Source organism: Brachypodium distachyon, chromosome 1 (genome assembly GCF_000005505.3).
Source record: "Brachypodium distachyon strain Bd21 chromosome 1, Brachypodium_distachyon_v3.0, whole genome shotgun sequence".
Lineage (NCBI taxonomy): Eukaryota > Viridiplantae > Streptophyta > Magnoliopsida > Poales > Poaceae > Brachypodium > Brachypodium distachyon.
In genome coordinates this window covers 43,170,344-43,239,238 of record NC_016131.3, presented here as the reverse complement: position 1 = coordinate 43,239,238, position 68,895 = coordinate 43,170,344, and the positions used below count along the sequence as shown (strand labels likewise).

General features: G+C 46.1%; 7 protein-coding genes and 1 pseudogene across 21 annotated transcripts; 4 read left to right on the top strand and 4 right to left on the bottom strand.

Annotated features, from left to right (window-relative positions):
• Positions 1-153: 153 nt before the first annotated feature.
• LOC104582211 lies at positions 154-689 on the bottom strand. The gene is made up of 2 exons (XM_010231588.1): positions 440-689; positions 154-344 (listed from the first exon to the last, which is right to left on the bottom strand). The coding sequence occupies exons 1-2, from the start codon at positions 687-689 to the stop codon at positions 154-156; spliced, it is 441 nt and encodes a 146-aa protein (XP_010229890.1).
• Positions 690-10,087: 9,398 nt separating this feature from the next.
• On the top strand, positions 10,088-17,178 carry LOC100829274 (protease Do-like 9). 2 transcript variants are annotated; one of them, XM_024456912.1, is made up of 10 exons: positions 10,088-10,754; positions 11,432-11,631; positions 11,766-11,946; positions 12,211-12,273; positions 14,106-14,297; positions 14,991-15,223; positions 15,866-15,967; positions 16,094-16,144; positions 16,559-16,663; positions 16,744-17,147. In XM_024456912.1, exons 1-10 carry the CDS (start codon positions 10,118-10,120, stop codon positions 16,840-16,842), a joined length of 1,863 nt encoding a protein of 620 aa, XP_024312680.1. In that variant the 5' UTR covers positions 10,088-10,117; the 3' UTR covers positions 16,843-17,147. The 2 variants fall into 2 exon arrangements, with proteins under 2 accessions (XP_024312680.1, XP_003564034.1); XM_003563986.4 differs by lacking the exon at positions 12,211-12,273 and having other exon boundaries at positions 10,090-10,754; positions 16,744-17,178.
• Positions 17,179-17,299: 121 nt separating this feature from the next.
• On the bottom strand, positions 17,300-30,713 carry LOC104581602 (DNL-type zinc finger protein-like). 13 transcript variants are annotated; one of them, XR_001405145.2, is made up of 9 exons: positions 30,328-30,710; positions 29,993-30,213; positions 29,334-29,391; positions 23,929-24,145; positions 23,762-23,846; positions 22,669-22,796; positions 22,371-22,497; positions 21,062-21,247; positions 17,300-17,555 (listed from the first exon to the last, which is right to left on the bottom strand). XR_001405145.2 is itself a non-coding variant. In XM_024456914.1 (8 exons), the coding sequence occupies exons 4-7, from the start codon at positions 24,054-24,056 to the stop codon at positions 22,393-22,395; spliced, it is 447 nt and encodes a 148-aa protein (XP_024312682.1). In that variant the 5' UTR covers positions 24,057-24,145; positions 29,334-29,391; positions 29,993-30,213; positions 30,328-30,711; the 3' UTR covers positions 17,300-17,555; positions 22,371-22,392. The 13 variants fall into 13 exon arrangements, 1 of the variants encoding a protein (XP_024312682.1); XR_002961817.1 differs by lacking the exon at positions 21,062-21,247 and adding an exon at positions 18,870-18,958; XR_002961819.1 differs by lacking the exons at positions 17,300-17,555; positions 21,062-21,247 and adding exons at positions 17,601-17,832; positions 26,676-26,895 and having other exon boundaries at positions 30,328-30,713.
• Positions 18,943-22,309, top strand: LOC100829577 (AAA-ATPase At3g50940). 2 transcript variants are annotated; one of them, XM_024456913.1, is made up of 3 exons: positions 18,943-21,304; positions 21,406-21,784; positions 21,999-22,309. In XM_024456913.1, the coding sequence occupies exons 1-3, from the start codon at positions 20,315-20,317 to the stop codon at positions 22,094-22,096; spliced, it is 1,467 nt and encodes a 488-aa protein (XP_024312681.1). In that variant the 5' UTR covers positions 18,943-20,314; the 3' UTR covers positions 22,097-22,309. The 2 variants fall into 2 exon arrangements, with proteins under 2 accessions (XP_024312681.1, XP_010227813.1); XM_010229511.3 differs by having other exon boundaries at positions 18,944-21,304; positions 21,406-22,309.
• A 116-nt stretch (positions 30,714-30,829) lies between the features above and the next one.
• Positions 30,830-43,778, top strand: LOC100831092 (protease Do-like 9; the record flags this gene model as incomplete). Its single annotated transcript, XM_010229513.3, has 11 exons — positions 30,830-31,088; positions 36,031-36,230; positions 36,366-36,537; positions 38,590-38,598; positions 38,990-39,181; positions 39,875-40,107; positions 40,750-40,851; positions 40,978-41,028; positions 41,443-41,547; positions 41,628-42,041; positions 43,393-43,778. Coding segments are annotated over 10 exons (1,422 nt in total), but the record flags the coding sequence as incomplete, so codon positions are not given.
• Positions 31,970-36,011, bottom strand: LOC112269782 (annotated as a pseudogene).
• A 6,204-nt stretch (positions 43,779-49,982) lies between the features above and the next one.
• LOC100830787 (probable galactinol--sucrose galactosyltransferase 4) lies at positions 49,983-53,163 on the top strand. Its single transcript, XM_024457963.1, has 3 exons — positions 49,983-51,029; positions 51,294-52,149; positions 52,445-53,163. The coding sequence occupies exons 1-3, from the start codon at positions 50,056-50,058 to the stop codon at positions 53,021-53,023; spliced, it is 2,409 nt and encodes an 802-aa protein (XP_024313731.1). The 5' UTR covers positions 49,983-50,055; the 3' UTR covers positions 53,024-53,163.
• A 145-nt stretch (positions 53,164-53,308) lies between these two features.
• LOC100830478 (protein ALTERED XYLOGLUCAN 4-like) lies at positions 53,309-56,811 on the bottom strand. The gene is made up of 2 exons (XM_003560827.4): positions 56,238-56,811; positions 53,309-54,725 (listed from the first exon to the last, which is right to left on the bottom strand). Exons 1-2 carry the CDS (start codon positions 56,677-56,679, stop codon positions 53,614-53,616), a joined length of 1,554 nt encoding a protein of 517 aa, XP_003560875.1. The 5' UTR covers positions 56,680-56,811; the 3' UTR covers positions 53,309-53,613.
• Positions 56,812-68,895: the final 12,084 nt, after the last annotated feature.

The window sequence follows — 68,895 nt, the reverse complement described above, 5'->3', positions numbered from 1 at the left end:
CGACGACCATCCGTCCTCGTTCGCCCATCACCTCAACCGTCGCTCAACAAAACGGAGTCGGACGTATTCACGACGACTCCACCTTGCTCCCCGAGCACCTCCGTGAGGACCATGCAGTCTTGCGCCTGGCAAACCATGTTGCCGACTTAACCCTCAGGCACTCGACCTGATGAAAAGAGCACCTCCATGAAGATCTACGGCTCGAGGTGCGTGGAACCTGACGTCGAAAGGAAGGACGGCCTCGGCGCCGTACACCATGAAGAACGGTGTAAAGTTTGTGCAGCCGTTTGGAGTCGTCCGCAGGCTCCATAGGACGGAGGGTAACTCCTCGACCCAGGCTCCAGCTGCTCAGTGCAGGGGAGTCATGAGTCGTTTCTTTATTCCGACGGTAAGGAGGCCGTTGATTTTCGACTTGACCATTGGTTTTGGGGTGCGCTACGGAGGCGTAATTGAGGTGTATCCCCATCTTCTTTATTCCGAAACTCGCTGGAGATGAAGTTGGAGCCGTTGTCGGTGATGATGTTGTGCGGAACTCCGAAACGGAAGACGATCGAGCGGAAGAAAGTGACGGCAGTTGTGCCTGCCTGGTTGGTAATCGGCATGGCCTCGATCCATTTGGAGAACTTGTCGATGGCGACCAGGACCAGGGTGTGGCCACCCTCCTTGGATTTACGCAGTGGACCCACCATGTCGAGTCCCCATTGGGCGAAGGGCCAAGCCAAGGGAATTGTCTTCAGTTTCGAGGTGGGCGCGTGCGGTTTGCAGGCGAACATCGGACATGCCTCACAATGAGTCACGATGTTGGCAGCGTCACGCAGTGCGGTTGGCCGGTAGAATCCAGCTCGGAATGCCTTTGCCGCGATTGCGTGGCTGCTTGCGTGAGGTCCACAAGTGCCTTGGTGGATGTCAAGTAGCGGCTCACGTCCTTCTTTGGGTACGATGCAACGTTGCAGTACACCGGTGACGCTTCGTTTGTAGAGTTCTCCCTCGATGATGGTAAAGGCCTTCGAGCGTCGTACAATGCGACGAGCCTCGGCCACATCATTGGGAAGCTCCTGCCGTGTCATGTATGCTATGAACGGCTGCATCCAGGTTTGCTCGATCATGAGGACCTCGTCCGACTCCTCTTCACCACTTTCGACCTCTGGGGTGGCTGGTGTTTGTGAGTCGACGAGGTCGGGGTCGAGCGCGACTCCTTTGCTTGACGAAGATTTGGGGGTTGGAGCACCCTTTTCCTAGATGGATCTCTGGTGGATCGACTCCAGGAACACTCCCGACGGGACGGGTGCTCGAGTGGAGCCGAGGTTAGCCAGCTGATCGGCCTCGTCATTACTGGCACGGCCAATATGACGAAGCTCGCATCCTTCGAATTGCGCCTCCAACGCGTTGTAGGCTTCGCGATAGGCGATCCTTGTCTCAGAGACAGCGTCGCACATTTTCTGCTGGATGACCAGGTAGGAGTCGCTGTAGATCATGAGTCGGGTAGCACCGCAGGCTCTGGCCATGCGCATGCCGTGTAGAAGCGCTTCATACTCAGCCTCATTGTTGGAGGGGTTACGAAAGTGCATTCGGAGCACGTAGCACAGTCGGTCGCCCCTGGGTGAAATCAGGACGATACCGGCGCCGGCTCCTTCGTGCCTCTTCGACCCGTCAAAGTATATCGTCCACGAGCTGGTCATGTCAGGCGGACCCGGAGTCTGGGCCTCTGTCCACTCGGCGATAAAGTCGGGGAGGACTTGTGATTTGATGGATTTCCTCCGCTCGTAAGTTATGTTACGAGGGGAGAGCTCGATCCCCCATTCGGCGACTCGCCCAGTTGCCTCCGGGTTGTTGAGTATATTGGACAGTGGAGCCTCACTGACCACCACGATCGGGTGATCGAAGTAGTGCCGGAGCTTGCGGGCTGTCATGAAGACGCCGTATGCGAGCTTCTGGTAATGCGGGTAGCGCTGCTTGGTCGGAGACAAGACCTCGCTGAGGTAGTAGATGGGGTGTTGGACGCCGTGAGTCTTGCCTTCTTCAGGTCGTTCGACGACGATGGCAGTGCTGACCACCTGAGTGGTGGCTGCGATGTATAGCAGCAATGGCTCATCTTCTCGGGGTGCCACAAGCACCGGAGAAGTTGACAACAACCTTTTTAGGTCGGCAAAGTCTTCCTCCTTCTTCTTCAGTAGATGATAGAAAGGCAAGGCCTTTTCACCAAGCCTGCTGATGAATCGACTCAGGGCGGCGAGTCGCCCCGTGAGCTCTTGGACCTTACGTAGGTTCGTCGGCTCGCTCATCGCTAGGATGGCCTTGATCTTGGATGGGTTCGCCTTGATTCCTCTTGCTGACAAGAAATAACCAAGCAGCTGCCTTGCGGGGACTCCAAAGGTGCACTTCGTAGGGTTGAGCTTGATTTTGTACGTGTCGAGGTTATCGAATGTTTGGCGTATATCCTTCAGGAGGTCGACCTCCTTCTTGGATTTGATGACAATGTCATCTATATACACCTCGATGTTGTCACCCAGCTGCGACTGTAGACACGCCTGCATGCAGCGTTGGTACGTGGCTCCTGTGTTTCAGAGTCCGAAGGGCATCGTTGTGTAGCAGAAGACGCCATATGGTGTGACGAACGCGGTCTTTTCCTCATCCTCGACCTTGAGTCGAATCTGGTGGTAGCCTGAGTAGGCATCGAGGAAAGACAGGCGCTCGCAGCCCGCAGTCGAGTCGACGATCTGGTCGATCCGAGGCAGGGGAAAGTGGTCCTTGGGGCAGTGCTTGTTGAGCGACGTGAAGTCGACGCACATGCGCAAGGCCTTTGTATTCTTTTTCAGGACAAGAACGGCGTTTGCGACCCAGGTTGCTTGTTTTATTTCCCGGATGAACTTGGCCTCGAGAAGGCGCTTGACTTCCTCCCCGATAGCTTTGCGCTTTACTTCTGAGAAACGCCGCATGGGTTGTCGAACCGGCTTAGCATCCTCATCCACGTGTAATTTGTGCTCGGCGAGTTCCCTAGGGATGCCTGGCATGTCAGCTGGGACCCAGGCAAAGATTTCCCATCGCTCACGGAGGAACTCGACGAGCGCGCTTTCCTATGCGGGAGGAAGGTTCGCTGATATAACAGTGGTCTTGTTCGGGTCGGTAGGATGGACCTGAACCTCCTTTGTTTCTGTCTTGGCGTTGAACTCCACTTGCGATGGTTTCTTCTTGACCACGGGGAGGAGGTCATGCTCGACTCCCGGCTTGAGTTGCTCAAGCTCTTCGTGCATGCCGAAGGACTCGGAGATTTTGTGAAACTCCTTGTCGCAGCTGTCGGAATGCATAAAGTTCCCGGAGATGGTGATCACGCCGTTGGGCCCAGGCATTTTGAGCTTGAGGTAAGCATAATGCGGGACTGCCATGAAGCGCGCCAAGGCAATGCGACTCAAGACTACGTGGTACTGGGATGGCCAGTCAACCACCTTGAAGTCGAGTCGCTCCTGCTGGAGGTTCTCGGGTGTGCCGAATACAACGTCCAGGCTTATTTTCCCCAGGGGGATCGCAGCCCTGCCAGGTATGATACCGTGGAAAGTTGTATCGGTTGCAGCGAGATTAGTTAATGACCGATTCATCCCGCGAAGGGTATCGGTGTAGATGAGGTTGAGGCCACTGCCTCCGTCGATGAACACTTTGTTCATCACGTAGCCACCGATCTGGGCCTCGAGTACCAGAGCAGCGTGTCCGGGCCGTGGGACTCGAGGCGAGTGATCTTCTCTGGAGACGGTGATCTCGGTTTCCGACCAATCGAGGAACTCGGGCGTGGCTAGCGGCGCCGTGACGGCCATGTGTACCTGTCTAGAGATTAGCTTCTGAGCCCGATTGGTTGGCCTACCTTTCTGGATCATGTTGACGAGATTGATCGGGTCGGGACACTGCTTGAGTGCGACTCGATCGTCGTGGCGACTGCTCTCCCGGTGCGAGTCGTACTCCCCAGGGGTGCAGTCGATCCAAGGTTTTTGCGCGTCATGGACGGCATATTCCGCGGGGGAATGAGCAGTGGTGTCCTGAGACTCCGAGTCGTTGCCATTGCGGAAACTTCCTTGACTGAAGCAGTCGCCAGTGTCGCTAGGGACGGGGCTTTCTGTTGGAGATATGCCCTAGAGGCAATCATGTGATGATGTTATTTCCTATGTATTCATGAGTTATTGTTATTGTCCTTGAACATCATCACTGATATGTATCAATAAATACGTGATTTGTTTGTGAGACTATGTATTCTATGATGTTGTTCTAATGGTTCCTAGTCATTGAGGTTATGCGGACACATAATCTTAGCAATGTGAATCAGTATGATGACTATGTTTCACAAGTCATAGGGCAAGGTGTTGCCGACTGATAGCATGGACTCGACAATGAGATTGTTGATTCGGACAGACCCGCACTGAGACAAAACGAGATGATTGTCATTTGTTAGTCTCAAGTACGATGTATATGCCAGTCCTAGACTTGAGGTCATCGCATGAGCTTGGGATGTGAATCGGCCTACTTAGGGGTTGCCAAACGCTACTCCGTAACTGGGTGGTTATAAAGGTAGCTTTCGGGTTTGCTAAGAAGCATGCTGCGAGTCATGGTTGATCAAGATGGGATTTGCCCCTCCTGTTCGGAGAGATATCTCTGGGCCCTCTCAAGTGATCAGATTCGGAAAGCATGGCCATGCGACTTGGGTTAAGTGTTAACCTGTTCGGGAATCTGTATCATAGGAACGAGAAGAGACTCGAGCTATCCACAAGGATGACAAGCACTCGCCTTGAGCTCGACACACATATCGTGAGGCAAAAGGAATGTTGCATATGACACATTGTATGGTTCGTCAATATACCTTGTGGTTACTCGGGAGTTGGCATGTGCTGCTAGGCGCCGCTACCAACTATCGACTTGAGTCGGTGCCAGTGGACGAGTAAGGTGCTACTCGGGCCCGCAGTCCGAGATCGTAGTCGTGTACGACTGACCGCGAACCTGAAGGGTCACACGCTTAAGGGGTGGGAACCGAGTTGGATCGGATCCAACTCGTATCGGGCTTAGACTCCTAACGGGCCTCAAGTGTTGAGCCCACTAGGGACGTCTATATAAGTGGAGGAGACCAACCCGTCTAGGGTTACATCAGTCCAGACGCGAGTTAGACTCGGCCGTCACACCTCCACGCCCAAAGCCTTGCGATCGGATCTAGCAGTCCACCGCACGGAGTTCCTCCCTGTACGTGTGGATACCTCGGAGGCGCTGCACCTGCGGCGCTTGGACGAACTGTTCATAGGATCGGCGAGGAGGAGCAGGTTGTTCGACTACTCAGCATCGACGCGCTACATCGACTCTACTTCCGCTACGGGTCTGCGCGTCTAGTGGTAATCTCGTGATCCATTATCTACAGCATTGTTCCGGGCGGAAGCGGTAGAAATTTTATTTTGTGCTAGCGTAGCGTATCGCGTTCCCCAACACTTTCTGCTAAAAAGGATTGATCTGATCCAGTAGAGGACAGACCAAGATCCATCTCCCAGGCACCACTGGGGCGTGAGAGATTGGCTGTAGTGAGCGGTTTGACCGCAACGTAGGGTCGTAGTTCTTCTAGTAGGGGTGTGATGAGATCTGGGAATTGCAGGATTCCGGTCCCATCAGCTCGTATGTAGTAATCTCCAAACGTGAGACCAGCGCCAGACTGCAGCGAGTCGAAGACTGCGCGCCTGGCTAGTGAGCGGTGAAGTGAAAGGAGCCGAGAGTCATCGACTCCGCTTGAGTCGACGACCCGCCCGATGAAGATGAGGCCGCTGGAGTCGTTGATCCGACACGCGTCTTCCCCACAGTCGGCGCCAATGATGAGGGGTTACCTTCGACAATGCCCATCTTGATGAGCTTTAGATCAGGGAGAAAACACCTAGCGTGCGTATCGGCGACTCCATCGGTTAACAAGGACACAAGGGACACGATTTAAACAGGTTCAGGGCCCTCGGAAGGTAATACCCCTACGTCCTGCTTGTCTTAGCTTGTATTGATGATGAGATTACAATGGAGCCACGGAGGCTAGGGTTCGCAGAGTTGATCTGGCGAAGATGGGTGTATGCGTGGAGTTCGATCTATGTTGTCTCTTGTCTTGGATCCCCCCTCCTAGTCCTTTATATATGGAGGAGTCTAGGTCTCAGGGAGAGTCCAAGCCCATTACAATGGTAATATATGCTAAGTTTAAAGCTTCCTTATCTCGAGTCGTCGAGATTGGCATGTTGACTCCAGGAGTTGTAGTCGTCCTTCTCATGGACCCCATGGTGGGCCATGATGGGTATCTTCGAGTTGAGTACGTGATTTGTACTAACCACATCACGCCTCACTCGGGGGCTTCGCCAATCGACTCGCTTAATAGTCTTGGCCGCACCCCTCACTCGGGGGCTGCGCCAATCGACTCGTCTAATAGTCTTGGCCGCATCCTTCACTCGGGGGCTTCGCCAATCGACTCGCCTAGTAGTCTTGACTGCATCCCTTACTCGGGGGCTGCGTATGACCGACTTACGGATAATATCTGGTCCCCCAACCTATGGGAAAATTAAGACCCAAACAAATGCCGCCCGAACTCGGCTCTGGATTTATTGGCTCCTCTACAAGCAGCTCATAATACGAGTCCAAGATGTCTACTACATCTACTCGTCAATCACTATATTCCTAATGGAACCTCACATCAATATCTTTACAAATTGAGATCTAACACCCCAAAGGTACGCACTCCAGTTGTTTTTATTACATTCAAAATTCTAACATTACAGACACTTGGATCTATCCCCGACTGCATACAGTCGCTCATAGATCCGGGGGCTACTCCCATCGGGAGCGCTGGCCGCGCACCCGACAAACTCCAAGCTTACAACTGCATTCAAAGAAAGACTCGATCAAGAGATATCCTGCTCTGACGTCACGGCTGCGATCAGCTGGCGAGCCGCGAGCTCCACTGAGTCATAAACTGGCCTCGGTGGAAGGTTTTCTGGCACTGATGGAGGTGGAACATGCAAAATGTCTAAATTGAGTGAAGGGTAGCAAAGCCGAACAAATGCAAGGGACACAACTGCCCCTTCCACCATTTGCTCCAGCAAAACCCCCCTCTCCAAGCCACCTCCACTAAACCTCCGGATCAAACCCTTCAGGTCCTTCGGACTCGTCAGTTCTGGAAACAGGATATTGTGCTCAGTCGCCAAGCAATCTTGACACGACTCGAGGCAGTTCACAGCCCGAGCAACTCGGTCTTGCAGCAGCGCTAGCGTGTACCCTTGGTCATGATTGGTCCAAAAGATTGGGACAGCAGATCCAGTTTAGCCGATTCCTGACTCTTTCAGCTTCGGCATGCGGTTCTGTCACAATCCCTAACCAAAAAGGGAGGATGATTAATCAAAGGGCACCTTCATCAAGGACTACAGCAAGAAGAATTATTCATACCTCTGAAGTCAAGACTCATCTTTACCAGCTCTCCAAGAAGAAAGTCCTCTCGACTCGAGGCAGCCTGGAGTTTCGACTCAAGCATAGCAATCTTGCCACGAGTGCTCAGAACCTGATGCTCCGCGTGTTTCAGCCGCGTGCGCGTCGACTCAAGGTCATCTGAAGAACTCATCGCAAGCGCTCTATTGGTTGGACTTAAACCTGAGTCTACGCTTGACTATTTATAGTCAACCACACACTTGGGGGCTACTCCTATCGGGAGTCGGATCCAAATCCGGGTTCTTATCAAACTCCTACCAAAAGTCAGTTTTCAGTTTTCAAGACAAATTCACATCTGAAGTCATCAAGCTTTATTCAGACAGACATCTTATTGCAAGATTACAAGATTACAAGATTACAGGTTTACAAGTTACAAGACTCAGTCCAGTCACGACTCCTCACAGTCGCAACCGGACTCGGGGGCTACTCCCATCGGGAGCGCTGGTCGGCACCCGATAAATTCTACCTCAGCCTCGGGTCGCGGGAAGCACTTTGTTCTTCACGTCGTAGTGCGAGTTCCTCTTCGGCTGCTGCCTGCCACTCTAAGGACCGATGGGGCATGAGTACATGCAAGATCACGAAGCTCCTTGATTGTCGCGGCCATGCCAAGGCCTCGACAATTCCAGCAAAAAGTACTCATTGCTCCCGGCGGTCCTCCTCGAGAGAGGCCACCGATCCTGCATTGCTTGTACTCGCATTTGTGACACCTTTATTCTTGACATCTCCCCCCTTCGTCTTGCTCATCTTCTTTTGTTCACGGGGCGTGATGTATTGGGGTGGGGGAGGAGGGATCCTCTCCATGTTCTCCATCTGAGATGCTGCGTCCATATCCAGATGTTTCTTTGCACTCGCGTTTCCATGTTCCTCCGGCTTGGAGTTCGAAGGTGTTTTCAACGGACTAGAGGTAGTGTTTGTCAGATCATCATCATCATGGAGCCCCGCATCCGTCGAGGAGCGTTTGCGGCCTCCGCTGTTTGTCGGCTGTTGCGGCCACCACTTGCAGAATACACGTTCACCATCGCGCCCGCGTCCTTCAAAGCGACCACCACGCGAGCCGGAGCTGTGGCCCCCACGGCCGCCGCCCTGCCCACCAAAACCACGCCCGGACCGCATGCCTGGTGTGTCCGGGCGCCACAAAGTCTCGTCCGCCAGCATCCACATACCAAACTGCATGTCCTTGGTCCTTCTCTGGATGTTCCCCAGAGCCACACTCCAGGTGTTCGTGTCCCATCAGCCCGCACACACCACAAAAGCGAGGCATCTTCTCATAAAGAACCGGCAGTAGCATGCGTGCTTGCCCCTCCGGGATGAACTCTAACACGAAAGAAATCACCGCGGCTTGTGGGAACCGCAGCAGCATCAATCGCCAACACCTCACCCACCCGGCTCGCCAGCTGCTTGATCATCGTTTGAGTCCGGAACACAGGTGGTATGTTGTGGATTTGGATCCAAACGTCTACATGGTTAGGGATCGTCGGTGCCATTGTTGCTCCATCATAAGGTGCCGTCATGAGGGCGCACTTTCGAAACAGCCACGGACCATCTTCCATGATCCGCTTCCAATCCCCCAGACAAAAGGCTTGCAGGAGGAACAGATTTGGTTCGAGCTCACGAAAAACGACCTCCCAATCAGAACCCCAGGCCGAGTGCATCGTTGCCTCGAGGGCCCCCTTGCCGAACTTCTTCCTGGTCAGCATCTTCACCACCGCCATCCACTTCACCGACAGGAGACTCTCACGTCCTCCTTCCCTATCACCACGTCGTTGAGTTCCGTGTCGTGGAGCTTCAGGTTTTTCAGCATGTCATCTACATCGCCCGCCGCCTTGCCTCCCTTGCCAGCGCTACGCTGGGAGCTCTCTGCCGCCATGTCGAGGGAACGGATCTAACCCTGCGCCCTCAAACTCACCGCTAAACAACTAAGGCGGGGAAGCTGGGCCAGCCAGCCCCTTAATCAGCCTGAATCGGAGGGGAGAGATCGAGGGCAAGGGAAGAGAGATCCAATGAGGAGTTTCGGTAGAGAAGAAATCGCCGCCGACGTCGCCTCAACCCTAGAGAAACCCTAGGTCTTCTGTTGCTGACTGAGCTAATTGAGTTTACGGGGATTTTGCTCAGAATTGGACTTTTTTTTTTTGAGAAACACGGTACAAATGCAGACGTTCACAACACGCACGTACACTCACCCCTATGAACGCACACACGTACACTCTACCCCTATGAGCACCTCCGAAAGACTGGGCCGGCAGATCTTGAGAGATTGACGAAGTCACTGCAGGCGCCTTGCTGTTGACGGGTACGTCAACTACCACTGAAAGAATAGCGCCGGTTAAATCCTGAAATAATTTCAAGAAAATGTAACACCCATGTCAAGTTTAGGACTTGAACCTGGATGGGCTGGTTCCACCACAAGGAACCAGACCACCTGAGCTAGGCTCAGATGCTCAGAATTGGACTTTTTTTTGCCTGCGAATGGCTTGGACCGAAACAGAGCAAAATTGAACCAGACCTCCCCTCTCGGCAAACTAATTCGGCCCATCAGAATGGCCCAACGCCGAAACTCGAACCAGACCGCACCCAAGCCGAACCCGACCCGTTTAGCTTGCTCTTTTGTATTCTACCACCATCGCCTCCATGAAACCCTAGCTCGTCAGACATGGACAACAACGACGCTCCCAAGCGCAAGCGCGGCCGCAAGCCGAAACCACCGGCTGTCGCGGCCCCCGACAACGGCAACCACGACTCTGCACCCTCGCCGAAGCCCAAGCGCGGCCGCAAGCCGAAGCCGCCGGCCGCCGCCTCCCCCGATAACGACCACTCCGCGTCTCCCCTCGCCGCCGCCTCCGACACTCCCGACCCAGCTTCTTCCTCCGGCCATCGCGGCCGCGGCCGTAAGTCCCGACGTGGCCGTCACGAGCCTCCATCCGATGCCGACGCCGCCCCCCGTGCGCCCCCCTCCCCGCCGCGCCGTGGCTCGCAGAAGGGGATGGCGAACATCAAATTGGACGCTCCTGCGGTGGAACCGTTGCGGTGGGAGCAGGTGGCAAAAGTAATGCCGTCCATGGATGCCGTGGTAAAAGTTTTCTGCGTGCACACCGAGCCCAACTTCTCGATGCCTTGGCAGCGCAAGCGGCAATATAGCTCCAGCAGCAGCGGCTTTATCATTGGGGGGCGCAGGGTGCTCACCAATGCCCACTCCGTGGAGCACTACACCCAAGTCAAACTCAAGAAGCGAGGTTCAGACACCAAGTACCTCGCCACCGTTCTTGCCATAGGCAACGAGTGCGACATTGGTATGCATCACCTCTTTTGTCTGATTTGGCCTGTGATTAAGTATTGTCAATTTGACAAAACCTATCCAATTGAATGCCAATGTTTGTGGAATTAGGTAGGACTTGGCTCTCCCTTTAGCTAATCTAATACAGTAATAGTTTTGTTTGCTAACAGGAGTCAATTTAGATTAAGCTTAGTGCTGCACGCAAAACTTATACAGAAAGCTTTGTGATAGTATTAACATGTTAAGAAGATGTATGAATTTAGGAAAATAGCTAAAGTAACACCATAAAATTTTGTGATTAACATTTTAATTCACTACTTTCTTTTTGCACCTAAATTGCACTGCCATGGTGTTGCACTCAAGCAATGCAATCCCAGAAGGTAGTGCTAGCTTTAGCATCCAAGGACTGTTGTGAAAAGTGTCCCTTTTGTTCTTCTTTCTTATAAGCTGTGTGGCTATGCAAATTATTGGGAATACTATCATGACTAGGCATATAATATAACAAAACGGGGGACACAGGGTGCATATGTTGGAAGGGGTAGTTGAGGGCAGCGCGGTAGGCTGATCTAAGTTTCAGTGATTCAATCAAATCATTTTCAAAAACCTGCTATGTTATTGTTTAATGGGTTTAAGTAGTGAACTTCGTTACATGATGTGACAATGACCACCAACCTTTCCAATTTTCCATTTCAGCAATGTTAACTGTCGATGATGATGAATTCTGGAAAGGTGTTTTGCCTTTAGAGTTTGGATCACTGCCAGCACTTCAGGATGCTGTCACTGTTGTGGGTTACCCTATTGGAGGAGATACAATTTCTGTGACAAGTGGTGTTGTATCTAGGATAGAAATACTTTCATATGTTCATGGTTCTACAGAACTTCTTGGATTACAGGTATATTTTTCTAAGATCTTTGCAGGTTATAGGTGTGTTATTTTTCTGCACACCGCACACATAGTTTGTTTATCCATAGAATTATGGTTAACCTATTTACAAATATCTGAAACCTTGCTGTTACTTGCAAACAGATAGATGCAGCTATAAATTCGGGAAACTCTGGGGGCCCTGCTTTTAACGATAAGGGCAAATGTGTTGGTATAGCTTTTCAATCTCTTAAACATGAAGACGCAGAGAACATAGGCTACGTCATTCCCACCCCAGTTATTAATCACTTTATTCAAGACTATGAGAAGTCTGGAGAGTACACAGGTAATTCTTATTCAGTTTTCGCATATCATTTTATCTTGTGAGCCATGCTTAAGGCTGTAGTATGATGAGTGATGACACATGAATGAAGAAGATGCCTGTTTGTGTGCGAACAGCTTGTGTAGAGATGTACATTATATTTTTATGTACTTAGGGACTAATTATCCTAACATATCAGAATGCAAAGGCAATTGACGATTGCAAAAGACTGGTGTGATTATTATCCATACTGATTGTAAAGAGATAAATTCCTCATGAGACATGCAGGCGCTGTTGCCACAAATTCCAGAGGAACAAAACCGTTTTTTTATGAAACACCACATTTTGGAGGTATGACCAAACTTTGAAATCGCTGCACAATTGATACGTTAGCACTGCAGGTTTTAAATTGTTGAAGTGTGGGAATTAGAATTTTAACTTCATCATTATGTAACACTGACAAATGTTCATTATGTTAACACTGTCGAATGTTCACCTTTATTTTACAAATGTTCATCTCTATTTGTGCTTCCTAATGCAAATAATGCATCCATAGAAGGGGATTTTTTTTTTGCCACTAAGCAGACTCTCTTCTTCCTTTTGCCACTGAAATTCTGCCTGCGTTTTTGCCATTGTTCCGATAGGCCCGTTCTCGTTTTTTTTTTCAGTTTTCCATTGATGTCAATCATATTGTTCTAAGAGGTTTGTCCAACATTGGTACTAGTGACAGAATGACCTAGATGCCCTAGCAGACGTGGCCAGGGCCACTGCGTTGACAGAAAAAGAGAGAGATGGTGTTTCTAGAGGAGTTTGAAATTTAAACTTCTCAAAGATTCTGAATGATTTTGAATTTTACAGAAAAAGGCAAGGAAGATGAATTGGACTTCACCCATTTCAAAGTTGAGCTTGAATATATTTGGAATTCGTTGATTAAACCCTATTATATAAAGATTTTTATTGCATATATTGAATTCTTGCAAAAGAATAAATTGCAATGCTTCGATAATTTCTAAATAAGTTTTCACCAATTTTGAACTTCCTAAATTGTTGGATTTTCTCATGCGCACTGCACTGAGGAGGTTTGGTCAAAGTCACAGCAGGGACAGATCCAAGAGAAAACACCGCCGATGTCAATATGAGCTGAATCTAGTCATAACTCATAAGTACTCCCTCCGTTCCATATTTTTGTCGAAATATTACATGTATCTAGACGCTTTTTAGGAATAGATACATCCATTTTGGGGAAAATTTGAGACAAGAATAATGGAACGGAGGGAATACTTAATTCTATTGGAAGTATACACTATTCTGCTTCAGTTAACAGAAATCCATCGGCGCCACTTGACACCAGTGGCACACTGACACTAGTACTATAGTAGCTCCGCCCCAGAGTCATGGACCAATTTTTTTGTTCCACTCTTGGCATGCCATTTTGGTTTGTCTGATGTCAATAGGAAAAACAAAATAAGTTTAACGGAAGAGTAGCAAAAACTGAAGAGGCAAAATTTTAGTGGCAAAACATAAAGGGTCTGGTTAGTGCAAAAACCAAATATGCCATTGATAAAATTATTATCAACTACACGTGCTTGGGCTTATTTGCTGCGTGTCCGACAGCCTGAGGGATACTTATAAACCAAGCTAAACTTGGTGTTATGCCGTCACCAAATCTGGGTGGTCAAATAGCTTCCCATTTTTAGCCAGGTTTGGCTTCAAGAATGAACTCAAGAGCCAAAGATGAAGGAACTTGCGAAAATTTACATTTCCGCGTCATATTAAATGGTAGAGAAATCTGGTCGAAGTTAGGAGGGGAATTTTGGCTCTCATGGGCATGAAACCAAAGTACCAAACAGCCTCTTGTTATTGCTTGATATTTTTTGCATTCACCTTGGAAATATTTCTTATGCACAGTATGTCTTTACATGTATTCCAGGTGCACATTGTACCTGCATTACTTATTTACTTGTACTTTTAGCTTAACTTTAAGATATTTTAAATTCATTGAATAATAGAAATAATGTATCCTTCACAATTTTGTTGGACTATTTTCTTATCACCCTTACTATCTTTTGACATCTTTGATCTCCTGATTATAATCACTAATCGAGTATCCACTGTTTTGACATCTATACAATCTGCTGAGTTTCACATGCAACTACTCATGCTCTACTGCATTCTTCTTCCAGGTTTCCCTATACTTGGGATAGAATGGCAAAAAATGGAAAATCCTGATCTTCGGAAGGCTATGGGAATGAAAACTGACCAAAAGGGTGTTCGTATCAGAAGGATTGAGCCAACTGCTCCTGAATCTGGATGCATGCAGCCTTCTGATATTATTCTTAGCTTTGATGGCATAGACATTGCCAATGACGGCACAGGTTTGTCATAGCTTCACACAGCTGTCGATGTTATTTCCACTCATTTGCAATAGAAGTTTCCTGATTATTCCGGACTTCCTGTATTTACCCACCCATTCTGGATCACTTCATGGCACAAGACACATTTCATCTGCTTTATGTTATGCTCATTGCATTGAAATAGTAAGTATGAACTGGGGTATGTGAATGGATATCTCTTAGTTGATCAGAAATAACACAATTGCTTCTACGCACATTATGTGGCGCAAAGCTTTGAGATGCGCTTGTTTTATGTTGAAAATCTACTCGACGCAAATACTATTAGCCATCTGTTAATTCTCCAGTCAATTTGTCTAAATGTAGTTACTGAAAACATGACTTAGGGAGCTACCAGTCAATGTGAAAACATGACTTAGGGAGTTACCAGTCAATGAAACCTGATTAAGGTAGTCAAAATTTCTGTTTTGTGTCTACTGTAAATACTCAAAACACGTACCCAGTGCTTGACTGTTACTGTTGTTGTAAGTAAATGAGCCTGTTGAAATAACCTATGAAGGTATTTCTAAGCTGTAACAAGAATATCGTGAACTAAATATGGCCAGGTTGAAATAACTGTTTCATATTTCCCAGGTAAAATCCAGCCTATCAGTTAAGGAAAATCTTTCTACGACGCGGTCTTGCTTATTTTTCCTTTTCTTTTTCTTGGCCATCCAGTTCCTTTCAGGCATGGGGAGCGCATTGGGTTCAGCTACCTAGTTTCACAGAAGTATACTGGCGAGAAGGCACATGTCAAAGTTCTCCGCAGTTCAAAAATTCACGAGTTTAAAATAAAGCTAGCAATCCACAAAAAACTCATTCCAGCTCATATAAAGGGCAGGCCACCATCATATTACATTGTTGCTGGCTTTGTTTTTATGGTTGTATCTGTTCCATTTCTTCGATCCGAGGTATGCTATCTTCTTCCCCTGCCCTCTAGTCCTAGGAAAAACAATAATAAATGCATTCTTGTTTGGTTGTAGTTCTTACTAGCACTTTGAGAAAACTTTATTGTGAAAAGTAGTCGGTAGTCACTATCATGGGCCCTGTTACTCAAGTAATGATTTGTATGACATATTCTTAATTCTTTGAAAGTAACTATGACACTATTTCATTCTTTTTATATAGAGAGAAATTATCAATTATGTATCTCTGCTTAGTCTGTACATTTGATGAGCTCTGAAAAGTGAAAACTGATTGGTCATCAATCTATTTTCTAATGTAGTGTTTGCCATTTATGCTTGTCATGTTATGGTGGACATGATTACATGGAATATTTTGGCACCCAATATGGTCACTTCAATGACATGTTTGTTGTGTGAATTGACTTGTTTGTTCCAAGTTGTTTAGGTGTTGACATGGCAACCTGGAAGCACTAGATTTTGAATTTAATGCTTGCTGCTATTATCTTTTTCCTGTCACCTGTAACTGATGGTGCTTGAGTCCCATTTTGAAGTATTTTATCCCTGAATTTCTGCAGTTCCTTAATTTCACTTAAAAATGGTTAAGGTAGTAATTTTATGGTAAAGCTAACTAGAATGCTTAATCATCAGTATGGAAAAGACTACGAATTTGATGCCCCTGTCAAGTTGTTGGACAAGCATTTGCATGCAATGGCGCAATCACCTGATGAGCAGCTGGTGGTGGTGTCACAGGTCAGCACTTCTTAAGTCTTTTTGTTAATTGGTTATGAAAGCTTTTCTTTTCTCTGGCACAGCCGATACATTAAGTTTTGAGAACTTGTAAAATTACCGTTTCGTACTAATTTGATGTTCTTTTAGGTACTTGTGGCAGATATCAATATCGGTTATGAAGAACTTGTCAATACTCAGGTACTGATTGATGATTTTGTCCGTTTCAACTTTAAAAAGTGTTTTGTCTGCATATACAGTTCCAGAGCCAAAGCTTGTGTGTCTGTACCCCACAGGAATACCACTTCCTCCATACCAAAATTGTAAGAATTAAGATTGGACATGAGGAAATGGTGTAAATATGTTTGCTGTGAGAACTGCTTTCACACTATATTTTCGTAGTATAACAAGAAGTTAGCAGTCAAAGTAGCACGCACCAAGGAATGACATTCATTCTCACCTGTAAGGATGAATGGGTATATTTCAGAATTCACATATCACCTCGCATTCTAAATTTAGTGGAAATTCTTAGGACATCCTTAGTTTTATGTGTTATCGGAGTGAGAATAATTTTCCCTTTTTTCATTCTATCGTCCCTATATTTTCTCACTGCAGGTTCTTGCGTTCAATGGCAAGCCTGTAAATAATTTGAAGCAGTTAGCTACCATGGTGGAAGACTGCAAAGAGGAGTTCTTGAAGTTTGACATGGATTACGACCAGGTAGTGAAACTTCCCATCTCTTTGTTCGATTCTGGTGCATGTTAAGCACTCAGGAAAGTAACTGTTGGACGATCTGGCAGGTTGTTGTTCTGGAGACAAAAACTGCAAAGGCTGCTACTCAGGACATTTTAGCAACACACTGTATACCTTCCGCGATGTCGGATGACTTGAAGGCCTGAGTAAAAGCATGCTGATTCTACTATATGCTTTGGTCGATACTATCTGCCACACTTTTTGTCGAGAAACCCCTCTTTTAGGAATGACAGCAGCAGCAGCCGCTGAAGTTCTGTGCGCGCAATAGCATCCTGTGAGCTGGCACTCTGGCTGCATGAAAGAAAGGGGAAGGTGACAAAAACATAACATCTTCACAAGTTGGAGTCGTTAGATTGAAACGCAGCTCCGAGCAGTTGAGAAAGCTTGTAGAATAGCATCAAATAGTTTTGCTCTCATTTCATTTATTGAGTCAATATCAGAAAATTCCATATCTTGCAGTCGCGTATTCACGTTATCAATTCTGGTGTGAAGAGTGTTTTTTCGAAAAAGGGGAAGCTCGGGGCCTCTGCATCAAGCAATGAACACATTTCGGTGTGATGATACCTTTAGACGCCCGTAGCCGTTTGCTCAAGGGACAATACCTTTATGCATCAATTACTTGCTTTCTGGAGTAGCCAGGTGTCTTTTGCACCATAATTATAAATACATGCAGTAGGAACCCTACTGTTTCCATATATAAAAAGCAACTGCCTGGAGACAGCTTCTTGAATGTGTTCTACAGTCTAGAGTGCGCAGCTGACAAACTATTGATCATAATAACTCCATGGTGACTTGGTACATATAAGTTACATAATGTTCACCACAACTGCTAACCCTGACTGCCCATGTTGATCATCCTCTGCAGAATGAAACAAAGGTTATGAAGAGTTTGCTAATTGCCGTCATCGATGCAAAATTACATTAGCTTATTAAAAGCACTAAGATAAATCTCAGACAGGGAAACAAAGATCGGAAGACTCCCAAATGCAAGCAGATAGCAGCATTTAAATGCAAGCAGATAGCAGCATTTTGCACTCAAATGCTAGAGATTATTATTTCATCTAGTTTCTTTGTACATATAAGTTACATAATGTTCACCACAACTGCTAACCCTGACTGCCCATGTTGATCATCCTCTGCAGAATGAAACAAAGGTTATGAAGAGTTTGCTAATTGCCGTCATCGATGCAAAATTACATTAGCTTATTAAAAGCACTAAGATAAATCTCAGACAGGGAAACAAAGATCGGAAGACTCCCAAATGCAAGCAGATAGCAGCATTTAAATGCAAGCAGATAGCAGCATTTTGCACTCAAATGCTAGAGATTATTATTTCATCTAGTTTCTTTGTTGTCGGTGTCACATACACCTAGTTCCTACAGTCCATGCACGCACTGTGACACGAGGTTCCAGACTTCCTATTCCATTAACTGAATTGTCACCAAAATCAAATTGAGAACATGGTCTTTACACTTTACAAATAATAGCTATCAATAATTTTTCATCATGCAAGAATCAACTATATTTATTCGATTTTACACAACTCTTGACGAGATGGCAACAAAATTAACAGAACGGAATAGAGCAGAATTTGAAGGTCAGGTCTAGACACGTCTAGAGCTGAAAATAGTTGCAGAGTAAGATTGTGAAAATCAGTTTCAATAATGTGTGCATACAATTTATTATTCTTTTCATCAAGGAAAGGGTAGATGCATAATCATACATTTCTAATGTGCTACCAACCACTACAAGTTTCAGATATTGTAGCAAGGGAAGAATTATCATGATTGCAAAAACCAAGCCCCGCAAAAAAAAACACAATCATGATATGTTTTTCTCTTATAGATCTTTCTACAAGGTGAATAGATATCCAAGCTTTTAATTTTGTGCCACAGGAAGTACAAAGCATAACTAATTGAGTCAATTGTGCCCAGCAACAAGCTTTTATGCTCAGGAAGCGCACATCCTAAAGGACAAAATTCAGAAAATAAAACTGAACAAAGCATGAATTACTTGAATCTGAGTTCCTGATTGTGCCAGCAACAAGCTTTTATTCTAGTATATACATATTTGAGATACCTCAAAACTATGGTTGTGGGTCAATACATATTCGACGATGGCAAAAACAAGAAGTCTGTTTGCCGATAACAAACTATTCCAAATGAATGCATACCATCCAGTATAGTAACCATAAGCAAAAACAGCAACGTTAAGGTCTTGAACTAAACCCAAAATTGTGGAAGATATATTCTTATAGACGTCCTGTACAATAAATGAGCTTATCAAATTGAAATCTTAAATTGTCGCAGCGTAAAATGTCAAGTTCAAGAACACAGCTTAAAGATTCAGATAACTTTTATTATATGCAAATAGTTATATATCATACAGCAACTTAAAGATTCAGACAACCGAAAGATTCAGACAACTTCAGGACAACTTGAGTATTGCAAAAAAGCTTCATGGAATATCAGATTTCAAGATTCTGCATATAATCGTATCAACATATTATCTGCTGTCCATGCATCATTAACCATTCACAATAAAAAAATCGATCAAAAGGGGCAACAAGTATGAACAGAGAACGGCTGAAATACACAATATATACACAAACCTGCCATCGACACATCAACACTGAGCACACAGATCTACCATTAATTAGGCTCATTGCTGAAGTTTTTAGGGTATATACCTTTAGTTGGGGAGGAAGACAGTTGAAAACTGATTGCACCCCAGCTCTAGCCGCCGATCTCCTCTTCCCTGCTCGCCGGCCTTCTGTTTTTCTCATCGATCTCCTCTGCCCGTCGCCTCCCCCTCTCTTACATATAGGATCTCCTATTCCCTGCTATCCTCTCTTCCCTACTATTCTCTGCCTAGCAGCGGCTGGGATCTTCTATCCCCGCCGGCAGCGACCCAAGTCCATCGTCCCCTTCGATGCCAGCCAAGACCAAGAGAGAGAGATTGGGGCTGGCCAGCTGGGGCGAAGGGGCTTCTCTGGGCTGGATGAGCGAGCGGCCGACGTGAGGGAGGTGGAAGGGCAACGATGGATGCGACGGCGGCCGGAGGCATTGGCGGGGGAAGGGAGAGTGGCCCAGTGGCCTTGCTGGGCTGCTGCAGCCCGAACCAAACCGTTCCGAACCGCAATTTGACTAAAACCATACCGATCCAGACCGCTTTTAATCTCAAACCAATCGAGCCCAGACCAACCGGAACCAAGTGTGTTTCCGCACCAGAAAAACCAAACGAGACCGCACCATTACCAGGCCTACCTGTACCTTTACAAAAAACCCACCGAGTAGCGTGATGCCATTTTTCTACTTTGGCCAAGGCTTCCTTTCTGGACAACGCACCAATCTGACCCAATATTTTTTCAGCTTGACTGACTCATCAATCACCAACCACTTGCACGAGAACCCAGCTGGCTGCCTATATAACCATGCGCCAGCTAAACGCCCATTCAACACGGACCAGGACAATTCACTTGGAAGTTGAAATCTCTCAACACTTGGTGGTGAAGCAAATTAAAGCGAGAGACCAAAAGAGAAAAGAAAGCAGAGGGGGTGCAGTGAGCCAGGCGGGAGAAGCTTTGCCTTACAGTACAGCCGCCGGCAACAGGCGGCCATGGCGTCCTACGACAAGGCCATGGAGTCGTACAAGAAGGCCATCACCACGGCGGCCTCCCTGGAGGCATCAGCGATGCTCGTGTGGGGCGTCGTCAACGAGCTGGTACCCTACGAGGTGCGCAACCTGCTCTTCTCCGGCATGGGCTACCTCCGCTCCCACATGTCCTCCCAGCACACCATCATCATAGAGGAGACCGAGGGCTGGGCCAACAACCAGCTCTACGACGCCGCACGGGCGTACCTGGCGACGCGGATCAACACTGACATGCAGCGCCTCCGGGTCAGCCGTGTCGACGAGACCAAGAGCATGATGTTCAGCATGGAGGAAGGCGAGGAGATGGCAGACGTCCACGAGGGCACCGAGTTCAAGTGGCGACTCGTCTGCCGGGACAACTCCAGCGCCAGCAGCAGCAACGGCAACGGCAATGGCCGCAGCGGCAATTTCAAGCTCGAGGTCCGGTCCTTCGAGATGAGCTTCCACAGGAAGCACAAGGAGAAAGCCCTCACCTCCTACCTTCCTCACATCCTGGCCATGGCCAAGAAGATCAAGGAGCAGGACAGGACGCTCAAGATCTACATGAACAAAGGCGAGTCATGGTTCGCCATCGATCTCCACCACCCGTCCACCTTCAGCACGCTTGCCATGGATCACAAGATGAAGCAGTCGGTCATGGATGATCTCGAGCGGTTTGTCAAGAGGAAAGAGTACTACAAGAAGATCGGCAAGGCATGGAAACGAGGGTACCTGCTGTACGGCCTGCCTGGAACCGGCAAGTCCAGCATGATTGCAGCAATGGCCAATTACCTCAAGTTTGATGTGTATGATCTCGAGCTGACTGAGGTCAACTGGAAATCCACCCTGAGGAGGTTGCTCATCGGGATGACCAACCGATCAATCCTTGTCACTGAGGACATCGACTGCACTGTTGAGCTGCAACAACGGGAGGAAGGTCAGGAGGGCACCAAATCCAATCCTTCAGAGGACAAGGTTAGAAAGACATTTGGAATGTATCATCATCCCCTGCATTTCTTAGTTCCCTTGCTTTCTTTCCATTCTGATGTGTATCTCGATACCACCATGTTCAACAGGTGACACTATCTGGGCTACTAAACTTTGTCGACGGGCTTTGGTCAACAAGTGGGAAGGAGAGAATAATCATCTTCACAACAAACTACAAGGAGAGGCTCGACCCTGCGCTTCTGCGCCCTGGCCGAATGGACATGCACATCCACATGGGGTACTGCTGCCCGGAGTCATTTAGAATCCTCGCCTCCAATTACCACTCCATAGATCACCACGCCACGTACCCAGAGATAGAAGAGTTGATCAAGGAGGTCATGGTGACTCCAGCAGAGGTTGCAGAAGTGCTCATGAGGAATGAGGAGACTGACATCGCACTTGAAGGTCTTATCCAGTTTCTCAAGAGAAAGAGGGATGGTACCAAGGACGGCAAAGCAGAAAATGCTGGCCAGATGGCCAAGGAGGAAGAACAAGAGGAAGAGAAGATGATGATGTCCCAGACAATCAAAATCATCAAGATGAAAGCAAAGAATGATGTGTATACACAGTGTGACATCGAAAGATTAGTGACTCCAACAAAAATGTATCGTTTTGCTATAATAAGAGATCATTTTTGGAACAATAAGCTAGTCTGGTGTTGTGAATTGTGATACTTCATGAGCTGGCCAGATGGCCAAGGAGGAAGAACAAGAGGAAGAGAAGATGACGAAAAGTGATGTCCCAGACAATCAAAATCATCAAGATGAAAGCAAAGAATGATGTGTATACACAGTGTGACATCGAAAGATTAGTGACTCCCAACAAATATGTATCGTTTTGCTATAATAAGAGATCATTTTTGGAACAATAAGCTAGTCTGGTGTTGTGAATTGTGATACTTCATGAGCGCATAGAAGTTCAGTTATGAAAAGTATCAGTTGCGATTTCAATGTACACATACTTTTCAGTATAAGCAGCCCACAATACCCAAATAATCAATAATCAATGTTGTCAAGACTCAAAACCAAATATTTCTAGCAGAAACTAGGCATACCTAGATTGCTTCTAATTACACATCAGTCCTCAGTACAAGTGTTCATCCCATTTTCTTCTCGTAGGTCATACTCAACAATTAGGCCAAGATTGTCAACAAACTTGTGATACACCTGGCATCCTGCGCACTGTTGTGCAGTACAGTGCATGTTAGAAAATAATGTACAGCATATCTCAGAAAATAAATGAGCATATCACTATGGTCTTGTGTCATATTCAAAAAGAGAATGCAATACAATAATATGAGCAAAGCTGCTGACTGAATGCTGCAAATAAATAAATACACTAAACAACTTAACTGAAGAAAAACTGTTCCTCTTTCATGGGCTACCCGGTTTATCAAACGCTTGGTCCTTGCATCGCATTTATTACATGTAAACTGAACAAGCAAGCTTCTTCTAGGAAGCTTTAAATCAAAAGTGGCTTCCTGCAATTTTACATAGGAACTGCAGTTAAAGAATTGTAGCCTACCAATTGATCTGCAGTACGATGCTTGAATTCTAATGATATGTGAATGGTGTTAAAATACTAAAATAATATAGATTATCACCATTTCAAAATGACATAACCACCATAGAGAACAAAAACTGAGTTATTTCTGCTCATTTATTCTCATAAGTGTGCATGTGTGTGTTTCCATACAGTCCTATAACGGTCTATATGATATTTAAGAAAAATGAACATTTATATCATTAAGCCTTAAGTCTACCAAATTCAAAAGCTATGGTTCGTGTTGTTTTGAAGTTCACATAGCTGTTTCAGTGTTATATGGGAGCTGGCATAATCAGTCCTTTAAAATGCTTTAAAATACAGGCTGAGAGAATGAGAAAGGGGACAACATGTATGACATGTTTAGTATTTCTATATGAACTGGAATACGATTGCACAACTATATTCAACCAGTGATCTTTCTTCGAAAAAGAGATTGAACTAAATAAAAAGAAATGCAGGCAAACCACACAATATTCTGGTAATGGAATCTAGCAAGCTCAAAGCTGATAACCACAGATAGTAGCCTACATGAACACACCAGATTGAACATCGTCCATCAAAGTAGTGGCTTCCCAAGGTAGTGTTATACACTTGTGAATTGACAGCAGATAGACATTTATATCTATGTTATCAAGCAAATATATCAGCAATTTGTATCTAAAGTCCCAAATCTTAAGCAATTACAATATATTTTAGGCAGTAGCTAGGTCAAATTGTTGTCGGTTGTAAAATCGAATCCATATTTGCAAAGTCCCTTATCGCTACTACTACTAAAATCAAATCTAATTTTCACTAACCACCACGAGTCCATAAGCACAAAAGGCAGGCAAAATCCAAAGTAGTACATCCCTAACAGTATGAAAAGATAAAAACAGAGAGGGAGGGAGGGGGGGAGCTCACTGCCGGTAACTCCGTGGCATCCGCATCAACCTCACTGGAGCATGCAGAAACATGTAGCCACCTACGACGGTATGAAACCCTCAACCTGCAGAGAGAGCACACAACCTTATTAGCTTAGGCATCCCTGACCTGAATCTGACACAAGAAGAGGCTAGTATGGAGCTTACCCTGTTGCCAATGCCCTGGGCTTTGAGGAAGTGAGGGAGACACGTGAAGGAGGCACAACAGGGTCACCGCGACTGACTGAGAACGGCAATGCCTTCAAGAAGCCGTAGGCCAGAAGCGTCGTTGTCATTGGACAGCGGCTACTGGATTCAGTCCGCTTCTCTCCGGTTCCTCCTCAGGCTTGTGTGCTCTTGGCCGGCAGAATCGCTGAAAGTAAGCCTGCGCATTTGGTTAAATTTCAGAAAATACGGGATGGAATCAAAATACAGTTTAGTTTTCGTATATAACACTGCTTCGGTAAAAACCAAAGTTGACACAAATTAGAAACAATGAGGTGACAACATTTCAGCTTTGTTTGCATATCTGATGACTTAATATCTTGAGATTGATCATCAAGCATATTTGAACATCTTATTGATTTTAAGAAATAATACTCACATCGATAAGCAAGCATGAGTAGAGCAACAGAAATTACCCATAACGGCGCATGGCCAGTTTTTACTTCTCAGTGATCTAAATAGGATAGCAGGACACACGTGGAATCAAAATACAGTTCAGTTTCGGTATATAACACTGTTTCGGTAAAAACCAAAGTTGACACGAATTAGAAACAATGAGGTGACAATATTTTAGCTTCGTTTGCATATTTGATGACTTAATATCTTGAGATTGATCATCAAGCATATTGTCATGTGGGGGCGCACGTATAGGCGCCGGCCACCTAGGGCAAAGAAGGACCCAACATCTGGGTCAGCTTAGTTAATTTGAGTAATTAAGAGTCCAGATTGGAGATAGAAAGGTTTCGTCCCGTAGAAGGTTTTCCCTACTGTTTCCAATTCTGTAATAGTCTAGCTTGATCCCCAAGTTTGTAAGGGCTATTTATAGTCCCCCCTAGTCAATCAATAAAGCAAGCAATCAAAAACCCAAACCCTATCTTCCCCTGCGCCCTGGGCACCCCAATTCCCTGCCACGGGGCGACGAGGTTACAAGCCTCGTCCTCCCGTAGAGCACCCTTACTTCCTGCGATCTTCCTCTAATTCCCAAATTCCCCAAGCACGTGACACATATTTGAACATATTATTGATTTTAAGAAATAATACTCACATCGATAAGCAAGCATGAGTAGAGCAATAGAAATTACCCATAACAGCATAGCCAGTTTTTACTTTTCAGTGATCTAAATAGGATAGCAGGACACACACAAGCATAGATACAAGCCTACAACCAAATAATAATAGAGTGTGACCTCCGTGACTTCATGACATGTACACAAAAGCATAGCTACAAGTTTAGTACTGATGACTTATTAGAACAATTTGAGAGGAGACGGTGTGAGAGAGCAAGCGCTTAGGCAGCGAGCACCGGTGAGCAGAGTGGTGCCAGAGGAGATGCAGGGACCGGCAGCACCGTGGAGAGCCCAGAGCTGTGCAGGAACGGAATCATAGGAGGAGCCGAGGAGGCCAGGCGCCTGGGCTGTCATGCCGCGTTTAGGGTTAGGCGTGCCACATCTCTGGTTCCCTGCTTCTCTCGTCTCGTGTCTTTTTTTAGCATACACTTTTCTCGTGTCGTGAGGAATGCAATTTGAGACAGCCAGCAAGCATGGTTGGGCTGGGCCATTCTCTAAGCACACTTAGGCACTTGGTAAAAAAAAAGCACACTTAGGCATTGTTTGATTGCTAGGGAACCAATCCCCTAGTAGAACCAATCCATCAAGGGATTGGGTTGATCGCCCTCTCATCACCCATCCCCAAGGAGGTTGAATCCCTTTCTTACACTCCTCAACTAGAAAGTTTGTTTGGATAAAATCAGGGTCGTATGGATGGGAAATGATTCGGGCAGTAGATGTGTGACGTCATGATTCATGAATGTGTTTTTTACAACAGAATCATTTAAAATATGAATAACATTATAGAGCAGATTTCTCTATTTGAATTAGGCATACTTGTAAAGATTTTTCTACTTTCATACAAGCAGTTATTTCTTTAAATAAATATTTCTATCAAACAACTATTTTCTGCTAGGAGCAGTTCGGTGCTGAAATGGACATACATAAAGAAGTGTTGTTCTGCTTTTCTAATTGTCAGAAAAGTTGGTTCTGGATCCCAAGTTTCCTCAATCATGCTGTTCTGATACTCAGAGCACAATCAATACCAATGCTCGTTCAGTTGTTTGGATTGGAGAACAGGATCAAAGCAATATCAAAACCCTAGTAAAATCGTGCCCGAGGGAGCAGTCGAGGCAAAGGAGGAGGTCCAGGCTGGCGGATCCAGGATTTGACCAATTTGGGGCCAGATTTGAACGCACAATACAAAAATTAACACTGCATATAAAAAATTGCCAAAAGAACAACCCAAATTATTAATAAGATCTCATAAGTCATATCATCATTTTATATATCATTTTCAAGGTCTCAACAATCCTCCATATTTACATAATAAGGAATCAGTTTATCTATCACCGCACTACCACAGGGCAATAATGCAATACCAATATATCAATCATATCAATAAATAATTCAATTTACCAACAGAATCAGGCAATAATTTGCCGACTGAATTGAGCAATCAATGATTCAGAATTGAGAACACGAAATTCGATAAGTAGCACCGCCTACCTGAACTCGAGCTTTTGTTCTGCATCAAGCAATTTCTACGCCAAAAGTTTCTAATAGGAAAGCATAAAAGAAGAAGGCAATTTATAGCAGCAAGCATATATGACTCCAACCTCATATATTTCCAGCTACCAATACCTGAAATTGTGAAAAAAATTCAGTGCTTGTGCTAAAATTTTTTTCCTAATTTGAGCAGACATTTTGACAGCAGGCTCCCGCTCTTTGCGTCGGATTTTTTTTGGATCGCAGCCATCAAGGTGAGTTTCCTCTCCCACCCTCTATATCTCAATTTTCTTCCAATCCACCCCTGTTAGAACCGCATTTATTCGGATGACAGAGGTTTGAATCACATGTATGTCTGCTCAAATTAGGAAAAAAAAATTAGCACAAGCACTGAATTTTTTCACAATTTCAGGTATTGGTAGCTGGAAATATATGAGGTTGGAGTCATATATGCTTGCTGCTATAAATTGCCTTCTTCTTTTATGCTTTCCTATTAGAAACTTTTGGCGTAGAAATTGCTTGATGCAGAACAAAAGCTCGAGTTCAGGTAGGCGGTGCTACTTATCGAATTTCGTGTTCTCAATTCTGAATCATTGATTGCTCAATTCAGTCGGGAAATTATTGCCTGATTCTGTTGGTAAATTGAATTATTTATTGATTGATTGATATATTGGTATTGCATTATTGCCCTGTGATAGTGCGCTGATAGATAAACTGATTCCTTATTATGTAAACATGCAGGATTGTTGAAACCTTGAAAATGATATATAGAAGAAATCCAGATAATCAAGATTCCTAGTTGGATCCAATATTGTGGCAATGATGAGTGCATGATTCAATTCACTTTCGTTCCAATATTTATCGAATTTTACACTCATTGCTCTAGCCATTCCCTTCACATATTCATTTGTCTGCCAATACCAATCTCTTAAAGCACGACAAACGCACAACACCACTTGCAGAAACAGATGTGTTGTGGGTTTTCTATCAGCTGAAACTATCTTTGTAGCTTCTGCAAAAGCTTTAAAAAATGCTCCAATTCCTTCAGCTGCAGTCCACTCTTCATCGGATGGTGCTGCCACTTCATTAGAATCACTTGCATAGCTATTCAAGACTGTCCTATAAGTCAGCGCTTCTTCAAGCATTGTGAATGTAGAGTCCCAACGATTTGACGTATCAACGGCTAAGCCGGCCTTCTCAGGTAGATCAAACGTGGTAGCAATTCCATTAAATGCTTGAATTCATGAGGGTGAGGAATTGATGTGCCTATAGAGATCACGAATCTTGGCAATTCCATTACGAATAATAAGCAAGCCATCTTGAACAACTATGTTCAGAATGTGGGCGCAACATCTCACATGGAAATCTCTACCACCACGTAACAACCCATGATCTTGATTCTCTTTGAAGCATGCAACTGCTGCTGTATTGTTGCTAGCGTTGTCTAACGTAAGCGTAAACAACTTGCGTTTGATTCCCCAATCAGCCAATGAACGAGATAAAGCCTCGGCAATTGCTAAGCTAGTATGTGGATATTTCACAACCTTAAAAGATATGATTTTTGTGACGCCCATGGGTATTAAAAGTGGGTTGCATTGACTCTACCCATTTCTGAAAGTACGGGTCTTCAAATTTTCTAAAAGCTACCTCCGCATGTATACAGAACTTAGCAAGGAGCTCTCGGCTTTTTTTAGGATCAAGGACAAATCCAATGACTGATTGCTTCTTTCTAAGACTTCCTATAAATTTTTTCCTCTCTTCTTCTGCCATTTTGGGGCAGGCCACACTAATATGATTGATTAGACTACTCGTGCCAGAACTGGGAGTATTTGTCAATTTGAGTCCACAATACAAGCAGACGGCCTTTGGAATCTCATCTACGAAAACCAAATTTGGCTCAAAATGCTTCCAGACTTTTGATCTCCTAGTATTGGACACCACTAAGGTCCCATCGGCAGAATTACTAGTACCAGAACTGTCAGACATATTGCTGATATGTTTACAAGCTAGCCTGAAACAATACAACTTAGCAACTTTAAACAAAACACAAACAACACTAAAAATAATTCTACCAACTAGGTGGTTATTTGTGCTGCAAAGCTACTGCACTTGTGCTACAAATCATCAAGAGGCAAAAGAAACTAGGCAAGCTGCGTACATAATAACAAATCAAGTGTAGTACTCCCTCCGATCCTAAATTGTTCTCGAAATATTACATGTATCTAGACGCTTTTTAAAAATAGATACATCCATATTTGGGCAATTTTGAGTCAAGAATTTAGGATCAGAGGAGTAAGAACTAGCAGAGAAACAATTAGTCTATTACAGAGAAACAATTATCAGTTATATGCTACCAAGAATGGGTTACCAAGTGCAGTCCTCAGGTTAAAGGTATGCTTTGTACAGAGTTGTTTTTAATTAATCCATGAATATATGTATGGACACTAAGTAGTTATCTCAGGTGAACAGAAAAATTGACCCTCTTCTTGCTGATATATACAAGAGAGTATAAACAAGCCCCTTTATTCAAGGTGCAGCAACATAACTTGAATAGAGAAAGATTAAAAAATGAAACTCTGCACTTCCATCTAAGTTTTCTACTCTAGCAAATCATAAGAATTATTAGAAGCAGAGGTAGTAATAACTAACTCCTCCCCATATATGGATCGTTCTCATCATAATCAGTAGTTTCAGCAAGCCAATAGTGCAGGGAGGAAAAGCTACACAGATGCACGCAATAGTACAATCAGTAGTTTCAGCAAGCCAAAAGTGCAGGGAAGAAAGACTGTTCACCTGAAACAAAAGATCTGTAGAGTCACTGACTTCCCATCGAGCTGAGCTGTCCTGATTTCTGTCATGAAAAACAAAAGTTCAGTGAACCTGCAAGGCATGATCATAGCAACCTCCAGGATCTAACCAGGTTTTATATGTGGCACTAATTAAGGAACATCATTTTCTGCTTCCTATGGAACATTCAAAATTGAAACTCTACACTTCAATCTAAATTTTGTACTCTCACAAATCATAAGAATTATTAGAAGCGGAGGTAGTAATAACTACAGTTCAATGCAAAGCAACAGCAGCAACATCAACTATTGAGGAGCAGCAATTATGACTTCCATAAAAAATGGACAAGGTGGTTATTTCTAGACAAGGGATATATCACACCATTAATGAGAAACGCAATCAAATGAAGCAATGTATGACAAGGGATATATTACAGACAAGGGATATGTTTCAGTCACTACTTCACTAGAAATGCTCTTTCTTTCCTGAAACAAGAGACACATCTAAACTTGTGTTGCCGCTAGCTGTAATTATCTGAATTTCTGAAAGGAGGATGCTGCAAGATAGTATGCTAAAGTAACAGCAAGGAAGAGACAAATCATAGAGGGCAAGTAAGAGAGTAAACTTCAGTATCTCAAGGAGAGTCAGAGAGGCTACTTCCTAACCTGCTGCTCACTCGAGCTCCTCCAAGTCCTTCTCCTTCCCTTATGAATTGTGACCCCGAGTTCTACAAGAAACACATAATGAGATCAATAATCCAAAAAAGTTGCAGTTAACTAGGATCTGCAGAAGCTTATTGGCGAGCCAGGCGTCAAAATCCTCCACAGACGAAGAGGAGGCAGAGGACGTCGGCGGGCGTGGGGCAGCCGGTGACGCGGTGTACTGCCTGCAGCCGGTGCCGCAGTGGACAAAGAAAAAAAAATCAGTTCTTAATCAACCCCCAAGAAAGAACAAAACAAATCAAAGATAGAAAATAAGGAACAAAAAATCAGATTGTTACGGCGGCTTGGTACGTAGGGGAAGGAGCTCCGCACACCGAGATGGATCTACATGGAAGGGAGGCAGGGAGGGCGAGCAGGGCGGCGGGCGTGGATGAGCAGCTCGGTGGATGGTCTTGGACCGGGACAAGATGAACTCCGAGATGAGCGCCACGCTGCCGGATCTTCGTGGGAGAGGCGGCGAGATGGGCTTCGGCCGGAGAGTGGAGGAGGGTGGTGGGCGTGGTGCCGCGATAGCCGGAGGGTGGAGGGGGCGAGTTGCCGGCGGTGGATCTGAAGGGTGGCGGCGCGAATCGGGAGAGAAGAGGGAATTGGGGAGGAGAGGAATCGGGAGTCAGGGTGGACGGGGAGAGGCTAGACCGGACCAATACAAACCGCATATTCACCTGGACCAAACCGATCCGATCCAAAAAAAATTCTATCCATTCGGATCCGTACCAACGAAACCTGTTTGAATACCCGCACCGTTACAACCATCTTGATCCGCACCATTACCAGGCCTAGGAGCAGGTGGCAAAAGTAATGCCGTCCATGGATGCCGTGGTAAAGGTTTTCTGCGTGCACACCGAGCCCAACTTCTCGATGCCTTGGCAGCGCAAGCGGCAATATAACTCCAACAGCAGCAGTTTTATCATTGGGGGGCGCAGGGTGCTCACCAATGCCCACTCCGTGGAGCACTACACCCAAGTCACACTCAAGAAGCGAGGTTCAGACACCAAGTACCTCGCCACCGTTCTTGCCATAGGCAACGAGTGCGACATTGGTATGCATCACCTTTTTTGTCTGATTTGGCCTGTGATTAAGTATTGTCAATTTGACAAAACCTATCCAATTGAATGCCAATGTTTGTGGAATTAGGTTAGACTTGGCTCTTCCTTTAGCTAATCTACTACAGTAATAGTTTTGTTTGCTAAGAACTTCCACAATGTGCCAAAAGCCAAATTCACCACGTAGGCATCTTTTGGCATCGGTGTTAAATTCTCTGCGCTCCACAACGCAGCGGCTCCAAACCAAATTTTTGAGCGGGAGCCGGTGCCAACTAAAATACCATAACTCCCGATGCTTCGCGCGAGTTCAGCTAAAATATCCTCTTCTCTTCGCGCGAGTTCAGGGAAATTCCCCTTCTCTTCGCGGGCGACTCGAGCACTGGCTCAGCGGCGGCTACGCGGCCGCGAGCGACCCGAGCCGCGTTGTGGTGAGCGGATCCAGCGGCGCCCCGATGAAATCACGGCAGATCCATCGGTGTCTCAGGCGGCGGATCCAGATCCATCGGTGGCTCAGGCGACGGATCCAGTGGCTGCTCGGCGACGGCAGTCCCATGCGGCCGCAGGAGCCACCACATAGATCTACAGCCAGAAGGTGCTGCTCACGTACTGTCTTCTTGCGGAGTGCTCTGGGACGCGTCGCATGCATCAGGTTTGCTTCTTGATACCGATTGATTGATTACGCTGATTAATTAGTACTTGTGGGCATGAATTTTGTGAGCACCGAGAAGCACGGGAATAGATGCTCAGTTTGTGTCGTTCTATGGTTTGTGCATACCTTATCAAGTGTACATCTTATTCTTGGATGCCAGAATTAAGGGTACATCATACTTATTCTCTCAGCTTGCATGCGAGAACTAACAAATACTAATCTGGGGAGAGGGTACAACTTTATTTGAAATAACTAGTACAAAAGATAAATAAACAGTACATAGAGAATTAAGGGTAGAACTTTATTAAAAATTACTTGCTACAGGAGTGGAGATTGAAAGCATACATAAGAGAAATGAAAGATTTATTATAAATTTTAAGCTTCATGGTCTCCAAATTGTTGCCAAATATTCTCTACCAAGTCAGCCTTGAGACGGTGATGTGTTGGTCGATCCCGAATAGCGGCGTCCGCATCAAGTACCATATTAAATCCATGTGGTGGCCCTTCTGTAAATCCTTCCAATGGTACATGATATTTACCCTTTTCATAGTCAAAATCATGACGAACCTCGTAGGAGTCTCTCTCATCTTGGACAATCATGTTGTGCAATATAATGCAAGTGTACATGATTTCGGCAAGCGTATCCTCTTGCCACATACGTCCTGGGTTATGTATAATGGCAAAACGAGCTTGCAAAACACCGAAAGCACGCTCTACATCTTTCCTTGCTGATTCTTGGTGCTGTGCAAATAATTTGTGCTTGTCACTTTGAGGCAGGAGGATTGTTTTCACAAATGCTGCCCACTCCAGATAAATACCATCTGCTAAGTAGTAACCCAGGTGTACTCATTACCATTCACCATAAATTGAACCTCTGGAGCTCTGCCTTGTACTACTTCAGTAAACAAAGTTGATTGGTTCAACACATTGATATCATTATTTGATCCAGCAACACCGAAAAATGCATGCCATATCCATAGGTCATGTGAGGCAACAGCTTCAAGCATGACGGTGGACGTTCCTTGATCACCACGAGTGAACTACCCTTGCCATGCAACTGGGCAATTTTTCCATTCCCAATGCATGCAGTCAAGACTTCCCAACATTACAGGAAAGCCACGGGCCCTCCCTATGTGAAGTAACCGTTGTATGTCTTCATTATTGGGCCTCCTTAGGTATTCTGCACCAAAATTTTGCATCACACCCTTGCAAAAAATACTCAAGCACTCTAGGACTGTGCTTTCAGCTATTCGCAGATTTTCATCAATAGCATCAGCAGGTGTACCATATGCCAACATACGGATAGCAGCGGTGCATTTGAGCAAGGGAGAAAATCCAGCCTTGCCAAATGCATCGCTCCTTTGACGAAAATAGGGAGACCAATCACTAAGAGTGTCAACAATATGTAGAAATAGATGACGCCTCATACGATACCTTCGTCGAAACTGCTTACTAGTGTACACAGGATTCTCCGAGAAGTAGTCAGCCCTCAATTGGATTTCAGAAGCTTCATGATTTCTATCAATGTGCCTTCGATGGTACCTTCTATGTTGATTAGACTGCTGCATTGCAATCTGAGCTCGAATTTGTTCTTCAATCTGAGCCTCAACTGGATCATTGACGAAGTCCCAATAGAAATCATTGATGGTAGCAAAACTAATTGGAGGTTCTACATGGTCTTGCTCAGGGTCTGAGTCTGTGGACATCTTCTTTTGTGGGCAAATATGGAGTGAGTCTGTTGTGTGGGTATGACTGAGCATAGCAAGCTTCAGCCTCCATTTATAGTGGCTGGTTTCCAACGGCTAGTTTTGACTTTACTGGCCAGCTTGTTTGGCTCTGAGTACATATTAATTGCATAGCTACTGAATAACAAATACACAATGAATTCAGAAGTAGTGCAAGGTAGAGCAAATAAATTTTTGGCAGTACTAATATAGAAATGGAGTACATATAAATTAGATAGCTACTAAATAACAAATACATAATGAACTGAGAAGCAGTACAAGGTAGAGCTAAGAATTTTTTTGACGGCACTAATATAGAAATGGAGTACATAACAAAGACACATTTAATTGAGAAGTACATTTCAACTAATTAGTCCAGTCCAAGCTCCTTTGCTAAGTACTCCACTAATCGTTCATGTCTTAGCTTCTCATCATTAGTGAAATTTGAAGTACTCTTCTCAATTAGATTAAAGTATTTGTCAAGCTTCGCAACCTTTGTCTTCTCCTTCTCTGCTTCAATTCTTTCTTTCTCGTTCTCTGCATAGAGTAGTGTAGCTGTTGCTATCTTTTCAGCAGTAATTGATTTCCTTATTTGAAGATTGTTAAACTGTTCGACATTTTCATTTGACAATGTTCCTGTGGAGCACTTTGACTTGCCTTTTCGCTGTGCTTTTGCTGCCTTCTGCCCTTGGGGTCGTTTGGTTTCTTCCTCTGCCTCAGTTTCTTGATTTGAAGAACTGTATGCACCAGCTGCATCCAACTTATTCCTTTTATTCATTTCCTCTAGGGTATACAACCTTCTCCATTTGGGTTGTTTCTTCACCATTTTCCACCAGTGCTCCAATGGAAAGGGTCTCTTCGTTTTGGCAACCACCTTGTACTTCTCATGAACTTTCTCCATTAACTGATCTTCGGATTGTCCACTGGCATATGTGCTCTTCAATTCATTATAGCAAGCATTGAACTTTGAGACCTTCGATGTGTTCTTGGTCCAGTGGATTTTGCATTGTGCAGCTGACTTTTGCTGGTCTTGAGGTGCATACATGTTGTACTCTTTTGCTATTTGTTTCCAGAAGTGATCGGACTTTTTTGAGCTGCCATCAATTGGATCATTGGAGTTGTTCAGCCATGCACTTACTAGCAATTCATCCCCTTCTTACTCCAATTCTTGCCCTTGCCTCTTTTTACTTGCTCATCTGGACTGCTCTCACTTCCTTCTTCATTGTTAGCAGGGTCTTCTACTCGATGTGCAGTGGAATGTGGAGTACTTGACCCCCCAACTGGACTATTATCTTCGTCTCGGGACCCACTGCCTCCAGCAACTCCAAAGAAGGCCATGGATCCAACGGGAGACGCCGGGCTGTTGCCTCCATACCCTCCATACCCTCCTTGTAAGTATTGAGTGGTATGGCCTTGGTAAGGCACAACCTGGTAGCTTGATGGTGCTGGTATGAACTGAGGACGACTTGGTTGAGCTGAAAACTGGTAAGCATTGTGTGGGTGATATTGTTGTAGATTGGGAGGTGGATAGTTAAAAAAAGGGGATGGCTCATTGTTTTGGGGGTGCTGGAGGCTTGCATTTTGTGGATCTGAAGATGGGATTGAGGAATTCAGCATGTGTGTGTAGCTCATGGAGGATGAGTGATCCATCTTTGGAGAGAGGCCCGGATGTGTATTTTGTTTTGTTGGTTGTTTGTGTGCGTATATAAAGCTGAGCAAACAACAGTCAGATTATTACTTTTATTTTTTACCTGTGTATGTTTCACGATGAATGATGTTCTGGTGGTAGTTGGATGGTGTTAGTTGTGAAATAGCACTTAAGGTTGTTGGTGGCAGTTGAAATCTAAAATGGCAGTTAGTAGAAGATGTTATTTTATTGTTTCTCCAAACTTGGCACCGGTGCATATAGAAGCACCGGTTCCCATTTTCCAACTTTTGGCACCCCCTCCACAATGGGCACAAGCGGTGCCAAAAACCAAATTGGGAATTTGGCACCCCAATTTGGCACACACTGTGGAGGCCCTAACAGGAGTCAATCTAGATTAAGCTTAGTGCTGCACGCAAAACTTATATAGAAAGCTTTGTGATAGTATTAACATGTTAAGAAGATGTATGAATTTAGGAAAATAGCTAAAGTAACACCATAAAATTTTGTGATTAACATTTTAATTCACTACTTTCTTTTTGCACCTAAATTGCACTGCCATGGTGTTGCACTCAAGCAATGCAATCCCAGAAGGTAGTGCTAGCTTTAGCATCCAAGGACTGTTGTGAAAAGTGTCCCTTTTGTTCTTCTTTCTTATAAGCTGTGTGGCTATGCAAATTATTGGGAATACTATCATGACTAGGCATATAATATAACAAAACTGGGGACACAGGGTGCATATGTTGGAAGGAGTAGTTGAGGGCAGCGCGGTAGGCTGATCTAAGTTTCAGTGATTCAATCAATCATTTTCAAATTATAGCTTTGTCTGACCTGCTATGTTATTGTTTAATGGGTTTAAGTAGTGAACTTCGTTACATGATGTGACAATGACAACCGACCTTTCCAATTTTCCATTTCAGCAATGTTAACTGTCGATGATGATGAATTCTGGAAAGGTGTTTTGCCCTTAGAGTTTGGATCACTGCCAGCACTTCAGGATGCTGTCACTGTTGTGGGTTACCCTATTGGAGGAGATACAATTTCTGTGACAAGTGGTGTTGTATCTAGGATAGAAATACTTTCATATGTTCATGGTTCTACAGAACTTCTTGGATTACAGGTATATTTTTCTAAGATCTTTGCAGGTTATAGGTGTGTTTATATTTCTGCACACCGCACACATAGTTTGTTTATCCATAGAATTATGGTTAACCTATTTACAAATATCTGAAACCTTGCTGTTACTTACAAACAGATAGATGCAGCTATAAATTCGGGAAACTCTGGGGGCCCTGCTTTTAATGATAAGGGCAAATGTGTTGGTATAGCTTTTCAATCTCTTAAACATGAAGACGCAGAGAACATAGGCTACGTCATTCCCACCCCAGTTATTAATCACTTTATTCAAGACTATGAGAATTCTGAGAGTACACAGGAAAATTACATAGAGTGAAAGGAAAACATCAAAATCCTTCCAGCCTAAGACCTGTGCTCCATCCAAACCGGCTGAACAACTCCCGTGCGACCATCTCCAAACGGTTGCACCCAGAAACCATACATCCCTGAGCCTCCGTCCGAAGCAGTAGGGATCACATACGGAGCCAATGGGACGCCCGAAGGACGACATGTAAGAAGTTAGCCACTCTCTTGTTATGAAAAACCAAATCATTTCTGCAATTCCAAATAAACCAACATATCGCACAAGTCCCTATGGCTGTGTGCATCGATCGATGCAGAGGCTGGGGGCATTCCTCCTTTTCGAAATTTTTTTTTATCTTGTGAGCCATGCTTAAGGCTGTAGTATGATGAGTGATGACACATGAATGAAGAAGATGACTGTTTGTGTGCGAACAGCTTGTGTAGAGATGTACATTATATTTTTATGTACTTAGGGACTAATTATCCTAACATATCAGAATGCAAAGGCAGTTGACGATTGCAAAAGACTGGTGTGCTTATTATCCATACTGATTGTAAAGAGATAAATTCCTCATGAGACATGCAGGCGCTGTTGCCACAAATTCCAGAGGAACAAAACCGTTTTTTTTATGAAACACCACATTTTGGAGGTATGACCAAACTTTGAAATCGCTGCACAATTGATACGTTAGCACTGCAGGTTTTAAATTGTTGAAGTGTGGGAATTAGAATTTTAACTTCATCATTATGTAACACTGACAAATGTTCATTATGTTAACACTGTCGAATGTTCACCTTTATTTTACAAATGTTCATCTCTATTTGTGCCTCCTAATGCAAACAATGCATCCATAGAAGGGGATTTATTTTTTTGCCACTAAGCAGACTCTCTTCTTCCTTTTGCCACTGAAATTTTGCCTGCGTTTTTGCAATTGTTCCGATAGGCCCGTTCTCGTTTTTTTTTTCAGTTTTCCATTGATGTCAATCATATTGTTCTGAGAGGTTTGTCCAACATTGGTACTAGTGGCAGAATGACCTAGATGCCCTAGCAGACGTGGCCAGGAAGATGGTGTTTCTAGAGGAGTTTGAAATTTAAACTTCTCAAAGATTCTGAATGATTTTGAATTTTACAGAAAAAGGCAAGGAAGATGAATTGGACTTCACCAATTTCAAAGTTGAGCTTGAATATATTTGGAATTCGTTGATTAACCCCTATTATATAAAGATTTTTATTGCATATATTTCAATTCTTGCAAAAGAATAAATTGCAATGTTTCGATAATTTCTAAATAAATTTTCACCAATTTTGAACTTCCTAAATTGTTGGATTTTCTCATGCGCACTGCACTGAGGAGGTTTGGTCAAAGTCACAGCAGGGACAGATCCAAGAGAAAACACCGCCGATGTCAATATGAGCTGAATCTAGTCATAACTCATAAGTACTCCCTCCGTTCCATATTTTTTGTCGAAATATTACATGTATCTAGACGCTTTTTAGGAATAGATACATCCATTTTGGGGAAAATTTGAGACAAGAATAATGGAACGGAGGGAATACTTAATTCTATTGAAAGTATACACTATTCTGCTTCAGTTAACAGAAATCCATCGGCGCCACTTGACACCAGTGGCACACTGACACTAGTACTATAGTAGCTCCGCCGCAGAGTCATGGACCAATTTTTTTGTTCCACTCTTGGCATGCCATTTTGGTTTGTCTGATGTCAATAGGAAAAACAAAATAAGTTTAACGGAAGAGTAGCAAAAACTGAAGAGGCAAAATTTTAGTGGCAAAACGTAAAGGGTCTGGTTAGTGCAAAAACCAAATTTGCCATTGATAAAATTATTATCAACTACACGTGCTTGGGCTTATTTGCTGCGTGTCCGACAGCCTGAGGGATACTTATAAACCAAGCTAAACTTGGTGTTATGCCGTCACCAAATCTGGGTGGTCAAATAGCTTCCCATTTTTAGCCAGGTTTGGCTTCAAGAATGAACTCAAGAGCCAAAGATGAAGGAACTTGCGAAAATTTACATTTCCGCGTCATATTAAATGGTAGAGAAATCTGGTCGAAGTTAGGAGGGGAATTTTGGCTCTCATGGGCATGAAACCAAAGTACCAAACAGCCTCTTGTTATTGCTTGATATTTTTTGCATTCACCTTGGAAATATTTCTTATGCACAGTATGTCTTTACATGTATTCCAGGTGCACATTGTACCTGCATTACTTATTTACTTGTACTTTTAGCTTAACTTTAAGATATTTTAAATTCATTGAATAATAGAAATAATGTATCCTTCACAATTTTGTTGGACTATTTTCTTATCACCCTTACTATCTTTTGACATCTTTGATCTCCTGATTATAATCACTAATCGAGTATCCACTGTTTTGACATCTATACAATCTGCTGAGTTTCACATGCAACTACTCATGCTCTACTGCATTCTTCTTCCAGGTTTCCCTATACTTGGGATAGAATGGCAAAAAATGGAAAATCCTGATCTTCGGAAGGCTATGGGAATGAAAACTGACCAAAAGGGTGTTCGTATCAGAAGGATTGAGCCAACTGCTCCTGAATCTGGATGCATGCAGCCTTCTGATATTATTCTTAGCTTTGATGGCATAGACATTGCCAATGACGGCACAGGTTTGTCATAGCTTCACACAGCTGTCGATGTTATTTCCACTCATTTGCAATAGAAGTTTCCTGATTATTCCGGACTTCCTGTATTTACCCACCCATTCTGGATCACTTCATGGCACAAGACACATTTCATCTGCTTTATGTTATGCTCATTGCATTGAAATAGTAAGTATGAACTGGGGTATGTGAATGGATATCTCTTAGTTGATCAGAAATAACACAATTGCTTCTACGCACATTATGTGGCGCAAAGCTTTGAGATGCGCTTGTTTTATGTTGAAAATCTACTCGACGCAAATACTATTAGCCATCTGTTAATTCTCCAGTCAATTTGTCTAAATGTAGTTACTGAAAACATGACTTAGGGAGCTACCAGTCAATGTGAAAACATGACTTAGGGAGTTACCAGTCAATGAAACCTGATTAAGGTAGTCAAAATTTCTGTTTTGTGTCTACTGTAAATACTCAAAACACGTACCCAGTGCTTGACTGTTACTGTTGTTGTAAGTAAATGAGCCTGTTGAAATAACCTATGAAGGTATTTCTAAGCTGTAACAAGAATATCGTGAACTAAATATGGCCAGGTTGAAATAACTGTTTCATATTTCCCAGGTAAAATCCAGCCTATCAGTTAAGGAAAATCTTTCTACGACGCGGTCTTGCTTATTTTTCCTTTTCTTTTTCTTGGCCATCCAGTTCCTTTCAGGCATGGGGAGCGCATTGGGTTCAGCTACCTAGTTTCACAGAAGTATACTGGCGAGAAGGCACATGTCAAAGTTCTCCGCAGTTCAAAAATTCACGAGTTTAAAATAAAGCTAGCAATCCACAAAAAACTCATTCCAGCTCATATAAAGGGCAGGCCACCATCATATTACATTGTTGCTGGCTTTGTTTTTATGGTTGTATCTGTTCCATTTCTTCGAGCCGAGGTATGCTATCTTCTTCCCCTGCCCTCTAGTCCTAGGAAAAACAATAATAAATGCATTCTTGTTTGGTTGTAGTTCTTACTAGCACTTTGAGAAAACTTTATTGTGAAAAGTAGTCGGTAGTCACTATCATGGGCCCTGTTACTCAAGTAATGATTTGTATGACATATTCTTAATTCTTTGAAAGTAACTATGACACTATTTCATTCTTTTTATATAGAGAGAAATTATCAATTATGTATCTCTGCTTAGTCTGTACATTTGATGAGCTCTGAAAAGTGAAAACTGATTGGTCATCAATCTATTTTCTAATGTAGTGTTTGCCATTTATGCTTGTCATGTTATGGTGGACATGATTACATGGAATATTTTGGCACCCAATATGGTCACTTCAATGACATGTTTGTTGTGTGAATTGACTTGTTTGTTCCAAGTTGTTTAGGTGTTGACATGGCAACCTGGAAGCACTAGATTTTGAATTTAATGCTTGCTGCTATTATCTTTTTCCTGTCACCTGTAACTGATGGTGCTTGAGTCCCATTTTGAAGTATTTTATCCCTGAATTTCTGCAGTTCCTTAATTTCACTTAAAAATGGTTAAGGTAGTAATTTTATGGTAAAGCTAACTAGAATGCTTAATCATCAGTATGGAAAAGACTACGAATTTGATGCCCCTGTCAAGTTGTTGGACAAGCATTTGCATGCAATGGCGCAATCACCTGATGAGCAGCTGGTGGTGGTGTCACAGGTCAGCACTTCTTAAGTCTTTTTGTTAATTGGTTATGAAAGCTTTTCTTTTCTCTGGCACAGCCGATACATTAAGTTTTGAGAACTTGTAAAATTACCGTTTCGTACTAATTTGATGTTCTTTTAGGTACTTGTGGCAGATATCAATATCGGTTATGAAGAACTTGTCAATACTCAGGTACTGATTGATGATTTTGTCCGTTTCAACTTTAAAAAGTGTTTTGTCTGCATATACAGTTCCAGAGCCAAAGCTTGTGTGTCTGTACCCCACAGGAATACCACTTCCTCCATACCAAAATTGTAAGAATTAAGATTGGACATGAGGAAATGGTGTAAATATGTTTGCTGTGAGAACTGCTTTCACACTATATTTTCGTAGTATAACAAGAAGTTAGCAGTCAAAGTAGCACGCACCAAGGAATGACATTCATTCTCACCTGTAAGGATGAATGGGTATATTTCAGAATTCACATATCACCTCGCATTCTAAATTTAGTGGAAATTCTTAGGACATCCTTAGTTTTATGTGTTATCGGAGTGAGAATAATTTTCCCTTTTTTCATTCTATCGTCCCTATATTTTCTCACTGCAGGTTCTTGCGTTCAATGGCAAGCCTGTAAATAATTTGAAGCAGTTAGCTACCATGGTGGAAGACTGCAAAGAGGAGCTCTTGAAGTTTGACATGGATTACGACCAGGTAGTGAAACTTCCCATCTCTTTGTTCGATTCTGGTGCATGTTAAGCAGTCGGGAAAGTAACTGTTGGACGATCTGGCAGGTTGTTGTTCTGGAGACAAAAACTGCAAAGGCTGCTACTCAGGACATTTTAGCAACGCACTGTATACCTTCCGTGATGTCGGATGACTGGAAGGTCTGAGTAAAAGCTGTTAGAGTGATCTCCACCCGTGTGGGCCCAACGGCCCACCGGGCCCTTAGATCCACGGCGCCCTGATTGGGGGCGCCCAACCCACTATGGTTGGCGGGCCCCTGTTACACTGCGCGATATAAAGAGGTGGGGGCTGGCGGCACGGAACACAAGGTTCGTCGCTGTGCCGCACACCCCACCGAACAACCCCTACCGATCTAGGGTTACGCGCAGGAGTAACGGGAAGCTCCGCCTTCCCCGTCGCCGTCGCTCCCTCCCCGTCGACCATGTCGTCCGCGCCGGCGTCCTCGTCCAGCCAAGGCGAAGGTACCCATCCCCTATTCTCTCTCTCTCTCTCTGGATCCCCAAGCAATGCCATGTTGTATCACAGTAATCTTCATCTATCCGTCTAGATATACACCCTAGATGGTTCTAGGGTTCCAACATTGGTATCAGAGCTTTCGTTAAGAGTTGTAGATTGGGATAGAAAAAGAAAGAAGAAAAAGACAGTAGAAAAGCAAAAGAGAAAAAGAAAGCAAATGAAAAATCAAAAGAAACCCTAACCTACCTTACCCGAAAGAAAGGACGCCGTCGGCCTCCTGTCTCCATGGCCGCCGCCTCCGGAGAAAAGTTCACCGTCCGTCGCAAAGACGCCGGCAAAGGGCACCGCCGCTGAGCCTCTTGACGGCGACGCGTGCACCGTCGGGTGCACGCGCGCGCCGGCAAGGGGGTCAGGGGGGCGCCGCAAGGCACAAACAGAGGGAGGCTCGGTGCTTCCTGTCGCCGGCGGACGGCTCCGGCCGAGAGTTCTCCGCCATGACAGAAGAAAGAAAGAGACGGGGCGCGCGGGGGGGAGGAGATGGGCGGGCGGCGCGGCGCGCCGACGTTCGCCGGCGGGCGGGCGCGCGGGCCGACCGAGCAAAGAGCTCCCGCCGCCGCCGCCGCCTGTGAACAGAAGAGAAAAGTGCAAAAAAGTGGTTAGGGTTTGGCTGTGGCTAGGGTTTCGGCTGAGGGAGGAGGTTATCACCTCACCGAGAAACACTCCCTGCCGTCTGATTCGATCGGACGGCTGTGGGCGACCCTGGAGCCATGGCAGGCTGTTGGGCCGGGAGCGTGTGTAAGCGGGCCGCGCGAGCCGAGATGGCCTCGGGCCAGAGTGCAGGCCGTGGGCCGCGTGGGTCTATTTTTTACAGAAAAATAGAGAATAGAGAGAGAGAACCATCTGAGCGCCGAAAGTCTTTTTTTTTTTTACAGAAGCATTTATTTTACAGTATACGATCAGTTTTTGCACATTTTGGTCTATTTTTTGTCCTATTCAAACTGAACCAACGAGATGTTTGTTTTAGAAAATAGTAAAGTGCAAAATGATGCTTCTGAAAAGTATAAAGTTATAATTGTTTGTTCAAAGTTTCCGCTGCAAATAGTTTAAAAGTATTGTTTAAATCAAAAGAATGTGATTAAAGGTGTTTATTATGTTAATTTTGACCTTGTTATTTTTTCTTGACCAACGTCGTTAATAGCATGATCATGATTAATGGTTAAATTGTGCATTTAATTCTATTTTTTGCCAACGATGATATAGATTAAATTGCACAAACAGTTGTATGAATTAATTTTGACCAACGGTCGATTAATGCATGCAATTGTTTTTTATCTTCTCACGTCATTGTGGTTTCAGGAGGGTACTACTTGATGGGATGTCTCAAGGACGTACCAACCCTCAGGGGTGACAACTACATTGAGTGGAGAAAGAAAGTGGACCTGGCTTTTGTTTGTGCCGAGGTGGACTGGGTGGTTGACACTCCACAGTCGCCGAAGCCTACAGAGCCAGTTAGGGATGCAAAAGATGATGATGATGCTTGGGAGAAAAAGAAGAGGGAGTATGCTCCATTGGAGATGTCATACACCCTCGAGAACAGAAAGTGGCTCGCCGCTAATAAAAAGTGTATGGCTTTCATAAAGAACACAATTGAGCACGCTATTGTGGGCTCAATTGCAGAGTGTGCTTCTGTAGGGGGGTATCTTGAAAAGATAAAGAGCCAGTTTACTGGTTCTTCAAAGACATATGCTACCCAGCAGCTGGTCACAGAAAAGTACACAGGAGGGGGACACGGCATAAGAGAGCATATTCTTAGGATGAGCAACATGGCTTCTAAGTTGAAGCCCATGGACGCTGATCTTGAGATTAAGCCTACAATGCTTGTTCATCTCGTTATGACTTCATTGCCAAAAGAGTTTGACACTTGTGTTGTCAACTACAATATCCAACCTGAGAAGTGGGATATTGAAAAAACTATAACCATGTGTGTGCAAGAGGAGGATAGAATTAAATTCTCACATGGTGGTTTCTGAACTATGTGAGGGATAATAAGAAAAAGAATTTCGTTCAAGGCAATCAAAGTTCTCCCTCAAAGCCACATGGTAAAGCTCCCATGCAACATCAGCAACAACAAAGGATTCTTCCAATAAACAAAGACACATCAAAGACACATGCCTCCACTGCAAGAAGACCGGGCATTACAAAAATTTTTACCCGGAATGGCTAAAGTCAATCATGTCAAAGAATGGTATAAACTCCATTTACTTTGTAAATGAATCCTTATATACACAGTTTTCGAAATCTACTTGGTGAATTGACTCTGGTGCAATTGTTCATGTTGCAAATTCTTTACAGGGATTCCGTTCGACGCGGACTACGCAAAGAAACGAAAGATGCATTGAAGTTCCAAATGGAGTCCGAGCGGACGTAAAGGCTGTCGGCGACATCTCCTTGAACATTCTGTGTGTAAAGTGAATGAACATGTTGCCGCGTCGAAAAAAGTACAAAAGAAAAGAAAGAGGACTAATGAATCATCGAAATTATGGGACTGTCGTTTAGGCCATATTTCGAGGGGGAGAATAGAAAGACTTGTTAAAACAGAAATTCTTCCTCTATTAGAGTTCTCAGAAATAGAGCAATGCGTAGATTGCATCAAAGGAAAGTATGTAAAACAAATTAAAAAGGGTGCAATACGTAGCACCAGCACACTCAAAATTATTCACACTGACATTTGTGGACCATTTCCTGTGAAAAGTGTGGATGGTTATGATTCGTTCATAACATTCACAGACGACTGCTCTCGTTATGATTATATTTATCCAATAAAAGAAAGGTCAGAAGCATTGGATAAATTTAAAATATTCAAGACTGAAGTTGAAAATCAGCATGATAAAAGGATAAAGATAGTAAGATCCGACCGTGGGGGGGAGTACTACGGTCGGTACACCTCATACGGCGAAGTCCCTGGACCCTTTGCAAGGTTTCTACAGGAGACTGGAATAGTTGCCCAGTATTCAATGCCGGGCGAGACTCAGCAAAATGGAGTAGCTGAAAGGCGTAACCGTACCCTTATGGATATGGTGCGCATTATGATGAGTTATTCCACATTACCATTGGGATTGTGGATGGAGGCATTAAAAACCGCCATTCACATTTTCAATAAAGTGCCAAGCAAGTTGGTGCCCAAAACACCGTACGAGCTGTGGACAGGAAGAGTACCCTCTCTACAACACCTGCGGGTGTGGGGGAGCCCAGCTGAGGCCAAAATGTACCCAAATATTGCAAAGTTGGATACCAAAACAGTAAGTTGCCATTTCATTGGCTACCCTGAAAGATCAAATGGTTTTTGTTTCTACTGTCCAGACAGATACACAAAGTTTGTGGAAATGAGACACGCTGTCTTCTTAGAGGACGAAATGATGAGGGGGAGCACGGTAGCTCGGAAAGTTGATCTTGAGGAGAAGATGGTGCATGCACCTAATCCGATGACTCAAGAGCCATTCTTTTCACTACCTGTTGTTGCCGCACCGACAATCCCTGAGATTGTGCTGCCGGCACCTGATGCGACTCCACACATGGCACAATGAGTGACGGTTCGGAACTTGTCCTTCAGGAGCCGACTCAACCCATTGTTGCACATGAAAGAGAGCTGCAGCAGCCCGAACATGCGCCACATGAAGAGACACAGAACGTGCCAGAAAATGAGGCCCCTAGAAGGTCTCAAAGAGTTAAATGTCAGTCATTCCAAAAGATTATAAAGTTTATAATACAGAAAGAGTTCATATGGAGAATGATCCCATTTCATATGAAGAAGCCATGAGTAGTTCTCACTCATCGAAGTGGTTGGAGGCCATGGAAGATGAGATGAGATCGATGAGTTCCAACGAAGTTTGGGACTTAGAGGAAATTCCTAAAGGAGCCAAAATGGTAGGCTGTAAATGGGTCTACAAAACCAAATATGACTCTAGAGGGAATATAGAAAAATACAAAGCACGACCCGTGGCAAAGGGATTTACACAAAGAGAATGAATAGATTACAATGAGACATTTTCACCAGTCTCATTCAAAGATTCCTTCAGAATAGTAATGACACTAGTGGCGCATTTTGACTTAGAGTTACATCAGATGGATGTAAAGACGGCATTTCTCAACGGGGATTTAGAAGAAAAGGTCTACATGAAACAACCCAAGGGTTTTATCATGGAAGGCAAGGAAAACATGGGATGCCGCCTAAAGAAATCCATTTATGGATTAAAGCAAGCCTCAAGACAATGGTATCTAAAGTTTAATGAGACCATTAAGAAATTTGGGTTTAAAGAGAATGTTGAGGACAATTGCGTTTATGCAAAGTTTAAAAGTGGGAAATATATTTTCCTAATTCTGTATGTGGATGATATCCTGCTTGCTAGCAGTGATGTCAGTTTACTACTAGAAACAAAGAACTTTTTGTCCTCAAACTTTAATATGAAAGATCTTGGTGAAGCTTCGTATGTCTTGGGCATAGAAATTCACCGAGATAGGAAAAATGGGGTGCTAGGACTATCGCAAAAGACATATTTAGAAAAAATTCTAAAAAAATACAATATGCATGCGAGCAATGCCACACCTGCTCTTATAGTCAAGGGCGACAGTTTCAGGAAATTTCAATGTCCCAAAAGTCAATATGAGATCGATCAAATGAAAGCGGTTCCATATGTTTCGGCCGTTGGAAGCCTACAGTATGCACAAGTGTGCCTCGCCCTGACTTATCTTTTATCATCGGGGTACTCGGTAGATATCAAGAAAATCCAGGCATAGAGCACTGGAAAATGGTAAAGAAAGCATTGCGTTACGCGCAAGGCATAAAAGGCCTCATGCTAACATATAGAAGATCTGATTCCCTAGAGATAAAAGGGCATTCAGATGCAGATTTTGCGGGAGATAAAGATGATAGAAAATCCACGTCAGGATATGTATACACTCTCGCAAGCGGAGCTATTTCGTGCAGAAGCTCCAAACAATCAATAGTTGCATCATCCACGATGTATGCAGAATTTATAGCATGTTATGAGGCCACAGGGCAGGCGATATGGTTAAAGAAATTTATACCCGACTTGAAAGTAGTGGATTGTATCGACAAACCACTAAAGATGTACTGCGACAATCAGCCCGCAGTGTTTTATACTCACAACAACAAGTCGAGTAATGCTACCAAACCAATAGAGATAAAGTATTATGTTGTGAAAGATAAAATCCAGGATCACACTATAAGTCTCGAGCATATAAAGACAAAGGATATGCTTGCGGATCCGCTTACGAAAGGCCTACCACCCAGTGTGTTCAAGGAACACTTAGCCAGCTTGGGTTTAAGAGAAAACCTATGATTCCTGGATAAAGATTGGTCCGAAAAGAACAGAATTTGTTTCAACATGGAAATGTATGTCGTAGCTGTCTGATTCTATCGGCAATTGAGCTGAGACGATGAAACATGCTCTACGTACCAATCGGTGGTGAAACGAGTAAACTAAAAAGTATACAGTCAAAAGAAAAGTTGAGATCAAGGGGGAGAATGTTAGAGTGATCTCCACCCGTGTGGGCCCACCGGGCCCTTAGATCCACAGTGCCCTGATCGGGGGCGCCCAACCCATTATGGTTGGCGGGTCCCTGTTACACTGCGCGATATAAAGAGGTGGGGGCCGGTGGCACGGAACACAAGGTTCGTTGCTGTGCCGCACACCCCACCGAACAACCCCTACCGATCTAGGGTTCCGCGCAGGAGTAACGGGAAGCTCCGCCTTCCCCGCCGTCGTCGATCCCCGTCGCCGTTGCTCCCTCCCCGTCGACCATGTCGTCCGCGCCGGCGTCCTCGTCCAGCCAAGACGAAGGTACCCATCCCCTATTCTCTCTCTCTCTCTGGATCCCCATAGCAATGCCATGTTGTATCACAGTAATCTTCATCTATCCGTCTAGATCTACACCCTAGATGGTTCTAGGGTTCTAACAAAAGCATGCTGATTCTACTATATCCTTTGGTCGATACTATCTGCCACACTTTTTGTCGAGGAACCCCTCTTTTAGGAATGACAGTAGCAGCTGCTGCTGAAGTTCTGTGCGCGCAAGAGCATCCTGTGAGCTGACACTCTGGCTGCATGAAAGAAAGGGGAAGGTGACAAAAACATAACATCTTCACAAGTTGGAGTCGTTAGATTGAAACGCAGCTCCGAGCAGTTGAGAAATTTGTAGAATAGCATCAAAAAGTTTTGCTCTCGTTTCATTTATTGAGTCAATATCAGAAAATTCCATATCTTGCAGTCGCGTATTCACGTAATCAATTTTGGTGTGAAGAGTGTTTTTTCGAAAAAGGGGAAGCTCCTCGGCCTCTGCTTCAAGCAATAAACACATTTCGGTGTGATGATACATGAGCTTTAGACGCCTAGCCGTTTGCTCAAGCGACAATACCTTTATGCACCAATTACTTGCTTTTTGGAGTAGCCAAGTGTCTTTTGCACCATAATTATAAATACATGCAGTAGGAACCCTACTGTTTCCATATATAAAAAGCAACTGCCTGGAGACAGCTTCTTGAATCTTGAATGTGTTCTACAGTCTAGAGTGCGCAGCCGACAAACTATTGATCATAATAACTCCATGGTGACTTGGTACATATAAGTTACATAATGTTCACCACAAATTTTTTGATGCCCACTGTACGAACTGTCGAACTTATTTTAGACTGCTCGACATTTTTGCCTCGGAGCCCTTCATTGCATATAAACACATCTTTCATGTTTACCGTCGAAACCTTCTTTTCCTTGAAGTCATATATCCTGATCATATAAGGCTGTCAAGTTGTAATGGTATTAGACTGCCATCGACGTCGGGTATTTTCATGAGGTAGAAGGATCTGCCTTCTAACCTGAGTAGGGCCATCCATTGCACACTAGGAGCTTCCTGAATTTACTATTGGTGTCATGTAAAATCTGTACATTTCTCCGAGAGTTCTTAAGCGTCCCTAAGAGTCTTTCAGACGTTGGATGTGGATTGTTGAGTACGCCACTGTAAAAAGATAGAAAAAGGTTACCAGTTTTGAAGGACAAAATGAGGAGACCAGTTAGTGGTAAAAAAGGAAAATCTTCCAAGGGGCATTCTCTCATGTTCTTCTCTGAGTTTTTTTTTTTAACAAATGTTCTTCTCTGAGTTAGTGGATGGCCTGTGCCTACTCTTCTTTCCAGAGCTTGCTTCAGACGCTTGATATAGTCTTGTTTTTGAGACACTCGTGCTTGGCCTGAATTGAGCATTCGACTGGCTACTCCCGAATGATATTTAGGCATGGGTCCCTAAATTCATGTGGAAAAACAAAATTTCTTCCTGGTAGCATAAGATATCCCTCCACAATTAAAAAAGACATACACAAGAGCAAATTGCATAATCTGAAACTAAAACATTTAGGACACAGTTTCAGAAATATAGCTCCCTCCTGGCACGTGTTTGCGAGCGTCTGCGTTTGTATTGTGTTTCTAAAAAGAATATAGCTGGCTAAATAGAATGAATAGGCAGTACATTGTTGAAATACATTCTCCACGTTAATTTCCTCGTCAGCTCAAGTTTTTTTGTTGTTGTTATTACCCGCGAAAAAAAGAGCTCAAGTTGTTGTATGAACTGACTGACCAGCGCATGCAATGCAACAGTCATCAACACACACAGACACACTGACTAACGCACAAAATAGACATTTGCTCCTACAGACTTTCAGTCCTAGTTCAATTTTTTCTTGTTTTCTTTTTTCGAGTAGCTTCTTCAGTTCAGTCTTGTCAATTCCCCTAGCCTGAATTCTTTTCGTGTGTTTATCAGCTGTTGTACACCTGCACCGCTTGCTCACAGCAGCTCTACACACTTCTTTAGAAGCGTCACCCTTTTTGAGTTTTTGTTCCCTCCTGCAGAGCCTTTGTATATCACCAAGAAATTCATAAGTCTCCTTTATCCCAAACAGTCCGCATCGCTCATCACCACCGTGTAGCAAATAGCAACATCGATCACCGATCAATGGCGCCGCCGAACGAGTCGAAGGCGACGGAAGCTGAGATCGCCGCCGAAGCCATGGCCGACACGCCGCCGTCCACCTTCTTCTCCCTGCAGAACGGCAACCTCACCGTTGGCCACGGCGGCAAGGCGGCCGTCCTCCTCTCTGATCTGCCGGAGAACGTCACGCTCTCCCCTTTCGAGCTCGACCTGTCGTCGTCCGAGTCCAGCTCCGAGGCGCCGGAGCAGCTGGTGAAGCGCGCCACGGCGGCGGCCCACCGGGGCGCGTTCCTGGGCTTCACGGCGCCGGAGCCCACGGACCGCGCGACATGCCGCCTGGGCCGGCTCCGAGGCCCGCGGAGGTTCCTGAGCGTGTTCCGGTTCAAGACGTGGTGGAGCACGATGTGGGCCGGGGAGCGCGGCCGGGACCTGCAGCCGGAAACCCAGTGGGTGCTCCTCGACGCCCCCGAGCTCGGCCCCAGCGGCTGCGTGCTCCTGCTCCCGCTCATCCAGAACAACTTCCGCTCCGCCATCTTCCCCTCCATCGACAAGGAAGACGGCGGCGTAATCCTCTGCGCCGAGAGCGGGTCTCCGTCGGTCACAGCCGCCGATTTCCGCCGAATAGCCTACGTGCACGCGGGCCACGACCCTTACACCGTCATGCGCGAGGCCTTCCTCGCCGCCAGGGTGCACCTCGGCACGTTCATGCTGGCGGAGGAGAAGACGCTGCCGGCCATGGCGCGGCGGTTCGGGTGGTGCACGTGGGACGCCTTCTACCTGACAGTGGACCCGGCGGGAGTCTGGCGTGGCGTGTCCGAGCTTGCCGAAGCCGGCGTGCCGCCCCGGTTCGTCATCATCGACGACGGCTGGCAGAGCGTGAACCGCGACGAGGACCCGCCGGGCCGCGACGCGCCAGGGCTCGTCCTCGGCGGCGACCAGATGACGGCGCGCCTCTACCGCTTCGACGAGTGCGAGCGCTTCCGCCGGTACAGGGAAGGAGACCTGCTGCGCCGCCCGCCCGAGGTCTTCTACGACGCGAGCTTGCCCAAGGCCGTCCTGCGCAAGGCCGCCGAGCTGGAAGGCGCCACCAAGGCCAGGAAGAGGGCTTTGGCTGCGGGGGCAGGGCAAAGCGACGTGTCCCTCTTCGACGAGAAGATCCAACAGCTCCGGAGAAATCTCGACCAGCTGCTCGCGAAGAGGGAAGACGCTCTCGTGAAGAACATGAGCAGCTCGAGCACTCCTCCCAGGGACGGGGAGACGACGGGGCTAAAGGCGTTCGTCAAGGACATGAAGCGGCGGTTCCCGGACCTTGACGACGTGTACGTGTGGCAGGCGCTATGCGGCGCCTGGGGCGGGGTGCGTCCGGGCGCGACAAGGCTGGACGCGCGCGTCGTCCCGGCGCGCCTCTCGCCGTCCCTGGCGGGCACCATGAGCGACCTGGCCGTGGACCGGATCGTGGAAGGCGGCATCGGGCTCGTGCCCCCCGGCCAGGCCGGGGGTCTCTACGAGGCCTCGCATTCCTACCTGGCCGGGGCCGGGGTCACGGGCGTCAAGGTGGACGTGGCCCACGCGCTGGAGTACGTCTGCTCGGCCCACGGCGGCCGCGTCGCGCTCGCCAGGGCCTACTACGCGGCCCTCTCCGGGTCCATCTCGGCCCACTTCTGCGGGTCCGGGATCATCGCCAGCATGCAGCAGTGCAACGACTTCTTCTTCCTCGGCGCGTCGCGGGAGGTGGCCATGGCGCGCGTGGGGGACGACTTCTGGTTCGACGACCCGGACGGCGACCCCATGGGCGTCTACTGGCTGCAGGGCGCGCACGCCGTCAACTGCGCCTACAACAGCCTGTGGATGGGCCAGTGCGTGCGCCCGGACTGGGACATGTTCATGTCCGACCACGCCTGCGCCGCATTCCACGCCGCCACACGGGCCATCTGCGGCGGCCCCGTCTACGTCAGCGACTCGCTCGGCGGCCATGATTTCAAGCTGCTCCGGAGGCTCGCATTCCAAGACGGCACCGTGCCCCTGTGCCTGCACTACGCGCTCCCCACCAGAGACTGCCTCTTCAAGAACCCACTCTTTGATCAGCACACCGCCCTCAAGATTTGGAACCTCAACAAGGTAACTTACGCCTTACAATACAATAGTGTTTTAGATCCGGATTTAAATCCAAGTATCCAACCAAAAAGGATCGATGAAATTTGACCAAAGTTTCATTTAGCTCGAATTCATGTGTCACTGAAATATTTTGACATAAATGCAAATATTAAGGAAACTACTGAAATGAGTAGGAATTCGTTGGAAACTTGAAATGAGAACCCTCGTCACATCAAATTGTGCCATGGAAGATTCAGTTTTAAATTTGGTACGTGGCAGCAGACATGTATCTGAACTCTTAAATTGTATTATTTTGTAGTTTGGAGGGGTCATTGGGGCATTCAACTGCCAGGGAGCAGGGTGGGACCCAGCCGAGCACCGTGTCCGAGGCTACCCGCATTGCTACAAGCTGATCTCCGGTGAGGTCCGGCCAGCCGACGTCGAGTGGGGCCAGAGGGAAGACACCTCTGCTATGGCCAATGCCACAGAGTATGCAGTCTTCAGAAGCCAATCTGAAGACCTTCTCCTAGTGACACCACAGTCTGACCCAATCCGCGTCACCCTCCAACCATCATCATTTGAGCTCTTCACGTTTGCTCCAGTCACAAGGATCACCGGCGTTGGAAGTGATGAGAAGAAGTTCGCACCGATCGGGCTAGTGGACATGATGAACTGCGGCGGCACCATCGTCGATGTGGAGTACGGTGACAGCGGGGAGGTGAGGATGAAGGTGAAAGGAGAAGGGAGGGTGGTCGCGTACTCAAATGTGAGGCCAAAGAGGATTTTGGTCGACGGCTGTGAGGCTACATTTGAATTGGGAAATGGCGGGAAGCTAGTGGTTGGCGTGTCTTGGAAGAAGGAGAATGATGGTGTCTCTGATGTAGTCTTCTGTTACTAGGTAGTTTATACATTGCATGTGTATCTTTCAATTTCTTTAAGTATGATTACATATGTACTTGATTTGATTTGGTGTGGAACTTTGAGTTATTGTGAATGTTTTACATAAAAGAATGATGGGTAACAATTTTATGTTTTGAAGAAAAAGCTTCGGTGAACTACTGTATTTATTACCAAACATAATACTCCATCATATCCATAATAGCACGTACTACGAAATTGTACTAAATCTGAGACATTTATCATAAATCGAAGGAATAGAAAAGAATCAAAGTAGAGAAGTACATACAAGAAACACTGAAAATAAAAACATACTTGGAGATTAGAGCTTGGAGACACAACGTGCCTTGACCATGTTACACAAGGTGGAACTAAATAGTGGAACAAAAAGAGGATCAGGCACAACGTGCCTTGATCAGGTGATGCATGCACGTACGCGTCAATTAAACAACTGTAACATGTGAGTACTAATATTTTCTTCTTTTTCCGGGGAGTGTGAAAACCAAACAGCTTCCAAGACGTAAGATTTCGAACTTGGGAGTATAAACAAGATCACGGGCTCACGGCGACGCGAAACCATGTGAGGCTCCTCTAATTGACCACCTCACCACGATCGATCGGCAGCGGTGCGGGATCGATCTCGGCGAGCCTCTGGAGCAGCACGCCGTTCCACATGTCCACCGGCCCCGGCAGGCACCAGTGCAGGCAGTCGCTGCCGTTCCTCACCCACCGCTTGTCATAGTGTCTATCAGGGTGCCCGTCGGCGCGCATCATCATCGCCTTGGTCACGTCCATCACCCCGAAGTACCTCTTCCCGGCCCCGCTCGCCAAGTTCTCCTTCCTCATCGCCCGCCTCACTTCCTCCCTCTGCACCTTCCTCAGCTCCCACCCGACGCTCTCAAAGCTCACCTCGCGCTCCTCCAGGGGCTGCGTCCTGTTGCAGTACCCGCCGCTGAACCACGAGCCGTGCTCGAAGTGGTCCGGCGAGTAAGTCCGCAGGATCGTCACGAGGCCGCTCTTGCAGTCCTTGCACTTGGCGATGCCCTCGATGGCGGCTCTCACGACGCGGCGGACGGCGTCCGCGACGCCGAATTGGGTCAGGTTCCCCTTGCCGCCGCAGTTGAGGCAGCCCACGAGCCGCCCCCCTTCCCAGAGGTAGTTGACGCGGAAGAACCAGTTGCCGCCGGAGATGACGGCGTAGTCCAGGTCCCGCAGCCGGCTCGTCCAGTCGGCGCCGAGCCGGTCCAGGTGGATGTGGAACGAGGCCGTCGGCTTCCCGGACGAGTCCAGGACCGGCTCGGCGTGCGCGTAGAACTCCGTCCACATCACCGTCAGCGTGAAGTTGTGCGCCGGGAAATGCCACGTCCCGAACTTGTCCAGCGCGTCCGAGTACACTTCCGCTGGCGTCTCGGCCTGCGACAGGAGGCAGAGCAGGGAGTCCATCTGGTTGCGGGCCAGAGAGTCGCCGATGAAGGCGAGCCGCTTCCCGCGGACGACGTCGAGGAACCGCGCCGGGGAGAACCGCGGCAGGTCGCACCCGTCGGGCTGCCAACGCCAGTAGAGGTGGCCCGTGTCCTTGCCGTACTTCTGGCAGTTCTTGTAGTCCGGCAGCATCGGGCACGTCAGATTGGTGTACACCGGACCTTTCGGCTCCTTCACCCATTTCCCCATGGAAATGTCGCATTTCTCCTCAAGCTGCATACCTACGACAACGCCCAAACGTGCGTGATTTAGATGATCAGGATTATCAAACGCAACAACACATGTGCCGTACGTTCCTGCCGCGGAATAAACGTAGAGGAATGCATATTTTTTTGGTCCCTCGGTTGTCAATTAAGTTTAGAAATAGTTATTGGAATATACATTTGATATCTCAATTGGTCAAAGCGGATATGTTTGGCCTATCTCTGCGATTCAAATGTTCTTGACTTGTCTTGACTCCATAGGGACGCGGATTTTCCCTAGAAATATACACATTTTGGTCACTGACTTTGCATCGTAGCATCATGCATCGTGGAAAAATATTGGGGAAAACAACATCACGTGGCAGTCAAACCCATTCTCGCTGCTAACTGATAGACCACGTCTTATGATCTTGGACCGGGTGCTCTTGCATCCGGCTTGTATATTTCTCAAGTTCTCTTCGCCGTTTAAACCATACGTTCAGCCGGAAAAGGTTATTTACCTGTTTCTGTTCCTACCGGCACAATAATCATTGATGTAGCCTATTTTACACGAATCTCAGAGCAGCCATTCACGGTGGATTCGTTACGGGTAGGTCCCGGGCCCGGTAATAAAATCATTTCTTCAAACTCCTGTGTGTTTCATGAAGTTTTTGATTCGACACATCTCCCTTAGAAAACTTTAGATGCAAATCAACAATGATATTAGAGCTTAATGCTTTTAATAAAAGGGTATTCTACGCTTTTTCATGTTAGGATTTGTGAACATTGACCCACGAATTTAATTCTTCAAATATCATAGGGGCCTATAATATCAGGTGGAATTGAATGACTCAATGTAGAGTCACACATTGCTAAGAGGGAAGAAGAGTGCACAATCTTATAAGCGATAATGTACTTGACGCGCTCGCTCACTCGACTCGTCGTGTTTCGTGGCCTAGCCAAGCTCAAGCCTTAAATGATTTTGAGTTTTTACCCTTTTTAAGCTATGTTTTTAATTAATTTATGGACACGTTAGTGTTGATTTTTGGGCAGTTTTCTATCGTGCCAATCGCCTAGTGTCTAGACCAAGATGCCATTTACTTTTCGTTTTCATTGTTCGTTCGAATCCTAAAGCGCAAACCATATCTAACAGCTGAGCAATCAACTTATCTCTAACTAAAATCTGACGACTTAGATATAGCAAAACCATACATTAAAATGTGTGTTTGGCAGTCCGACATTGCATATGTATCTCTCACGCCCACCGTTTCGGTATGCGTTTCTTTTGGCTTCCCATCCTGATGACCGTGACCACTATTTTCTTTTGACCGTTTGTTTGTTTGTTTGTTGATATATACTTCTTCCGTTTCTAAATACTTGTCGTGGTTTTAGTAAAATTTGCATTAAAACCACGACAAGTATTTAGAAACGGAGAGAGTAATATATTCCTCCCCGATGGTTGCGTTCGCGCACCCGGAGTTCAACATTGTGAAGTTAAATGCGCAGAATTTGCCTTCCACGTTCCAGCAGTGTACAACGAAATGCACTTACTTAGACCAGCTGTTTGGTCAGCTGTGCTCGGTGCAGGGGCTACTACTGCAGCAGCCGATGGGTCGTTCGCCGCCGGCAAGGAGACGTCATCTGCGGGTCCGCCGCGCTGTTCATTCACGTCCGTGTCTGGGCCGGCTGGCCCATCAACGGCCTCGTCGTCATGCACCATACGGCCCATGTCAAGGGCTGCGAGCAAGGGTCCCTGCGTCACCGCTTCGCCGGCCATGGTCGCCACGGTCAGGTTACGAGACGAGTAGAGGATGGAGAAGGCGAAGACGGCGGAGATCGCCAGCAGGAGCAGCAGCGAGGACTTGATGTTCCTCTGCACCACCACGTTGCACTCGCTGCTGCTCCTCTGCAGCGATGATCTTGGACTGCCTATTACTGCACCAGCTTGTTTACCGCCGCCCGAGGAAGGAGGAGAGACGGGAAATGGCGCCATGGTACGCTAGTCCGGAAATCCTCGCGGCTAGGCTGGCCAGTTTTTGAAGGATTTTGCGAGTGCTTGGCTGCTTGCCTAGCACCTTTGTGTTTATTTGGCTATATGGGCTTTAGTTGGTCAGCTGACGTAGAAATGTTTTTGGTCACTGGTCTGCCTCCGTCTTCTGGTAAGCCTAATTCCTAGGAGAGGTTGGTTGGTGGGGATAGTCACGCTAGTCGCTCACCAAACTGCATACTAGGCTAGTTAATTTTGAGTTAGCACTTTTGCTAGAGTTCTTTTGTTTCCTCTCAAGTAGGGAGCTCTCAGTGCATAAGCCTTGGCATTGAGTGAGCTGGAGTGTACGGGAGAAATGCAATCTCACCAGCTTGACGTGTACTCGACGAAAAAGCGTTCCGGACTGTTGATGTACAAGCGAAATGTGTGGGAGGAAAGGACAGTATGGATGGATGAGATCGGTTGGCCAGCACTCAGATCGAATGGCAGGTGTGTGTGATTGGGTTGTGTTCTATTTTTTTCTCCCCAAGAAAGGTTGTTACGTCTACAATTCTTATATAACAAAGCTAGGGCAGTAGTAGGGCTCATCGACTCAATTACGAGCAGGGGCGGAGGCAGGAAAAGAAGATAGGGAGGGCCAGAATAGAAGAGATGATTTATTAGGGGGAGCAAAACATAAAAAGTGAATATTATAAGATAAACTTGCAAAGGTTATGCAAGGGGTTAAGCAAAAATTCCAAATCAAAGGGAAGCGGGGAGGGGTGGGCAAGGCCCCTGCTGGCCCAGGTCCTGCCTCCGCCACTGATTACGAGAAAGATTCGTGCAAGTAAAGGAAATAAAAAAAATCGACCGAGAGATAACTCTTTCTAAGTTGACTAAGAAAATACTTGCAATTGTTTTACGTCGGCCGATAAATAGTCACTCCCTCGTCAAAATTTAGGGCCAATTATTTTTGGCATAATCTTCTTTGTTATATCCACATAATGGTGGAGAAAAGGCTATGAAAAAACTGAAGTCCAGTTATTGTTGCTTATGTCATCTCAGCTTGTTGTTTGGATTGTCTAATGAAAAGTCTATAGTATCTACAGACTGAAGTTCTGTTTTGACTAACTGATATGAGTTATTCCATACTGTTTTATTGTACGTGTGAGCACGAAAACAATTTCTGAACATTATAATGTGCTATATATTAGAGTTATTGTACATTACAACCTTACTTTCATTAGAAAGGTCGTAATGTTTTCTTTTTCAATAAAGAAAGTTGGAATGAAAAACACAAAGCGACCAATCCTCAAGATACAAGACTCGCAACTATAATATTATGTACAGAGCCCATAGTTCAATCATCTACGGTAAAGAGCCCACATGTCGTACCATCATCCATAAGGTGGTGGTTTGGTTCCTTGTGATGGAGCGAGTCCACCAAGAATTCATTCGTAGAGTTGGCTTGAGTAATTATATTTTTCTGGATTTATTTCAAGATTTAACCAGCTATTTTTTCAGTGGTACTGATGTTGGAGTGCTTATAAGATAGGGTGTGCCTGCGTGCATTCATAAGGTGGATTTACATGCTTGTTTGTGAGCGAGTACAATGTTTCTAAAAAAAGTAACACATCCTCATTTTTTAAGGATAAAAATGCATTTGTTATATCTTCGGTTGCAGTGACCTAGTCAAACATAATATTCTCTCGTATCCATATTAGTTGTCAAAATATTACATGGACGCTTTTTATAGACACATTCATATTTGAGTAATTTGAGACAATTAATATGGAACGGAGGGAGTATACGTTAGCTCCAGTTACCCGACGAGGCCTACTTCGGTACACCCCCCTCCCCAAACTCAAAAAGGTATCATAGACTTTTTACGTTGGTAAAATAAATAAAAATAGAACATATTTTTTTTCATCTCCCCACCAACGCTGCCCAGGCCGCACTGCCGGCTCCCTCCTCACAGTGGCGCCGCCGTCTACTCCTCCAGCGAGTCGCCCTACGAAAAGCCAAGGAGTTTCAGCTGCACGCAGACCGACAACAGTGCCATAGACCGCGACCTCACCCGTTCTGCGCCTTAGGAAGGTGAAGCGGCATGGGGAACAGGGCCCCTCCGCGAACCACCAGCCGATTGGGGAGCAGCAACAACTCAATTGGCGTCAGCAACTTCAAATCCCGCTTGCCCAAGTTCAGAATCAGTGAGATTAGAAATTCAGTTAATGGAAAAAATTAGAGAAGTATGTTAGGATAGAAGGAGGACTGAGGGAGGCGACGTGAGGTCCAGCACCATGGCAGCCAAGAGTAGGCACAGAAGAGAGAGGGAGGCAAGAGCAGGCGCTGGAGAAGGAGAAAGAGCCAGGAAGGAAAGGAAGACTTATAAATTCTAAATTGACCATTATACCCTTCTTACCGAAGGCCGGGGCATAGTGCAATCTGAGTTGTTCTTGTGTTTAAATTTAAGGAAGCACGGTGTACCGAAGCAGAAGTGCTAACGGAACAAGGATGGATCACTTTATCCTCACTAGCGATTGAAATCTGCAATTAGAACCATATAAATTCTGAAATGCATGCTATAGTTCAAAATTTACACCAACCAACGAAGCACCTAACTACCATCACAAAGCAAAATAAAAAATGGTGCACCTAACTAGCAGTACAGGTTCACAGTACGGGGTTTCGAATGTCTAATAATTAGCTAGAATCTAGTCACTCTGTTAGGAAGGAAAAGCATAACCCCACCACAAAATGTCAGGTATCCTAAAGCGATTTCCACCAACAACTAAATCACCGAACACTCCATGATGGGATCCCCTCAAGAAAAGGAAAAACTACATCGTCTAACAGACCCGAAAGAGTTGTGCCACCACAAAATCTCACGTATGCCATCTGCGAACACCACGACGCAATGCCTGGTTGAATCAAAAGACCTTGTGCGAGCAGAGCCGATTGAGCCTGCCATGCACTTGAAGAACTGTCCCTTGGTCCCTCACCCGCCCTCGTTGCTGCAGGAATGCCAAATTGTTTTGAAAATAACATCAGCATTTGAATGACCCAGTGCATAAACTCGACATTCCCAATCAATCCTGCAGTTTCGACACGGTCGACACTCCACATTGTTGTTCCCCGCCAATGCAAGCATCCACCACTCGTGTGTAGAATCATAATCTGCTTGGATCTTGTTACACCCAATAAATTGAGCCAGTGGCCAGTGCCAAGCCTTTACCATAGCAATAGCTCTAGCCATTGCCACAACAACAAGAAAAGGAAGCAACAACGAACGATTCCCTAGTCCTTGCAGTCTGTAATGATCGCACGGCAGTAGCCTCTCCCTGTATGTCATGATAGAAAGGAAGCGTCGACGTTTAACTTTTACCTTCCTTGCGCGTCCATGAGTCCTCCGTCGGCGCATCCAATGTCCTCACTCCGTACCACATTAAGTTTTAGATGCATGTAATACAAAGTCACTTAATATGGGACGAATTGGCAACGGCCATTCTTTCTTGCAGGACCAGTACATCCTTATATAACACCACTATAAGCACAATAAAATTTTATTGGAGTAAGTTAAAGTTCAGAAAACCACAGGTTTTGGGGATAAGGTTTCACGGAGACACAGGTCTAACCGTCTAAGGGTAACAGTTTGCCACAGGTTTTGGTGTAATTTTTTCCAGAAAACCCAAAACGCATGGATTAGTGCAGCTGACAGCGAAACCGACAAGCCGGGCCCGCATGTTTTTTTTTGAGGAATAGGCCCGCATGTAAGACGTCACGTTGGCGATTTTTGTCCATCTCATTTATTCAAATAGCCCCCTCATCTTCGATGTATTCACAAACTTCTCCCTACTCCTTCCTCCCTCTCCGCCGAGCCTTGCGCCGCCTCCGCCCTCCGCCCGCGACCGGCCGAGCCTTGTGCCGCCGGCGACCCACCCCCGCCCCTGCCCCGCGCCGCCTGCACCTGCCCCACTGCCAGCGACCTGCCCCAGCCGCCGGAGTGTAGTCGCAAGGCTGTAGAATCCCATCGAGGAGCTGCCTGGGTAATTTTTTGTTTTTTGAGATGTGAATTGGAGTTGGGTGCAAATATAGACTAAGATGAGGGCACTACTACAGAAACCCCCCTCGGTGACCCCCTTCCAGTGGCGGTTAAAACGGACCAAAAAACACACCGCAACTGGAGGCCTCTCGAGGCATCCACGAGCGCCACCAGTGGCGGTGATAATCACCGCCACTGCTACCCCACCACTAGTGGCGGTGAATATTGTCCCGAAACAAGTCACGCCACTGGTGGTCCATCACCAGTGGTGGTGTTTGTCACCGCCACTGGAAATGGCCATGAAAACCCTAACAACCACCAGTGGCGGCCGTAAAAAAGACCCGTCACTGGTAGGCCACCCGATACATGATGGTACTACTCAGTCTCAGTGACCTTCCCTGAACCCCTTAAGCACCGCCCGATCATTCGTTTAGAACTCAACCCGAACGGGAAACGCACTGAGCACTGAGTAGTAACCACCGGTAAGTGGGGCGACGAAATCCCTTTTATGCCGGTCGGAACTCATGTAAACTAGCGAGGTGGGACTAAAGAGGGGAAACTGGTGGGAGAGCACCAGTGGCGGGCCTCAGGTTACCTGCCACTGCTGAGGCCTCCAGTGGCGGTTTATTTTTCCGCCCGCCGTTAGAGGTCGCCAGTGGCGGTTTATCCGTACACCCGCCACTGGTGACCTTCCTATATATAAGTACTGTGCGAGCCCGAGGCTGTTCGAGCTCGCGCGTCTGTCTTGGACTAGCTGCGGCTCTGCTCCTCACCGGCGGCGAACCCCTGCCAAAATTGATGGCGGCGGCCGGAAGGTAGCTCTCCCCCCTTCTCCTCCCTCTTCCTCTCCCTTCTTCCTCCTCCTATTCTTCTCCAATTTGGCAAAATCGCCATTAATGGCGCCTTGGCCGCCGGCGGGAAATTCGGCCCCGATCTCTCTGTAGCGGCTCCCCCGGTCTACCCCCGCTCTATCTGTGGCTCCCCCGCAGCATAGCTCTGCCCCCCGCCCCCCCGGATTGCCCTCTCTATGGCTTTAATTTTGCTCCGATGAGCTCCCTCTCTCTCTAGCTCTCTCTCTCTCTGCAGCTCTCTCTCTAGCTCTCTCTCTTTCTCTCTACAGCTCTCTCTAGCTGCTTATAGGGGAGCTTAGCCCCTGGGGGTTAGCCCTAGGGTTAAGCTGAACCTCGAGACCGGTGTAGGTGCATGTTCAAACATATTAAATGTGTGTTGACACCGGCCTTCGTGCCGTGTATTTCTATGTGATGTGATACCGGCCGTCGTGCCGATAGGGGTGGGGGTAATTTGTTTTTGATGCAGGCATCGAATTTCGTAGTGCAAAATGCTATTTTTTTAGCAAAGGTCATGCCGAATTTTTCCATTTTTGTCGATCAAGCTGATTTTTTTATTTTAAAAAAAATTGTGTTGTAGCTCGATGGGCCGTGCTTGGATGTATGAGGACAGGTTACGTGTTGAATGGATAGATCGGCTGAAGACTTTTGTCGATGCCGGCATGGAAGATATGCATAGGAAAGGGGGTGATAAGATGTGTTCTCCCTGTGTGAGATGTCGGAACAGCAAGCTGTACGAGCCAGAGGATGTCGAGATGCACTTGCTCATGCGGGGATTTGTGTCTGGTTATTCAAGGTGAACTTCTCACGGGGAGGATGGCATTGAAGTCGATGACGACGTTGAGATGGAAAACATGGAGTCTGACGACCAGCCTGGTGAAGAAGCATATCGTGGCGAGGATCCAGTATAGGACGTTCCAACCGGTAGGATGGTTGAAATGCTGGACGATCAGCATCTGTAGAATCAATTGGATGACCCCGAGGATGAGAGGGTGTCCCGTAAGTTCGAGAAGCTGAGGGAGGATGCCGAGACACCGTTATATGAAAATGCTGGCGTGGATAATAGTGTGCTAGAAGTAACGCTCGAGCTTTTGCGTATAAAGGCAAAATACAACATCGTGGACTCGAGATTCACGGAGATTCTGAGTTACCTACGTACGGTACTTCCTCCGCGCAACAAGTTGCCTAAGAGCACGTACGAGGCGAAGAAAGTTACATGCCCCCTCGGGTTAGACGTCATCAGATACCATGCTTGTCTGCTAGACTGCATCATATATAAGGGCGACCAAAGACATGCACAGCTGTCCAGTATGCAAAACATCCCGATACAGGAAGAAAGACCCCAATCCTGACGGCGGCGAGGAGGAAGAATTGAAGCGTGGTGCGGCGGCAAAGATGGTCTGGTATCTCCCGTGTGGCACCAGGTTGGAGCGTTGGTTCCAGAACGAGAAGGAGGCCAGGTGGTTCATCTACTACGACGCGACTCAGGCGGATATCGATCCTGAGGGCGTGTACCACAACGATGATGGAGTCCTCAGACACCCCGCAGATGCGGCTCAATGGAGGACTCTGCACGACGAATTCCCCGAGTTCGGCGCAGAGCCCAGGAACATCAGGTTCGGGATGAGTACGGACGGGATCAATCCGTTCGGAAACTTGAGCAGCAAACACAACACATGGCCGGTGATCCTGTTCATATACAACCTCCCCCCGTGGCTTGTCATGAAGAGGAAGTACATCCACCTATCAATGCTCATACAGGGCCCTAAGCAGCCTGGAGCTGATCTGAACGTGTATCTGGAGCTGCTGAAGGATGACCTCAAGGAGCTTTGGGAGAAGGGTCGAAAGGTTTGGGACGCTCATAAGGAGGAGTTCACCCTTCGAGCAGCTCTCCTAACATGTGTGCATGACTACCCGGCGAACGGGAACTCATCGTGCCAGTCAACACATGGGTATAAAGCGTGCACAAAGTGTGGGGACGAGACAAAAGGGTTGTTCCTGCCAGAATCAAAAAAGATTGTGTACATGGGACACCGTAAGTGGCTGGAGATGAAGGACCCGTGGAGGGATGATAAGAAAAACTTCAACGGGAGGGCAGAGAGGCGGCACAAACAGAGGGAACTGATTGGACACGAAGTATACGAAATTTTCAAGGACCTCGAAGTCGTGGCCGGGAAAGCACAGCCGGCTGCTAATCCAGATGGCGGCTTTACGTACAAGAGGAGGTCCGTGTTCTGGGACCTGCCTTACTGGAGGTTCTTACAGAGCCGTCACACCATAGACGTCACGCATGTCGAGAAGAACGTGTGCGACATCATGTTGGGCTTGATGATGCACCACGCGGACAAGTCAAATGATGGACCAAAGGCACTGAAGGACCTGCAGTGGATGGGGATAAGGGAGAAGATGTGTCCGATAGAGGAAGAGGCGCCGCAAGAAAACAAGGATGGTGAACGCACGATATATACGTGATGCAAACCTGCGTGTTACAGTCTGAGCAAAGCCGAGCTGCATAGAATGTGCGAGTGTCTCCATGGCATCAAAGTTCCATCGAACTACTCATCCAGCATCAAGAAACTCGTTGACATGAAGAGCCCCAAGATGGTTGGCATGAAGCCTCATGACTGCCACGTGATTCTCATGCAGCTACTTCCGGTTGCAATAAGAGGCTGCATGGAGCCATGGGTGAGAGAGACGGTCATGAAGCTCTGTGACTTCTTTGACACGATCGGCCAGAAGTCCATCACGGTGGACCGTTGCCTGCAACTAAGGGACGCAATGATACAGATATTGTGCGAATGTGAGATGTTCTTTCCCCCCACGTTCTTCGACATTATGGTCCATCTGATGGTCCACGTCGCCGATGAGATCTTGTTGTTAGGGCCATCGTTCCTGCACAACATGTTTGGGCCTGAAAGATACAACGGGGTGCTCAAGCGATATGTTCGTAACAGAGGGCGTCCTGAAGGAAGCATCATGAAAGGCTATCATGCAGAAGAGTGCGTCGAGTTCTGCACTGATTGGTTGGCGGACCGCAAACCCATAGGGGTCCCTGAATCACGACATAAGGGGAAGCTAGAAGGTGAAGGTGGGTTTGGCCGGAAGGATTTTAATGTGCATGCCCGCCAAAGAATGGATGACTTTATAAGAGCACACACAATGTTGCTGCAACTCACGCCAGAGGTCGAGCCGTTCATCGACAGGCACATCGAAGAACTTCGAAACCTCAACCCTAACAGGAATGATGATTGGATCCAGCGAAAACACAATTCTACATTCACCATGTGGCTCAAGGATCTTTGGTATCCGAGGGCTGCGGCGAATGAAGATGAGAAGATTGTCCAGAATTTGTCACGGCTTCCCGACCGCAACGTCATGACATACCAGTCGTACGCAATGAATGGGTATACGTACTACACCAAGGCTCAAGACCGCAAGAGTACGTACCAAAACAGCGGTATAGTGCTCGTTGCTAAGATAGCGACCGACAGCGAAGGCCAGACTGAAGCGTACTACGGCGTGGTCGAAGAGATCTGGGAGCTTGGCTACACCTTCACCACCATCGCCATGTTTCACATCAGATGGGCACGCGATGTCAGGCATGAAGATCATAGGTTCACAACAATGATTCTGCCAAAAGAGGTTCCCCGTCATCAGGTGAACGTCAAAAGAATCTCGGCACTGCTTGAACCATGGCAGTTTGCTTCCAAATGCAAACAAGTCTTCTTCATAGAAGAACCGATAGCGAAAAACCGCGTAGTCGTGAGGAGAGGTAAAAGGAGCATTGTTGGGGTCGACGGAGTAACTTCACAACAAGACTATGAAGGTTTCCCCGATCCCACGACCAGGCAAGAAGAAAAGGTGGCAAGACGGACGATCCAGACAAGAAAGAAATCAAAATTACCCACACAAGACGGGGCCTACGCCAGAAGCAGCCACGATGAGGTCCAAACGTATAAGAGGAAAGAGAAGACAATAAAAAAGAAAGACAAGATTGTGCAATAGTTCACTATTTGTGTAATTTTGATCAATTATGCTCGTTGATGATTTTCAATGTAATTTGAATTCTAATGAGGTTCGAATCTTAACTTGTTCAAATTTGAAAACAAATGCCGTAAATTTGTTCGTAATAATTTTCTACTGTGAATGCATATTTTATTTACTGGTTTCGATTTCGAAAACAATTAAGAGATATGGATTTTTTTTAAATCTTATTACATGTTATTTTCATTATAAAGGAGAAAAAAAAAATTAAGCCCGCCCGGGTCATCTGAGCAATTCGGGTTCGGGCCAAGCCAGGCGAACCCGGGAGCAGCCTACTACCTACTAGGCCAGAGCAGACCCGGGCCCACAGGGCTGTAATCCGAGCCCACAAAGAACAGTACAGGTACCGGACCCTCGGGCCAGGCGTTGAGCAAAGGAGACAGGCGAGAGTAATATTCGGAAGCTGATGGGAGAAGGGAGGAAAGCCTTATATGCTGGTCGAATCGCTTGTAAACTAGCGAGGTGGGACTAAACTCCCACCTCGCCTCGCGCGGCAGCCCGCAGAAGGCCACCAGTGACGGTGATTTCCTGAAACCTGCCACTAGAAGGGGTACCAGTGGCGGTGATTACAGGGAAACCCGCCACCGGAAGTGGGCACCTGTGGCGGGTTTCAGGGGATTTCCCTGAAACCCGCCACTGGTGAATGCTACAGGTCTTAGGATTTTCCAAATCTGGTCCAACTCACTAGTGGCGGTGAGTTGTATGAAACCCGCCACTGATAATGATTTCAGAATGCACTATTATAATCCTATTATATTCTCTGAGTTCCCAAAAAATATAACAGTTGTACTTTTGGGTGTATAGTAATATTGTTTGTTCCCGATACATGTTTTAGACCTTAATTCATAGTATTTCATACAAATTTCTGTGATTATGTGTGGCTTTGGTGCTAATTTAATTCCATAAAATTCAATTTTCATCAAAATGAGCTGAAACTTGGCATGGGAACACCTCTCAGTCTAATGAAGCCACATGAAAAAAATTAAGCCCAAAGTTGTTATAATGTTACAATTTGGATGTTGGCTTAGAAGGTATCAGACATATCTACCTAGATGATCCCAATATGGTATTCTTATGGGTTTCATTTGGAATTTTGACACCAAACTTCATATACATGCATATTGTTGTGTGAGAAACCTCCATGCCAAATATCAGACCATTCTGAGTAATTTTGTAATTTATAACAATTTTTAACCACAGTAAACACTACAAGAGTATAAATAATTCATTTTCCGCAATGTATTTAGCATTGAAATCTTTAGTGAGACAAGAAATAATTATTATACACTTTAAAGTACAGGTGACATAATTTTCAGAAGGACACAGAATATAATAAGAATATAATATTAGAGCCAAAATATTAACCAGTGGCGGGTATATACAATATTACCGCCACTGGTGCGTGGAACAGGCATGTGGTGAACCCTCACTGCTGTTCCAATTACAAGTGGCGGGTTTTTCATATGCCCGCCACTGGTGGTCACCAATGGCGGGTATCCGGAAATACCCGCCACTGGTGGTCTCCTGTACCAATAACCCTAGGAAGGGTTGCCAGTGGCGGGTATCCACGAAATACCTGCCACTTGTGATGTTCCCTATATATATTACAAGGCGAGACTTTGCAAAATTTTTGTATTCGAGACGCGCGTCTTTCCCAGACCAGCAGCGCTCACTCCTAACCCTACGGCGAAGCCCTGCCCGACTCCGCCGCCTAGCCGCCGCCCTTCCCTACACCACCGCCGCAAATCCTAGCCGCCGCAGCCCTTCCCCATGCCGCCGCCGCAAACCCTAGCCACCGTCGCCTCCATGTCTTCGAAGGACCCTAGCGGGGGGTCGCAACGGACGACGAGGAGCGGGAAGCCCCTCGCCCTGCAGGTCCCGCCGCCGGCCGCCGGATTCGGCGGCCCTGCCTTTCTGCCGCCTGGCCCGCATCGCCGGGGGCGCGGCCGGGCCGCCTCGACCAGCCCTGTCCCCGGCCCCGACCCCGGCCGTCGATGACGCCGCTGCCGCCATTGCCACTGCCGAGGTAAGTTTTTTTTTTATCTTAGGGTTTGAATCTCATGTTTAATTTGAATCTTAGGGTTCATTTGCTGTTTAGGGTGGCTGTTAATTTGAATCTTAGGGTTAATTTGCTGTTTAGGGTTAATTTGATGTTCGTTTAGTTAATTAATTAATTTTTTGTTATATAACTTATAAGTGGTTATTTTTGTTCACTTATTAGTATATGTTGCTGCTAGTTAGGTTAACTTGCTGGTGCTTAAGCTAATTTGATGCTTATTTGATAAATATGTTGTTGTTGGTGCATGTGATCCCGACCATCGTGTCGGTTGATATGAGGAATGTGGGCCCGGCCATCGTGCCGGGTCATTGAGAAGGGTCCGGCCATCGTGCCGAGGGGGTATATGTGGGTGGGAGTTTTTTTTTATGCAGGTATAAATTTCGGGTAGACTCATTTGTTGTTTTACAGCAATGGTCATGCCGAATTTTTCCTATTTTACAGCATAGGTCATGTCGAATTTTTCCATTTTTTTAAAATTACTTTTTTAAGTGTTGGATAGGAACCTCAGGCTTGCGTTGAAGAGGCGCCTGAGCAGCCGCCGGTTTTGGAGGGAGAAGTCGAAGAAGGAGCGGGGGCATCTTCCTCGGACTCGGAAATTGCCATGAGCGATGGCTTTGAGCACGGCGAAGAAGGAGCCGAGGAGCAACTATTCCTTGAAGGAGCCGAGGAGCAGCAGCTCCTTGAAGGAGCAGGTAACGAGGAAGAAGCCGAGGGTGCGATGTCTCAGGCTACGGAGTCGGCTACTTAGTCGAAGTCCAAGCGGGGGGTGCGAACAAGGTGCCGACGGAGTCGTGAGTCGTCACCAAGCTAAATAAAGAAAGCTACCCGGAGGAACCGGTGGAGGCTGCAGAAAGATTCTCGAACGCATGCAACGCCATCGTAAGGGTACGCGCTAGGATCTATCAAAGATGGAGCGACGTCCCGGAAGATGTGAAGTAGGGATGTTACGAGGCGGCATGGAAGCAGTTCGTGCCTGCCAATGATGAGATCAGGAGACGGTTGGAGTGGCGAATGCACCAAGTCATGAGGAAGGGCCAGAGCACGTGGCAATATAACTGCAGGAAGCTCATCGGCAAAGACTGGAAGACAGTTGTTAACAAGCACTGGAAGGGGATCTCAGAGGCGGACTGGGAGAGGTTCAAGGGTCAGGTCAGATGAATTCAAGGCCAGCCAAAAATGGTACAAGGAGCTTCGTGAGAAAAGGCCCTTTGACCACCGCATCGGCAGTCGTGGACGCCCAGAAAGGAGAA

What these genes read in the sequence shown, in the direction of transcription:
- LOC104582211 (XM_010231588.1), bottom strand. Translation starts at nt 689, where the DNA reads ATGGTGGGTCCACTGCGTAAATCCAAGGAGGGTGGCCACACCCTGGTC. An exon ending in TACACCTCAATTACGCCTCC is followed by an intron (nt 345 to 439) that starts GTAGCGCACCCC and finishes TGCACTGAGCAG; the next exon opens with CTGGAGCCTGGGTCGAGGAG.
- LOC100829274 (XM_024456912.1), top strand. Translation starts at nt 10,118, where the DNA reads ATGGACAACAACGACGCTCCCAAGCGCAAGCGCGGCCGCAAGCCGAAA. An exon ending in AGGCAACGAGTGCGACATTG is followed by an intron (nt 10,755 to 11,431) that starts GTATGCATCACC and finishes TTTCCATTTCAG; the next exon opens with CAATGTTAACTGTCGATGAT. An exon ending in TTCCATTTCTTCGATCCGAG is followed by an intron (nt 15,224 to 15,865) that starts GTATGCTATCTT and finishes CTTAATCATCAG; the next exon opens with TATGGAAAAGACTACGAATT.
- LOC100829577 (XM_010229511.3), top strand. Translation starts at nt 20,315, where the DNA reads ATGGCGTCCTACGACAAGGCCATGGAGTCGTACAAGAAGGCCATCACC. An exon ending in CCAATCCTTCAGAGGACAAG is followed by an intron (nt 21,305 to 21,405) that starts GTTAGAAAGACA and finishes CATGTTCAACAG; the next exon opens with GTGACACTATCTGGGCTACT.
- LOC104581602 (XM_024456914.1), bottom strand. Translation starts at nt 24,056, where the DNA reads ATGACAACGACGCTTCTGGCCTACGGCTTCTTGAAGGCATTGCCGTTC. An exon ending in CCCAGGGCATTGGCAACAGG is followed by an intron (nt 23,847 to 23,928) that starts GTAAGCTCCATA and finishes CTCTCTCTGCAG; the next exon opens with GTTGAGGGTTTCATACCGTC. An exon ending in GAGGAACAGTTTTTCTTCAG is followed by an intron (nt 22,498 to 22,667) that starts TTAAGTTGTTTA and finishes ACTGCACAACAG; the next exon opens with TGCGCAGGATGCCAGGTGTA.
- LOC100830787 (XM_024457963.1), top strand. Translation starts at nt 50,056, where the DNA reads ATGGCGCCGCCGAACGAGTCGAAGGCGACGGAAGCTGAGATCGCCGCC. An exon ending in TTCCGCCGGTACAGGGAAGG is followed by an intron (nt 51,030 to 51,293) that starts AGACCTGCTGCG and finishes CGGGGAGACGAC; the next exon opens with GGGGCTAAAGGCGTTCGTCA. An exon ending in AGATTTGGAACCTCAACAAG is followed by an intron (nt 52,150 to 52,444) that starts GTAACTTACGCC and finishes ATTATTTTGTAG; the next exon opens with TTTGGAGGGGTCATTGGGGC.
- LOC100830478 (XM_003560827.4), bottom strand. Translation starts at nt 56,679, where the DNA reads ATGGCGCCATTTCCCGTCTCTCCTCCTTCCTCGGGCGGCGGTAAACAA. An exon ending in TGACCAAACAGCTGGTCTAA is followed by an intron (nt 54,726 to 56,237) that starts GTAAGTGCATTT and finishes GCGTTGTCGTAG; the next exon opens with GTATGCAGCTTGAGGAGAAA.